The sequence below is a fragment of the Sciurus carolinensis genome, chromosome 6 (genome assembly GCF_902686445.1).
Source record: "Sciurus carolinensis chromosome 6, mSciCar1.2, whole genome shotgun sequence".
In the NCBI taxonomy this organism is placed as follows: Eukaryota; Metazoa; Chordata; class Mammalia; order Rodentia; family Sciuridae; genus Sciurus; species Sciurus carolinensis.
The window spans coordinates 23,008,122-23,080,210 of record NC_062218.1 but is presented as its reverse complement, the minus strand read 5'-3'; the positions used below and the strand labels follow the sequence as shown (position 1 = coordinate 23,080,210).

The window sequence follows — 72,089 nt, the reverse complement described above, 5'->3', positions numbered from 1 at the left end:
AAAATAAATTTATTGAAATCTGTGCCAAATATATTAAAAATCAGAATGTAATATCAGGTATTTAATATTTGATTAAATATTTCATATCTAAAATGAATAAAGTATTTCACTATTATATTCCTTTGGGGTGAAGCTATTTAGAATACGATTAATGATTCTTACATTCTTTTAATTTATAAGGTGGCTAATTTTTTTAAGTTAGATCTGCCCATCAACAGATGAATTGATAAAGAAATTGTGGTATCTATACACAATGGAATATTACTCTGCCATAAAGAAGAATAACTTTATGACGTTTGCCAATAAATGGACAGATCTGCAGAATATCATGATAAGTGAAATAGGTCAATCCCCATACACCAAAGGTCAAGTGTTTTCAGTGATACGTGACGCTTGCACAGAATAAAGTGGGAGAAGGGGATGAAGATAACCTCAGAAAATTAGACAAGGGGGAATAAAAGAAAGGGAGAGAGGATAGGAATAGGAAAGACAGCAGAATAAATCTAAGATAATTTGCCTATAATTGAACCACATCACCTTGCCCACCCGCAAGAATGGGGTACTAATTAGAATAAGATAGCTTTTATTTTTGTATAATTTTATCAAAAAGGATTCTACTGTCATGTATAAATAAGAATCAATAAATCACAATTTTTTAAAAGTTTGATCTGTAATAGAGTATTTTCAATAATTATGTGCAAGAATTAAGGTTTACTTACCAAAAATATTTTAATGATAAGCTATGTGTGTGTTTCTTTCACAAATAAATAATAGTTTCAAATCAACTGACCATTTGTCATGAAAAAGTCACTGGAAAATATACCACCAAGTAGATATATATTGAAAATCTATTTACTGAATAATTTCTTATGCTTTCATAATCATATTTGTAAAAAATATAGGTTGATTTGAAAATCAGACAGTGTATTAATCAATCATACATCCTTTAATTAGCTTCCCTAATGACAGCACCTCATAACAATGGTATATTTGTACAAACTAAGAAATGAAATTTAGTAAGATATGTAACATTATTTGGATTTTGGTCATTTTTCTACTACTATGATTTTTCTTTTCTAAAATTTAATCCAGACTATTATGTTGTATTTACTTTTTCATATAAGATATTTACATTTATATAAAAAATTATGTATATATATCTATGTCATCTATATTTCTATAAATACATCACATAAAATAAAGTTTAAATTTAATCTTGTGTGTCAATCCGAGATATATGACTCTTTTCTTTAACTTACCAAATATACAGGCATATAGTATTTCTCAGTATAAACATCTTAGACCTTAATGAATATGAGGCACATTGTGATGGCTTCACTTCTATTTCAGATATCGATAATGTATTACTTTCCTATTGCTGCTCTAACAAAGTACCATAAATTTAGTGGCTTAAAAACAACACCCATTTATTCTTTTCTATTTCTAAAATCTAGATGTCTGAAATCTGTATCTTTGGGCAAAATTTGCACTCATGGTATCAACACTGGGCTACCTCTCTAGACTCTAAAGGTAAACTGCATACCTTCCTTAATTCAATTTCTGGTGGCTACCCACACTCCTTGAATATGATTCATAATACTCCAGTATCTACCAACCTGGAAACATCGACTTCTCCTTTTTGTTCAAATCTCCCTTCCACAGTGCTACAGATAGTGGAATTAGGGCACACACACTTCTAATCCATAATTCTCTTCATCTCTTGACTCTTACCTCAATAACAAGGACAAAAATCTTGCTTCCATATAAAACTCCCAGGGATTAGGACGTTGACTTATTTTGCAAATTAATTTTCAACCTACCAAGATAACTTTCCTTCTCTCATTTTTTTCTGTGTTGATTTAATTAGAGGTATAGCCATTCTATTGACCCTATAAGAATCATTTCTTGAATTCATTGATTTTCTACACCAGTTTAATTTTGAATTCACTGACATTTGTGCTAATCAAAATTACTTTTCCCTCTACTTGCTTGAGTTTAATTTGTTTTATTCAGGTGAAAACAGAGGCTATTTACTTTAAATCTTTCTTTATCAAATACTAGTATTTAATGCTACTAAGTTTTTCACCAGGCACCACTTTAGTTTTAGACAATAAATATTGATGTTTTACTTTTTTTTAATGTGCATATGTTAATGTGTGTGTGGCTGAATGACTTTTTACATTTCTCTTCCTACTTTTTCTTATATTTTTGTTTTTAAAATGTTGTAAACTTGTCAGTATTTAGCAATTTCCACATATCTTTCTCTTATTGATTTCTGATTTCTTTTTAGTTTGAAAGCATACTCTATAAATTTTAATTCTTGTATTTGCATTAAGGTTATTTAATGGCTGCAGATATGATATATGTTGGTGAATGGTCAATGTCCACTTAAGGAATAATCCAAAGTAGCAATGAAATCTAGATGGATTTTTAGGTCATATAAATTGTTGCTTCCTTTGTACTGTCTTGATCTACCTTTACAGAGAGGACAAAAATCTTCAACTCAGTTATAATATGTCTACTACTTTGTTTTGAGATAGCATTTTGACCTCATATATTTTGGAGCCTTGTTTTTAGCTGCATAAACACTTAGAATTGGTGTACCTTCTTAGAAAAATTCTCTTTACAACCATGTAATGACACTATTTTTCCTTATAATTGGCCTTCTTTCAAAATCAATTTACTCTGAAAGCAATAGATTTAGTTTAACTTAATTTTGGATTAATCTAACTAGTTTGGGGTTAATCTTCAGTTCTATATCTTTTTTATATATTCATTTCACTTTCATTTTAACCTGTGAATATATTTCTATTTAAATTGGAATATTGCACATAGAATATAGTTTGGTTCAACATTACTTTAATCAATTTAATATTTCTTTTTAAAAAATGTTAACCATTCACAAATAAACCAATTATAGATGAAGTTTTTTAAATCTATCTTCTTTCTTAAAGTGTTATATTTATTCCCTGATTCCTAGACTCTTTTCAGCCTTCTCTGGTTTTATTTTTGTATATTATCATTTTTATATCTATTTTATATTGAATATTTATTACTTTTTACTTGTTTATCAGCAGTGTGCTTATAGTTTATAATATACATTTGTGAGTAATTGGAAGCTACATTTATGTTTACTTCTCATATCTAGAATATAAACTTACATTCCCAATATCTTTAGCTGATTTCATATTCCATTTCTGTTATGTATTTTAAATTTACATTGAACTTATGTATGTATTTTGTTACCTTTACAAGAGTACATATGTATAGTGTTTCCATTTTGACTTTAAAGATTCTGTTATAATTTATTCCACAACTCATCTTTATTTTTTTCAGAATATATCTAATTTTCTGATGACATAACTTTATTTTTGCTTGAAAAACCTTAACACTTTTATAGAGTGGTTCTGTAGGCTATTAATTCCTTAAGAATGTTTAATTCAAGAAGTTATTATATTTCCTATAATTTCAAAGTATAATTTCATTGCTTCTAATTTTGTGGTTGGTCACTTTAAAAGTTCACTCCATTTTCTTCTTACTTGCATTATTTTTCATGATAGATCTGCTGTACCTCTTGTTTCTTAAATTTAAAATGTCATTTTCATATTGTCATAAACATTGTGTCATGATCATTGCTCTTCAGCTGTTTGACTTTAATATTCTTAGTGGTGTGTGTATGGTTGTGTGTGTGTGTTTGTGTGTGTGTGTGTGCATGTGCGCACACTGATGTGCAAACCCAAGTCGTGTATATTTGGGATATTTATCCAGTTTGGCATTGTCTAACCTTAGATTAATAGTTTTCTCCATGTTCTTACTTTGCAAATGTGTCAGTCATTATTTCTTTAAACATTTCTTCTTCAAGGTTTCTAAACTGCATAAATTAGAACATTGGATAGCCTGTAGCAAATTTTAGATTTTCTTCTTTTGCTTTCTGGTCTTTTTTCTTGTCATCTTTTGGGGGGTAATTTAATAATGTTTTCTTTAAGATTTCCTCAATGTGCTGAGTCTACTAATGAGCTAATTCAAAAGAATTTTTATCTCTATGCACAGTTTTAATTTCTATTTTTTAAATTTTTAATAACTTCTATTTTGCTACTCATATTAACTATCTGTTCCTGTCTTTTGCCTACTTTTTCTTTTGTGGACTTTATCATATTAAACATAGTTATTTTGCATATATATTCATGTCATATTTGAGTTGATTCTCATGATTGTATTTTCTTTGCTGTAGTTTAATATACCTCATAATTTTTTCTTGTTGATATGAATACATGTCATATAGGGAATTTTATGCTTATTCCAAACACATTTTTTTTTGTAAGAGGAATTGAACCCAGGGGTGCTTAGCCACTTAACCACATCCCCAGTTCATTTTTATATTTTATTTAGAGACAGGGTCTTGCTAAGTTACTTAGGGCCTCACTAATTTGCTGAGGCTGGCTTTGTGCTCATGATCCTACTGCCTCAGCCTCTCAAGCTGCTGAGATTAGAGGCTTGTAACATCAGACCCAGTCCAAACACTATTTATAAAAGTATTTTTTTTTCAATTTTAAACATAACATAAAAGTCTTGTAATTTTTGTTTTACATATCTAATTTTATGAAATTTCTTCTTGTTCTCCATTTGTGCTCTTTTGGCTATCTTATTATCATTAGGTTATTTAGTTTTTGCATTATAACTAGAGAAGATTATATTATTTGGCATTCACTGACCCTTTTTTGTTGGAAGAGAACATGTTCAGCTGACATTTTATTTGTGCTTAAAAATGGGTCATATTAGAACCTGTATATTTTGGCATATTGGGTTAATATTTTTAATACTCTACACATGCTCATTTTGAAAACATCCATCTTATTTTAAAACTGCCACTTTAGATAAAAGGTAGAACAGTGGATTCGAGTAAAGAGATTGAGGCTGAGGGAGGATCAATGAGAAAGAAGAGGAGCTGAAGAATAAAATTGACAAAATTAATTATGTGCATGTTTGAATATATCACAATGAATTCCATTTTAGGTATAACTACAATGCACCAATTAAAAATATTAAAAAAATAAATAGAAGACCAGGAAATCAGAAGAAAGGGGTCAGAGGGAGTGAAGAGGGAAGAGGAAAAGGAAGTACTGGGGTTTGAAATGGAGCAACACATGCTGTATGCCTTTATGAATATATGACAGTGATCCCACCATTATGTGTAACTATAGTGCACTAATAAAATTACTTAAAAATTCTGCCACTTCAGGAAAATAAATGTGAAAAGATTTTTAAAAATTCTGTAGTGGGTAATTCATATATCTACTAACTAAAAATGTCTTTCTAAATTATTGCTGTATGTGTGTGAGTGTGCATGCAAATACGTATGTATCTGTTCTGGAGAAGACAGAGGTTCCTTATAGTTATCTTACCAATTTTACGGCTAAAGAATTCTGGATATGGAATTAGTATATTACCGTAAGTATTATTTCAACTTATTCTGAGAAATCAAGGAGTTACACTATTTGAGAATGCTTTCCAAGTTTTTTTTTCCCCCATAATTAATTCTACATTTATGGACTTAGGATGGGTCACATAAATAAACAGAATCACATTTGTCCCTTAATTTGCAATGTGTAATTTGAAACAAATGAAGTTTTTAAGTTTAGCACACATTAACATACTTCAACAATAAAAAAAATTATTTTAGTTTGTTTCTATTTTTAAAAATTTAGTTTTCTTTTTTTTGAAACATGTCCTTCTTAATTATTGCAGTGTGTTGTATTGTTGATAAACACCTTTCAATTAACATTTTTTCTTTGGGTTTGCTACTCTTAGCAAATGCACATGTTACCACCTTTAGCCTTCCTATCCTAAATCTTTAGTCCCTGATCCCATCTTAATCCAATCTTCCTTTGTGCTTCTCTCCTGGATCAGATAACATAAATGGATTTCTTCAGAAAGCCTTTACGTTTTATGATATCTTGTTTTCAAAGATTACAGTAATGACAGAATGAAATGAAAAACAAAATCAGTATGAAAAAAAGGTATCCGTCTCCTTTTAATCCAGGGTGAATGTGGCAGTGAGACTGGGAAGCAGCCAGTTACCAAAGTTATCAGCATCTATGCAGCAGCAGCAGCATCTTCTGGACAAAAAGAAAAAATGTGAAATAACATCAGTGAGACTGTGATTAGTGGGAAAATGGTAGTTTCTAGCAAAATCTGGTTTCAGATCATTATTTGAAATGTAAATAAGAAAATGGAAATTGTGCAAGCTACATTAAACACTTAATATATATTTAAGATAATTTCTCACTTAAATATAGAACTCTGCATATGGCATTTCTAATTTCTAAAGGAACATTATCCCAGATAATTATGAGATATTATTAGATTCTTCTGTTAAAAATAATATGCGTACTTTTATTTAACATTAACATTGTGAGAACTATGCCATTTTATTAGTCAGATTTCCATTGCTATGACAAAAATGCCTGAGAAGATTTATTTTTCCTCATGGTGGCAGAGGTGTCAATATATGGTCACTTGGTTTTATCACTATGGAGCCATGCCAAGCAGAACATCACGGCAGGGATGTACAGTGGAACAGAGCTGCTTGCCAAAGAGCAGATGAAGGGAGAAAGAGAGACCTTGTTTGTTTTGTTTTGTTTTGTTTTAAGAAATTGGTGTTTATTTTCCAAAACTTTATTTCCATTTTGCTTAACAACTATCTGCATAACAGCTCAAGACCACTGGGTGGTTTGTTCCTGGCCACTCAGTGGCCTGAGCAGTGGGAGCTGCAGACCAGTCTTTATTGATTGACTGGACACTGCAGTCTTCAGTTGGGAACTGCTGGATAGGCACAGAGGGCACCTGCACACCTTCAGACCAGTCTGTGACCTCAGGTTGAGTAGCAGTGAACTCAGGGGCTGAAGCAGTCCATTCACCCTGAAATTCCTCCTTGGGCACAGCTTTTTCAGCAGCAGCCTGCTCCATTTTCAATCTCTTCAGGATCTCTGTAGAAGCAGAGATCGGGCATGACCTCCCATGGGTGTTGATGGGAAATGTTGCCACACATGGACAGAACTTCTCAAGCCAGCATCCACCACAGCAGACCCACAGAATGAGCTCCTTTATTGCTGCATAGAATGGCAATGTCCACATAGCACAGAGGAGAGTCTGTGTTACACAGAGCAATGGTGGGCAGAGTGACATAAGATGCTTCTGTAAGAGGCTGGTGGTCAGTCCTGGGATCAGTAACCACCAGAAGAGGTGGCTCCCAGAAGGCTGCCTGGATCTGGTCAGTGTAGGTTCCAGGAGTGAAGTGGTCAGCCATAGGAGTAGCTCCGGTGGCAGCAACCAACTTCAGCACAGCCCACTGGCCAGTATTCCTGGAGGATATGACACTGACATCAGCAGTGTTTTTGATGGTTACAATGGCATGAGCTGGCAGCAGAAGCTTCTCCCAGGTCCTCCTCAGGTTTCTGATGTGTATGACACTGCTTTTCCTTTTGGAGATATATTGTTCCATCTGGAAATCAAGGTTGGTGCCAACTAAGTGGTTCCTGCTGCAAGAAATTTGAGGACATCCTCCTCCTTCATTTGCAGGATGTCAAGAGCTCCGTACATTGAGACAGCTTCCCTTTAAGTTATGACAGGAATCAAGAACAGTGCCCTATGGACCACTCCCTGGTTAGCACCTAAAAAAGTGAGACTTTATTTTTAAAACGTGCCTTCCCTAAAGTCCATTAAGTTATAAATCTAAAACTGTATTTATCCTCTGATAAAGGCAGAGTACTCATATCCCATCATCTCCCAAAGTCTCAACCTCTGAATATTGCTGCAGTGGAGATACCCGCCAGCAACACCTGAGGTTTAGGGGGGACATTTACCATTCAAATCATAACATTCTGACTCTGGATCACAAAGACTTATATCAGTCTCATGATGAAAAATGTTTTTCTTTCCATCTCCAAGATTTCAAACATTCTCTAAAGTTCAGCACTATCCAAAAGTGTAAGTCCAACATGTCCTCTGAGACTTAAGCCAAGCTCTCAGCTTTAAGTCCTGTAACATAAAAAAAGAAATTTACATGCTTTTGAGATAATATGGCACAGCTAAAAATTACCTTTCCAAAAAGAAGGAATGGGAAAATAACAAGGGGGAACCACACCGAAGCAGGACCAAAACACAGAAGGGCAAATGTTAAATCCAGTAGCATTCTGGGTTTAATGTCTGATGTTTGGGTCACACAGTGGTATTATGTGACCTCCAAATTACTTGGGAAAAACCTCTTCCCTCTGTCCTTGCTTGCTGCAGCCTATATGACCTTATATTGGGCTGGCTTCCTTCCCACTTGTGGCTTCCCTTGACAGTGATACTGTATTCCTGGCATCTTTAACTTCCTGTGGTCTCACTGCAACTTCAGCCTCACTCCCACAGCCTCATGCCTGTTGTTCTCATGGGCTGCTTGCAAGGAACCTAAGCCTACCACACAGGTCCTCCCAAGTTTTCCTTTGAAATTTTGCTAGAATCCTCCATAAACCCACAGCTTTTGCATTCTGCATATCTGCAAAGTCAGCACCTCATAGATGATGCTGAGGTCTACTGTCAGTGGGAGCAATACTTGTGCCTCCTTGGACCATGGCCATGGCAGCCTCAAATTTCCTGAATAGTTGAACAGGGGAAAAGAAAAAAATATCCCTGTGAGAGAGTTCCATAGGTAGCAAAGTGCCCCAGCTCTCTCTTCTCAAATATGAGTTTATATTTTTGAACACCTAAGAACTTGTATGGTGGAGTCTTAATGACTCCTCAGATGACCTCAGGGCACCTTTCCTTCTGTTCTGGTGTCAAATGCTTGGTGGGCATCCACATGCTCCTTGGCTTCAGCTTTACATGTGCTTCTTTGCTGGCCAAACTATCATGTTTTCTAATCTTTCTGCTTTGCTTTTGGTTTCCAGTTCTCATGGTAAACCTAATTAAAACCAGATAGCGATACCTATTGCCACTGCCTAAATTTTGTGTGCCTTGAAATTTCCTTCACCAGATTAATTAACCCATCACCTTAAAACCTAGCTTCACACAATATGTCACAGCATGAACAAAATGACAAGTTCTTTGTCCATATGTAGCATGAATGTCCTCTTGTCCAGTTCCCCACAGGGTCCTCATTTCAATCTGAAACCTCTTGAACCTGACCTTCACTATATACATTCCTATTAGCATTCAGTTTTTCTAATCCTCATCTGGATTGCCCATTATGCTCTGTTTATAATATTCTAAGTTGTCTTTAAGTTTGTCCACACTATTACAAATTTCTCCTGCAAATCAATTTCAAAGTCTTCTCAACCTGATTATTAGATTAACCTATGATCCCACATCAAGTAATAGCTTTCAGTGTCAGTCAACTTTCCATTTGTGATAAAGTATCTGAGACATATCTACCTAGAGATGGAAAGGTTTATTTTGGTTCATTGTTTCAGAGATTTCTGTTCATAGTTGCTGATCCTACAATGATGGGCCTGTGGCAAGGCTAAACACCATGGCAGGTGAGTGACAGAATGAAACTGCTTACCTCATGGCACTTGGAAGCAAAAAGAGAAGAGCTTGATTTTATAAAAGAGACACTCCAGAAAAAATGCATTAGTCTATGTCCATAAATATTTCAATCTATTGATAAGGTCAGAGCCCCATGATCTAATCTTCTCTTAGAAGCTTCACTCCTGAACACCACTGCATGAGGAACGGAGTCTCCATCATCTGCATTTTGGGGACTTTTAAGACCCACACTGTGTTAGTCGGCTTTCCAAAGCTATGATCAAAATATCTGACAATTATATCTTGGAGGATGAAAGATTAATTTTGACACATGGTTTTGGAGGAATCGGTTAATTTTTGACTGACTTTGGGGCAGAAACATCATAGTGGCAAGCTCTGGCAGAGAAAGCTGCTCAGCTCATGGAAAAAAAAAAAAAGCAAAGATAGAGAGGAGAGAAAAGACGAGTCCAGGGACAGACATGGTCCCCAGTGTCAATCCACATGTGACCTTCCTCTTAATTCAACTGCCTACAGGTAATACCCAGTAGTCTATTCAAATTATTATACCATCAAATGGATTAATCCACTGATGAGGTTACAGTCCTCATGAGTTAATCACTTTCTGAAAGTACCACCTCTAAACCCTGCTGTATTGTGTACATGCTTCCAACAGACAAACTTTTGTGGGGTGGCATTACAGTTCCAAATCATAACACAAATCATAACGTCATCTCTTTTGGTTGGTACTTTATCCTGGTAAACAATTCTGTGAATTAACACTACCATAGAGCATATACAGTGAAACGTTGATATTTTGACATAGTTGGCATCTCGAAGGTCCCCTAAATATCCTCATGAAACAAGCCTAGTCCCCAGCAGGTGGCATCACAGAGTGGTGGTAAAACTGGAGGTGAGGCCTAGAGGAAGGAAGGAAGCCATATTTGAACCACTGCCCTTCTTCTTTCTCTCCCACAGTGAAATGAGAAACCGCTCCAATGTGTGTATGGACCAAGTACTGCTTCCCTATAGGACCAAAAGCCACAGAGCAAACAGAAAAAACACTGAAACCTCTGCCACTGTGAGCCAAAATATACCTGTCCTCTTTTTAAGTTGTTTATCTTGGAATTTTTCTTTTTATCCCCATGGTGGTGAAAAGTTGACCTACATGAATGCTAAAGATGTTTATTTGTATGCATTATAAGGCACTTGTTTTGCTAAATTGTTTTCTTCATAGTGTAATAATCAAATTGAGATATGCAACAAATTTAATCCCCATCCTTTGGCTTTGAATACATACCTAAAATTTTTTTTTTTTTTTTTTTTTTTTTTGGTACTGAGGATTGAATCCAGGAATGTTATTGGTAGATTTCTGTGTAAACACAGTTGTACAAGAGGAGAAAAGAAACCAATAATTATATTTGAATGAACTTCTTTTTATGAAATGGAAACATTACAGGATTATACTTTGGAATTTTTATAAAAAGTCAACTAATTTAAACCAATGTAGCTCATAGTAGTACACACTGAACACACATGCTTTACCAGTACAAGAATCATGCATTAATTGAAGATGATTTTACATTTTTATGTCATAATGTGAGATGTCTTCTTAAGTCCTGCTTTCTTTGGTCAAATATATTTTCTCTTTGTTCATCCACAATACACCTGAATGTTTAGTATTCTGAACATTTACCAACTTATTAGGGAAGAACAATACATGACATTAATGTGCAATTTAAATATTCTCTGTCTTTTAAGTAAGAGATGAATTCAGCAAATTAGGATTGCATAACTTGCCCCACTATATTGATGTTAAAAGTGTACTAACATTAGATACCTTAATTACCTTGTTCAGGAACAACACAGAAAATAGCCTGCTTATCTTTTGGAAAGTTTATATTCATCTCTACTATTCAAAGATTTTTCTTCTATAGGCTTTTATTACAATTTTTTTCTGGAAGGTTAATACCTCAAAATATTTTTTTTCTATGAAGATTAGGCTCCAGAAAGACTAGTTCCAGAAATTTTTATGCAAGTTTCCAAAAGAATGATTTCGTCACCATGTGATTACATAAATCAATTTCTAGTCCTACACACATGTGCAGGCAAACACAATCTTTTCCGTTTTCTGCTTCAAATAATATTTTCATTTGGAGGCTTTAGAAATTAATTTTTTTGAAAACAGATTAATTTCTCGGTGCTTGCATATTAAATAGTGCCTAGATCCATGTGAAGGATTAGATTATTCCTGGACCAAAACCTGAAGTGTACTAAATTAAATTTTAAATATTATTCTTAAATATTATTTAAAATTCATATATTTAACTTTCCTTCACACAATTTATGTTTTGATTTATTATATTTTAGTTTTTTTAACTGATATTATAAGATGGTGTATAGAAGTAAGATTAGTATTTTCTTTCTCTATATACCTCTGAGTTTGTACTGTGCTGATATTTAATAGGGATATACCTGGAAAATGTTTGCAATGTGATGATTTTCGCAGGTATTCTCTGCATGATCTAATAATTTTTTTTTTTTACAATATGACTTTCCAGATATGAATTGACTGAAGGGATATTAATATGATAGTGGGCATTTATTTCATCAATTATTTCATCTACTTCCTGAAGACTTGTTTGTGTGTATTGACATATGTGCAAATTATTATAGAATGCTTGTCTTTAGATAAATTATCTGCATTTTACCTGAGTCTGAATTGGTACATCTCTCCTTTCTCCACTGCAAATTGACATCATTTTTCTTTCTATAGAACCACTCACTTCAATGAGCTCTAAGGATGAGGTCCAAAAGTATAGCTTTGAGATTTCAGTTAACTAGCACCTTCACATATACTAGCCTTCTTCCTCTGAAAATGCAAGAATAGACTCCTGGCTGAGATGTACTGAAGGAGTACAGGGTAGTGGTGGTGTGCAGAAGAATCTCAGAATAAACCTGGCATGTGTGCTTGATGGAGTCCTGTTGAATGGATCACAAATCCCAGAAGCTTTTAAAATATCTGAGCATTCCATGAAAGTGAAATACTTCCTCCTGTGACCACACAGTTAGTGATGGTAACATAATTAGGTGTTGGTGGGAAGAATGTTGGCTGCTTTTGTCTACATAAAATACTCCTCAAAATTAAAATTTTGACGTTAACATAGAATATATTTTAATCAGGTAAAAATCCATATCTCCTTTCTTCAGATGCCCTCAAAATACCTAGGGTGGGAGCAGGACTATTTAATACCATATTAATTTATTGTGGGTATACGTGCCTTTGAGCAAGTAAATTATGATTTTGTATTTTTTTCTATTACTATTATGTATTACATTGAATTATTTCATATTATAAGACAATTTTACCTTCCTTGGTCATGTTATAAGCCCTTTTTTAAAAACCCTGCATAGGGGCTAGGGTATAGCTCAATTGGCAGAGTGTTTGTCTTACAAGCACAGAGCCCTGGAGTTCAAAAATCCCCAGCCCTGGGAGAAAAAAAAAAAAAAAAAAAAAAAAAAAAAAAAAAAAAAAAAACATGCGTAATTGGTTTTCACAATTGTTTGTTTATTGATTCTCCTGATTTTATTATCATGACTCTTTCTTTTTTGACAAGTTTTCAAGAGTTTTACAATTTCATTGATCCCCCTGCCCTTATACTACAGACTGAACCTAGGGTCACTCCACCACTGAGAAACATCCCATCACTTTTTTTTTTTTTTTTTTTTTTTTTTTTTTTTTTTTGGGACAGGGTCTCATTAAGTTGTTGAGGCTGGCCTCAAACTTGCAATCCTCCTGCAGCCTCTTTAGTAACTGGGATTATTGACCTGCACCACCACGCCTGACTTCGTGGATCTTTTTAATAAGATATTTGATTTCATTTATATTTTGTATTGACTTCCTATTCTTCATTTCATTTTTTTTTTTCTAATCCTTATTTGTTCTTTTCCTTATACTTTGAGTTTAGTTTTAGAGGAAATCAGAAATTCTAGTTTCTTAAAGTGCAGGGTACACTTACTCAATTTGTATCATTTACTTTTTGGAAAGATATTGACTATGTTGTTTCCATGTAAGCATTGGTTTGGTTTTATTTTATAAATTTTGGTATTTGTGTATTTTTTTTATATTTATGTCAAAAATTATATTCTAAACTGCAATGCGATTTTTCCCTTGAATCATTGAGTATTAATGTGCTTCTTAATTCCAAATATTCAAAAATTTAATGTTCTCTTTTGCTATTGGATTTTAAATAAATATTTTCTGGCTTCAATGTTTTTTCTATTTTTTAATTAAATCATGTCATGTCACATTCTAGAGAATACTCTGAGCAGATTTGTGAAGGTTCTGCATTCTGCTGTTATTGCGAGAAGCATTATATAGATATTATTAAATCTATTTATTTTATTTTATTGTTCTATATTCTATAGTGGTTCAAACAATGACTTAATTTCTCCTTCAATTTTTTTTTTTTTTTTAATGGTACTGGGGATCGAACTCAGGGCCTGTGCTTGCAAGGCAAACACTCTACCAGCTGAGCTATCTCCCCAGCCCTCTCCTTCACTTTTGTTGGATATTTTTGCTGTGTATAGGAATCTTATTTGACAGTCTGCTTCTTGCAATATGTTTAATATATCATCTATGACTTTTGACTTTGATTATGATGAGAAGCTGGGTCAATCCTACGGACCTCTTTTTTAAAATTTATTATTTTTTTTTTATTTTACAGACTGCATTTTGATTCCTTGTACACAAATGGGGTACAACTTTTCATTTCTATGGTTGTACACAATGTAGATTCATACCATTCATGTAATCATACATGTACATGGGGGGTAATAATGTCTGTCTCAGTCCAATATCTTTCCTTTCCACACCCCATCCCACCCCATTTCCCACTACACAATCCAGAGTTCCTCCATTCTTCTCTTACCACCCCACTACCACCTTCCCATTATGTATCATCATCCACTTATCAGAGTAAACATTCGACCTTTGGTTTTTTGGTATTGGCTTATTTCACTTAGCATGATATTCTCCAACTCCATCTCTTGTATATAAACAGTCTTTTTTCTCCTTCTGTGTTCAGAATGAATCTTCATCTGTCTCAATATTTTTACTATGACCTGACAAAATATGGATCCCTTTGAGTCCATCCTATTTGGAATTTTTTGAGCCTCTTAAATATTAAATTCATATTTCTCATTAACTTTATGGAAATTTTAGTTATTATTTCTTCAGATATTCATTCTTTTCTTTCTCCATCCTGTTTTCTGGAACTCATATTATGTATGTTTGCTTATGCTAGACAGTGTCCCACAGGTCATGGAGAATCTATTCTTTTCATTTTTTACTTTTTCCTGTTCCTTTGCCTGAAAAATGTCAGTTGACTTAATACAAATTAACTCTCTTTTTTATGCTACCTAAAATGTTCCTGGAGAGAATATATCATTTCAGTTATTATAATTTTCAACTCAAAATTTCTTTATGACTTTTTTTGTTTGTTTTTTATTTAGGCATTTTTTTTTTTTTTTCTAGCCTTGGGAGCATTCCTATCCTTTTTTGAAAAAAAAAAAAAAAATCTTTCTAGTTATGATACAACAACAGGTTAACATAGTCACAAAATCTTTTTGACTTTTTAAAATGATTTTATGTTCTTCCATTATTAATATTCTCTTTGATATTGTTATTTTCCTTTCTTTAACTTTTGGGTATGATTCATATTAATGCATTAAACATAATGGCATAGTTGACTTAAAGTCTGTAAACCAAGTCAACAACTAGAGCTAATTCAGAACATTTATACTGGCTGCTTTTTTCCTTGTATAAGTCCATACTGTCCTTTTACATGATTGGTTTTGACATTACTTTATTGAAAGTAGGATATGATAAATAACACAAGTGGCAACTCTGGAAATTAGGCCCTTCATTTGGGGGCTTATTTTTACTATAGGTTGTGGTTCATGTTGATGTTAACTTGCTTATGATTTTCTTTTTTTTAATTCATTGAAGTCTGCATTTTGTATCCTGAGCAGTCACTGAAATTTCTGCCTAGTTAGCTTGATGACAGCTGAGGATGAGGTGGGAATTTTCTTAAATATTCTGAGGAAAAATACACATGATTAAACTTCCCTGTGTCTGTATAGGTCATGTGCAAGCCTTGAGTGTTCTATGAATTTATAACTGTTTTAATCTTCATTTCCTACTGGAACTGATTCATACAATTAATGGGAAGGTAAATGATTACTGTCTTTGCAGACTTTTCCTGAGCATGCTCATAACTCTGCACATGTGTGTGACTTTTCATATTCCCAGAAATATTTAGAAGATCTTCAAAGCTCCCATTCTTCTGTTTAATTTTTTGTGTCAGGATGATATTTGTCCTGGTTAGTGTCAGTGTTTCTAGCAGATTCACTGTTCAATAACTGCTATTTTTTTTTTTTTAATACAAGCACTAGTATTAAGAATCTTTCCACTAAGTGAGTAGTAAGTTTAAACAGACAAACAAAGGCACAATGGTGAACCTTTCCAGTGAGCTACAGATGGTTCAAGAAGTAAAAGTTCTCTCCTAATGGGTCTTCCCCTTCCAGTGTCTTGTAGGCTGCTAATTTTCCTAGCTACCAAAGAGTTGGACAGAAGGGGATGTAGCGAATCAAATTCAAATGCTACAAAGTGAACTGAAGATGCAAATCAGTGGCAGAGTACCTGCCTAGCATGGGTGAGGCCAGGTGTCTTATCCCAAGCACCACACACAAAAACACACATGAAACTGACAACTCTTACTGAGATCTAGTCATTTTTCTGGAATGTTCACTCTTCAGATATTTCTAAGTCTTAGGTTAATGTCCAGAATTCTGGTCACAATAATTTTGACAATATTGGCCTATTTTTCTTTCCTTTTATAAGAAAGCATATTTTCAAAAGTCTTTATATCATTATCTTGAAACCTGTCTTCAGAAGAATGATTGCCTTCTGAGCATTCATTTGAGAATGAATGCATTTGAGTATTGCCTTTGAAATGGGTAAGGTTTGTGGAAATCTTCTGGAGCAATAAAAATTGTTTCATAGCTTGATATGAACTCTGAGTTTCATGCCTATGTATATATAAAAAATCTGGTCTGCACACTAAGGATTTTGCACTTTATTATATAAATCACATTTTATCAAAACTATAGTAAATCAATTTTTGTATTCTCTACATTAAAACCAATACACTGATACAATATTAAATAGATAAGATCAAATAATTATATTGAAAACAAATGCACAATAAAATATCAGTAGCTATCATATTATGTTTTTAAATCTAATAAATTGATAAATCAGTGGAAAAATTGAAAAAAGAGAAAAAATTATGTGTATATCATTTCAAGATGGATGCAAATTCTTCTAAACATTTTAGGAAATATACAAATTCCTTGAAAAACACAGGAAGACAGATGAAAATCAATATTTCCCAGCAAGTTTCCATTAAAATCTTGAAAAAGATGTTTCCTGTCTGAGAATATATATATATTTTTCGATAAACAATAGAAGTAAAAATAGAAAGTTTTGTCCTCTGTTTTCTTCAAGGAGGAAAGCAGAATTTTAAGAATTTAAATTAGCCAGGCAGGAAGCAGAATTTAAAGGGTAATTCAGGGTTAAGAAGAAACTGTTCTCTTTCCATGAGTAGAAAACACTTGTTTCACAAGACAGCATTGTGTTGAGCATGAGAACTAAAATATTTTAGAATATGTAATGAAAGTGAACATTAATGAATGGACTAGATATAAAGCTATTAATAATAACTATGACTTAGACATTTTAAACACAGGAAAATTGATTCATCAATACCTTTGTACAAAGACATAAAGACTTATCTTTGATATTACCGACTGCGTTAGTTTGGAAAGAATGAATACCCCAAGAGTGAATAGAAAAATATCCTATGACATACACATCTTGAACCTACTCTTACACTGACACAAAAATTTCATATTAAAACTCAGTTCTGGGGCCTTGTCCACCAGGCGTACGGCAGCCGGGAGGGCCTAGCGGTGCTGTCCCCGTCCTGGCACAGAACGCGGCTCTATCCGCGCCTCAGGCTCGTCCTCTTTCCCACGACGATGGCGTGCAAGTGGAGAGACTGCCGCCCAACTACTGACTGAGTGACACTGGAATCAGTGACGCTCGGTGGTGTGACTGTGGACTTCACCCAGGAGGAGTGGCAGCGGCTGGATCCCGCCCAGAAGGACCTGCACAGGGATGTCATGAAGAACTACAGGAACCTGGTCTTGCTGGGTCAAGTGCATCCAGAAGGCGAAATTTCCTGTTGCCCACCATTCATTAGCTCATCTCTGCTCTACAGATTTAAACGGTATTGTTTAAGCAGTACATGTGGAAAAATCTGCCTCCTTCAAAGCATGCCACAGTCAGGAAGAAAATCTAGGTTGCATCCTGAGATTAACCTGAAATAACATAGCCACCCTGTCTAGTCCTGGTCTCCAAACAAAAAAGCATGAGTGCTTCCTGAGGGTTGGACTCTAGTGAGGTGAATTAACCTGAGTCTGCCAAGCTAAGACCTGATGATGTCGCAGGCGCCCCGACACACAAATATTTGATCGAATTACCTTTATTTAAAATTGTGAAAGAACACACGTAACGGTGGTGAGGCTTGGGGAAAACACACACACACACACACACACACACACAGAAAACCTCAATTCTTTAATACCATTTAGTGCTTAAGAAAAATATGTACATGTTGAAAAAAGTATATTCAGACATTATTCTGATAAGAATATACTGTTTATATTCCATTCATATATGTCTATACCAGACTAAATTTTACATTGCTTAACCCATTATGTAATCACTTAGAGGGCTTTCATTTCATAATTAACTCTGAATGAGGTTAGAACAAAATAGATGCACGTCTGTCTGTTGGTTTTATTCCCTTATGGTATAATTAGTAAGTTTGTATAATATGATGAAGCAAAACAGTTCTATTCATAAAGATAAGGCCATAGACTAGTGTTTCCAAAGAACTTGTTTCTTGTATTCACCATTAAACTTATTTTCAAATCAATATCCACTTCTGCTTTACTCAACTGGGTGGGTTTTATAGTGTAGATTCCACAAATTATAAGCACTGGAAAAAGGAGAGCATATAAATAAAATCTTTTTGGGGTGTAAGGACATTTTATTTTCATCAATGCCAAAATATTATCAATTAAAAAATTGATAAATGGAATATTATAGAGGCTATTGCCAGGTTTTCAGTAATGAAGCATGGAAGAAGTTGAGTTACTTAGAAATTCTTCCCCTAATTTAAAAGGTGACTAATTAAAATGGTTATCACCAAAAGGGAAAGATTCAAGAGAAATCATTCAGGCATGATTTATCATGTTTAATATTGATTTTCATTTTGTGATACTCATATTCCATAGATTTGGCAGGGAAAACCACTCATTATTGATATTATGCGTTCAGAACTCTGCAGTACTTAGCTTTAATTCCATTGTTATGGTGGTCTAGAAAGATTCCTAGCCAGCATAACATCTACAGATATCTCTACCAAGTCTAAAGGTCTTCTCCACCCAAGTTCAGTCATCTCCATCCATCTGGTTTCATAATTAGAAGCACCTCAATTATGAAAGCAGATGGAATTTTAACTTCATACCTTTCTTTGACACAGACCTATTATCCAATTCATCATGACATTAATTCATTTAATCTAAAAATTGTGCCCCAAATTGAATCACTTGCCTTCATGTCCAAGGTTTCTGCTGTACGATTCAGTATAACCAGAGCTAGCAATGATTGCAAAACCACAATGACTTCAAAAAATCGACTACCCTGTACTGCATGGCCAGCTCACGTTGACTTCATTACTCAAGAATGTATTAACTTAATGGTTGATGGGGTATCTGGCATGTGGGACATTGGGGGAGCCTCTGGAAGTGGAAAAGAGGAACCTCGGGCTCTTGTAGCATCTACCATTTAGTGATATTTTCCCTAATATTTAAGGAGATGAAATCTGTCTCAGGACTAAACTGGATTATAAAAGGAACTGTAACTTTCCCTCAGAAATGAGCAAACATTGTCAAAAATAATGCAATTAACATTAACTATCTCAGACATCAGTATTTCTTTCCTAAAATAATTACCTGGAATTTAAAATATCTACTATTATTCATTCTTTTGCATCTCTTCCAGCCTAATTAGTTCTCAAAACTACAGAACACTTCCTTCCATTCAAACTGAGCATCTCACCTCCTTCCAAGATTATTTACAATATCCTCAAAGATCTGGAAAGTAACTTTCTCCTCTCACCTGTCTCACTCTCCCTCCTTCTTCACCCTCAGTCCAGCTATTTCCTTTTGCTGTATTTGTAGCTCCATCTACCTCTCTCTTCTGTGTCTCTGCCTCTGTTTCTTGCAAAATCCCAGTCCCATCATCCACTGATTTTTTCTATTCTGAGGATGCTGGTCTTTTTCCAAGTTATTTTATCATTGCCATTCCATGGCATGTTCTTTTTCCTCTTATAACTGGATTGGTGTACATTCTCCTCTTCATATGACTCACACTTCTTTCCTTCATCTATCAGAGTAGCCTCTTTTTCTCAAGAAATGTGTCTGATTTCTCTGTAATATATCCCCTTTCAGGTGCCTCCTAATTCAGTGTCTCTCTTCAACTTTGCACAGACCATGTTTCACTTGGACACTTGCTAAAAATCTCTTTCTTTTACTAAAATAAAACTAAAATAGTTCAAAAGTCTAAAATATGTAAAAGAAACTGTGCTTGTTTGATCAGATACTCTGTTTAAAGATGAATTATAAAAAAATCCTCATCTTATTGAAATTATTTTATCTTTCCTCAAAGACTTCAAAACCTATATCATAATATACCTGTAGTTCTTTTATCAACTTTGACAAATACTTTGGGGATTTTTTTTTTTTTTTTTTTACAGTGTGGATTAAATTCTGGTGTATTTATCACTGAGCTACATTTTCGGTTCTTTTTATTTTTTATTTTGATTTAGGGACTCTCTAAATTGCTTAGTACCTCTCAAACTTACTGAGGTTCACCTCAAATTTGTTATTCTCTTGCCTCGGGCGCCTGACTTGCTGGGATTTCAGGCGTGCAACACTGTACCCAACAAACTTTGGAATTATGCAACAGGGTAAAGTGACTTCTTAAATTTTGCTATTAACAGACATTGTTCAAGATAATTACCATGTGTTACTTCATGTAAGTCATCTGAGCACATAAGGAAGTGTTATCTCCGTTTTTCTTTAAATGCAGTGGAGGCCCAGTTTTGCATAATCAGAAACTCTTGGTTCTATGGTTTGTACTAAAATTTGTGTAATTCTAATATTGAGAGTCTCTTAAATGACAGGCAAGATTTTTTCTGCTTCCCACCTGAGACATTACATACTATTTAAAACACCTTCATGCAGCTTTTCCTTCATTGTCCAGTGATGTGATTTACTACTGTTACTTTCTTTCAATTCTGTACTGTTTTTCTTTTTTTCTTTTTCAGTGTTTCATTTAATTTCATAATAAAATTTGATTCTTTCAAAATTCTATATTCTTTAAGGGAAATTTCACTATTTTATACATAGTAAAGTTATTAAAATAAATGTTTATCAATATAGGTGTTTTCTTAAGTAAATCATTATCTCTTTTGACCAGAGGGGTGTGTGTGTGTGTGTGTGTGTGTGTGTGTGTGTGTTTATTTTACATATAGCATTACCTTAAATGTGTGTGAAACAAATTAATATTCTAATGGTTTCTTTTTCAATTCAGGATATCTAGTTCATATAAACATTGAGAATAAGCACATTTATGGTGAGTAAAAATTTTCAGTGGATAATAGTCTCTAGGAAAATTTGTTTCAAATTAATTTCAAATAATTTTTTGTATTGATAGTAAGTATCCCTATTCAGGCTGCCTGAATTGCTTTATGTGTTAAAAAAAATATGCTTGGTAGAGACAGTTTGATATTATCATTGTTTGTGTTTTATTTTATGAATGTTCATGTCTTAGCAGTAACACAGAATCCAAGTCCCAGTAAGCTTACATTTGTGCTTCCCATTTTAATTACTCTAAGTTCAAATAATTAAAATATAATTTGTTGCTCATGAAATAATTTTTCTTATGAATTACATGGAAAGGAAGTGATTAAATACCCTAATATATAAGATTAAGTACATTTTAATATACATCATGAAGCTTGTACAACACAAGTTACAAAATATATGGTCAGTAAAAAGATGCCTATTTCACAGAGCTCAAGAGCGATGCAAATACAGGTGAGGATGTGCACACCGTTGGTGGGAATATAAATTAGGAGAGCCACTATAGAGGTCAGTATGACATTTCTCAAAGTATTTAAAACAGAGTCACCATATGATCCAACATTAGACTTCTATATATATACACAAAAGGAATAAAATTAGTTGTTAAAACCTCATTTGCACTCCTGTGTTTATTACAGTACTCCTGACAATAACCAAGAAGTAGAAACAATCTATGCATGGCTAATGAAAACATGGTATATATATATATATGCATGAAGAAATATTATTCAGCCATAAAAATGAGTGAAATTCTGTCATTTGTAATAACATGGATGGGAATCATAATGTCAATAAGTCAAGCTCAGAAGAGAAACATATTCTCATTCACGAGAAGTCTGAAAGGTTGATCTCTTAGGAAGTGAAAGAGAATGGTAGCTATTAGAGGGCAAGAGACCAGAGGGAAGGGAGCCGGTGTGGAAAGATTGAACAATGAAGGCCCGGTTGCACTTAGAGAGAAATAAGAAATTCAAGTGTACTATTGCACAGAAGGGTGGCCATAGATACTATTATACTATATATCTCAAAGAACTGAAAAATTGATTATAAGTGGTTTTACTAGAAATAAGTGGTAAATATTTGAGAAGATATAGTTAACCCAATTTAAACATTACACAATGAAACATAACATTGTATTCCAATAATATGTCCTATTTTTTGTTCTTAGGTTTCATTAAAATAAATTTAACAAAGAACTAGTACTCAGAATAACACCAGAGTATAATTAGACCTAATTTTTTTCTGTTTAAATAAGCAAGATTAAAATGTTGAATTTTCAATCTTATACTAACTCACACATGACAGAAAAACAGATTTTGTCATTTTTATCTACATCTACTTGGCAAATAAAGGAATACTAAATGTGCCAGAATTCCATTTTCTTTAACTATAAACTAGATATCAATATAAAACAGTTTAATATTACCTTCAAAGGATTTATATAAATATACAATAATAGTGTGCAAATACTCCCGCTATCACCAATACAACAATCTTTGATCATTTATCAATTACTTGCCTTTATTCCTTCATTTGTTCATGACACATACCATATTATCTGTATTCCCATTGTTCTTGCTCATTAGGCTGAAAAATCTGAGTCCTGTAGAGATCAAGTTGACATTTAACATCTCTTTTGAGGAGTTTTGAATGTGTACTGTTTGAAGATTTTTCTCTTAACACCAATGTATGAGCAATATATACTATATCAATACACTTCATTAAGAGCCTGATAAAATATCTACCACTCATCCTAGACAAGCAGAAGCTGAAGCATACATATAATACAAAAGAGTCAGCAGGCACTTCTGCAGAGCCCCTAAGGCACTGGAGAGGTTCAGCTGCAGTGATACAAATCAATTTGGAGCATCTTTCTCTTGACACTCTGACAACAAAGATCTCCAAGTGTATGGGAAAATTACAAGGGTTGGACTTACTCCATTTACCAAATGAAAACTGTATCTTGTGTTCTTCTTAGTACAGAAAGGATTCAGTAAAATACCTCATTCCACAAATGCCAAGCACTACTTTTTGGACAATTATAGTATAGACTCTTTCTTTCCTAAACGTGCATTTGTGGGTTTTATTGTACCAACCAATCAAGACTATTTACTTCATTTAGAACTTCTCCTGCCAAAAAAGCAATTTGGTGTATAACTGACTCCAGTCTGGGAAGACTTCCAAAAGAAGCTGTTCAGGTGAGTAACACTGTGATTTACATAGCAGGTGCAAAATGTAAACCTAGGAATTCTTTGAAAAGGCCAACTAAAGATATGAAGCAGAATGAGTTGACTAGACAAGAATATCATTTTCCTTCTGGGGTTTCAAATTCCTTGGAAATGTTATGTCTTTTATTAGCATTATTATTTTTATATTTAGAACAATGCATTTTCTTTGGAAGTTGCTTATGCATGTGATTTTAGGGGAACAATATGAAACTAATGACTCATGTACACACAGAATCTTATGGTTAACAATCCTAGCAGAGTAGAATGGAGATTTTTCCTGCTTGATTAAAAAGAGAATAACTCCAATGGGATGCACTGCTATACCTGGAGATAACTGTGCTTTATTTTTCTGCTTTAGTCTCTCAGCCTTCCTACAATTTTGCTATATTTTATTTATTTATATTTAAAAGTTGAACGACATAAGTAACCATGTAATGAACACAATGCAATTAGAAGAAAGGGTCATAAGTTTTGCAAACATTTAAAGCTTGCTACCAAGAATATCTACAGGATTATTCCTAGGTCATTATAAAAGATAAAACAAAATTATAAACCGATGAACTCTAAAGTAAGAATTGAATTCTTGCGTGAGTGTGACAGAGGTTTTACATGTTTCTTCACTTTGCCTTGGGTAGTTCAGTGCTCAGTGACAGCTGCAGCTGAGATTCAGGATAAACATTCAAATGTCAGGGAAACTGACAAAACATCAACGTCTGTCTTTTAATTGCAGCACTATAAAAGAAAACACGAGAGCTCTACAGCATCATTTCCTTATAGAAAATAATGACTGCTCTGACTAACCTTCAAATTTGTTTTTAGGGCCAACTGTAAAACTTATAAAACTTTTTTAAAGGATTTATAAATGAGTTTTATGGAGAAAAAGGAAAAACAATTTATAATTAGTTAATGAACAAATATAATGATTTGTAAGATGTTATTAGTGAGTATCTTGGATACTCCCAACAGTGTGACTATTAAGATTATATGTGAATGATTTAACAGTGGTACTAAAACATTGCACAAAATGTGATGTAATCTTCCCCACCTATGAAAACTACAACATATGCATTTGTGGTTCTGTATATACACTGTTACATTCCAAGTATTTTGTTTAAATACTGTAATATAACTATTTCCCTAATAGGTAAGTGAATATGAACCAGTTAGACTTTTCTACTGTATCAGGTAGATTCTGTTTTTATAATTAGCCATTTGAAGCTATATTTTCTTTTGGGTTTGTATTAAAGTCTGTGACTTTGAAAAAGTCACACAGCTGCTGGAGTTCCACTTTCTTCTTAATAACTAGTATAAAAGTATTAAAGGAAGATGTAAGAGAGAGAAGAAATTTAGGACACTTAAGGAAAGAATATTCCAGAAGCAAATGAAGAGCTAGAAATTAAACCCACAAAACCTATTAACACATTGGTTTATAAAACTTGTTTGATAAATATCAAAGATATGTTTTTCTTTGGTCCTAGTTGACGAAGAAAATAAAGAAAAAATATTCTATCATGGAAATCACCATCACCAACAAGTAAATTTTTTCTCTTCTGTCAGTAACTTTTAATGCAATACAGTTAAATATCTATTCATATTCCTTTGAATTCATCTCATACAATCTGAATTTATTTTCTGGTTTACTGAGTAATCATTAATTATGAAAGTACAGGTATGAAAAATGCTTTATCTAAATCTCTAATTCTTAAATTTGATAATTTCCACTAATAATTCTCCTTTAGTGTAAAATGTATTGTATTTTTAATGCTATTCAAATAATCCTAAGTAGGGTCTATAAAAAATAACTCAATTTCACTAGAAAAATTGTTGTTGGCAAATATTAAAGTAAAAATTGCGGGAATAAAAGGAGGGGCTTATCACCATGAGCAATATGTGAGCATTATCTACTCAGATAATGTGAGTAATCTTAGAAAAAAGACCTGCTCATAAATAGCCATATAATAAAAGCACGATACAGATTCAAAGAAACTTCTATCAGAATTCCAATGAAATTCTTCATAGAAATAGAAAAATCAGTTGTGAAAATCATCTGGAAATATAAGAGACCCAGAAGAGTCAAAGCAATCTTTGGTGAGAAAAGCAAAGCAAAAGGCATCACAATCTCAGATGATAAATTATACTACAGAGCTATAGTAAGAAAAGCAGCATGGTATTGGAACCAAAATGGCAAGAAGACAAATGGAACACATCAGAAGACAAAGACACAAACCTGCAACAATACAGTTACCTCATATTAGAAAAAAGTGCCAAAAGCATAGATTGGAGCAAAGTTAGCATTTTAAACAAATGGTACTAGGAAAACTGAAATCTTATGTAGTAGAATGAAATTTAACCCCCATCTCTCACCTTGCATGAAATTCAAAGTAGATCAAAGACCTAGGTATTATACCAGAAAATCCACACATTGTAGAAGAAAATGTAGGTTCGACACTACGATATAATGGCTCAGAAACTGACGTTCTTAACAAGATTCTGAAAGAATAAGTAAATGCAATAATCAATAAATAGGATGGCATCAAACTAAAAATATTCTTCACAACAAAGGAAACAATCCAGAACTGAAGAGAGACCTATAGAATGGAAGAAAATCTTTGCCAATGGCACCTCAGATAGAGTGTCAATCTTCAGGATATATAAAGAACTCAAAAACTTAGCACCAATAACCTAAATAACAAATGAGCAAAATAACTGAATAGACACTTCTCAAAGAAGAAATATGAATGTTCAACAAATATATTTAAAAATGTTCAACATCTCTAACAATTAGAGAAAACTACACTGAGATTCCATTTCACTCCTGTCAGAATGGCAATTATCAAGAATACAAAGTAATAAAGGATGTGGAAAAGGGTACACTTATATATTGCTGGTGGGATTGCAAATTGGTGCCAGCCCTCTGGAAAGCAGTATGGAGACTCCTCAAAAAACTAGTAATGAAAGCAATACTTGACCCAGATATTCACTCCTCAGAATATACCCAAAGGACTTACAATCAACATACTACAGTGACTCAACCACATCAGTGTTACAGAACACAATTTACAATAGCTAAGCTGTGAACCCAACCGAGGTTCCCTTCAGTAGAACAATGGATAAATAAAATGTGGTGTACATACACAATGGAGTATTACTCATCTAATAAGAAGAATGACTTTATGATATTTTCAAGTAAATTACTGGATCTGGAGACTATCATGATTGGTAAAATAAACCAATCCCAAAAAAACAAAGGTCAAATGTTTTCACTGACAAGTGGAAGCTAACTCACAATAAGTGGGGAGAAAGGCATTATAGATATTCAGTAGATTAGACAAAGGGTAGAGGGAGATAGGAAAAGGAAAAACAGGGGAATAGTACAAAATAATTTTCCAGTGTACCTGAGTCACCATAGTGAATCCCATCATTGTGTATATCTGTAAGAATGGGCTCATAATTAGAATAAGATATATTCCATACTTGCATAATTATATGGAAATGGATTCTACTGTCATCTATAACTAAAAAGAACCAATAAAAATGTGCTCATAAATAAAGACACATTTGCAAACAGATCCTGGAATTTCAACTGGGTCCAGAAGCAACTGATATATAGAAATAAGAAAGATAAATATAATGAATTATAATGTTACTAGCCTCAAAAATAGACATTTCTTCATATTGCCATCATTTGCCTCATTGACCTACATAATTAAGGAATGCATATATTTAATATTACTATTTATACATATATACACTTTATATCATTTATTTATTTATAATGGCTAATGGTTACCTTCCTATATTCACTAAACATTGCATAAAATGTCCATATTCTCATAACGGGTAAACAAAAACTACAATTACCACTAAATAAATTTACCAAACTAAAAGTTTTCAGACATAATAATTTATAATATAAAGTAAAATTATCTATAAATAGCACATATTTCCTTATTTGCACTAAATTTTCTTACTATGTGCTTTTTCAATGGTTTCTATTATGAACACACATGCATATACTTTCACACACATGGACAAGAACATGGTCTTCCAACAAGTAGTCCTCAGTTGCATAATATTCCAATATATGGGAAATACAGTTAAGTCAGTTAGACAGCTAAGATGGGTTATTACTATCAGTTATGAAAATCAATTTTTCAATCATTGTTTTTATATGTATGTGAATATAGAGTTGTTTATACATGTATATACATAAACACATTTAAATAGAGAAAATGCTGTTAAAGTTTATGCATTTTATATATAGATGGGTATTGCCAAATTTACCTTCAGGCATATATTATTGATAATAAATCACATTAAGTCTTAAGAGATTGTGTGGTCATTGTTCATACTTAACAATATATTTTTATTATTTTCTAAATTAATGATCAAGTATTAAAATAAATGCACAGATGTTAAAGTTTTATTGTCTTCACATTTTACCTTCTTGTTTATGTTTTATTTTCAATTTTCCTTTCTAATATGAATTTATTTTTAATATTCCATATATGTGTATATATATGTTTATTCTGTAATATTTGAGCTTGATTTGTTGACTGTAGATATAAAGTTTTCTTGTTAATATGGGCACCAAAAACTCTATATAACATTTATCTTAATATATTAGCACTATTATTACAAATTTGAAGAGAAAGGATAAGTATCAAAAAATGAAATGTCTAAATCTATGAAAAGTGTGAAGACATTTGTCACAAACTACTAATTGGTGCTAAAAGAACCTAAGGTGACCTAAATAGAGAGGTGTACTATGCTCAATGGGTTAGAACACTCAACATTGTATTTTTATTTTTTAATTATCCATAGTTTTATCTTTAGATTTAATGCAACTCAAAGTCCCACTAAGCGAACTCAAAATGTATTCAGACAAAAAAGAAATTATGATAAGCCAAGCAATGATGGAAAAGAAGGAAGTTAGAATACTGAGATCAACCAATATGAAGATCCAGTAATTAAATAATTTAGATATCTAACAAGAGAGTTATAGGAATTAACACAGTGTATCACTGGTAAAAGACAATCAATAAAACAGAATAGAGAGCCCAAAGTAGTCTTCTCAAGTAGAGTCACTTGATTTAACAAAATACAGAATCGATTAACTGGAGAAACTTGAATCTCTCTCTGGTTAAACTAACAAAAAAATAATATAAGAAAAGATTAATTTATGTGATTATTTTGGATCTTATCAAAAATGGATTCAAAATGGACCATAAACCAATTAAAATGTAAGTTTATAAAATATATGGAGAAAACATAGAAGCAAATCTGTGTAGCCTGGAGTTTTACTACGAGTTTTAGACAGTCTGTGTTTAAAAGGATATTGGTTTAACTCAAAAACATTATGGCTAACACACCAACAATAGCAAATTATCTGATTCCAATTAACTCAACCAGTATAAATTACTCATTTTTTAAAATAAAAACATACATAGTATCTAACCACTCTTTTACATAATAATGTTCACCTTAAGTAAATACAAAAAACAGTCTACTCATAAAACTGAATAGAATATAACAGTGATTATTAATGCATCAGTACTACCTTATCAACAAGTAAAAATCTAATAATGATAAAGTTCATTGAAAAAGAAGACTTGTGCAAGAATACATGAAGTATTTCCAAATAATATATTCAATATTGGTGGAATAATTTCATATAGATAAGAATATCAAGGTAATGTATACATATCCTATACATATGTAAATCCTATACATATGCATGGGAATAAATCTTAAAATCTGTATAATAATAAATCTTTGAGGGAGAAATATGTTCAGTGAGAATGAGAGCTTCTCTTTTATTAGTGATATTTTAAATTTCTTAGTTAGAATAAAGGTATATATTTCTGTATTAAAATATTCTGTATAATTTATCTGTTTGGACTATTTTATATTACATATGAACAATTTCTGACATTTCACAGTTAGCATTACAAATGAATACTATTTAGCATGGGATATAGTGTTCTCTAAGACTGATATGGTTATTGATTGCTTAGAACTGGAGGAGAGTATTAGGCAGAATGTTTAGATGGACCCTGGAGGAGCACACTTTTGTCCAAGTTAAAGGAAGTGAGTACACAAGAGGATGTTCAAATAGGAAAGCATATGTGTGGTAGAATAAAATTGCAGCATAAGTCATTCTCATTTCTGAATTTTTTGGTAGTATCCTCACACACTGACACTGAGTTTGGCCATGGAGTATTGTTGCTGTATTTGGAATCTTTCTATCGTCAGGTAATCCAGCCTGGGCAAGCCTCATTCATCAATTGATAATGCCATGTTGATAGATGGTTTTGTTACTGATGGGCAGCTGAGCACTAATGCTTGATTGGTCCCAGCACAAACCAGCAGAACTTATCATCAGAATCCAATCAAGTTGATAAGCCACAGAAACATGAGCTAAAAAACAATGAAGGCTGTTTCAAGATACTAGATTTGGGGAAATAAGTTTGAGGATGAACATCTCTTATGTATTAAATGCTAACTGACAGAATATAAAATAATAATGAAAGGTTTTGTGCCAGATGAATTCCTCCCACCTTTTTTTTATTTTTTAATTAAATTTTTTTTTTTTTTTTTTTTTTTTTGGTCCTGGAAATGGAACCCAGGTCCTCACATGGTCGGCAAGTGCTCCACTACTGAGCTACATTCCTGTTCCTGTCAGCTCTAGTTCAACACATAGATAAAGAGCATATTTTTAAATTATGTTCTATATTTAGAAGTAATATATACAAATACATTAAACGTGAAACTTACATTTTCTGATTTGAATCTTAGTAATTTATAAATAGTATTTTAGACTAGTATAAGACAAACTCATTTCTGCTTTAATATATACATCAAAATCTTACATTCACTGACCTATTAAAATTTTTTCTTAGGAAAAAAATGTCCAGACTCTTAACAGTTCACAACATTTCAACAACAAAATAATGACTGAAAGGAGTTGTTAGGAGTTGGGGGTTATGGAATATTAGGAAGAAATAGGGTTATGGAATATTAGGAAGAAATATTGGTATCTGGCTTTATTATAAATGGATGACATAGGATTATAAAGGGGAGATTTCTTGTTTTCTACGCCAGTATCAAAACTAGTGGAATGACATGTCTTTCTATAGAGTTTATTTTCTTTCCTGCTGTCTCCTCTATTCCACAGAAATGCACCATACAAAGCCCAGTAGCAACTAGCATAGGATCTGGTCTTCTCTTTGGATAGGAAAGGAAGTGTAAGGAAGGTCACTCCTGAGTTTCCATGCTTTCCTCTTTCTCTCCTTGAGGTGGTTCTTCTGTATTCTCCTCCAATTCCTCTCCTTTCTTCTTCTCAGGTAGCTTCCCATGAGCCTTTTCTGAAGGTGTCACTATCACTTCATCTCAGGAAGATTTTTCAGAAGCAACATATTTCAAAAACAAGATCACCTTCCTGGCCAAGGATCTTCCTAAAGCCACCATGTGAGAGGTTTTGAACCAGAGTCCACACTGTGTAGCGGACCATAACCTGCTATTTCAGGTTCATGACTGTGTATACTCTCAAGCCGCCACTCTCACAGGGGTGAGTGATATTCACTGATCCTGGAATAAATACTACTGCAACTAGAATCTGCAAGTAATGCCTGTAGGCTGCATTTAGGGCCAAAGGCTATCTGGTTGGGTTATTCATTACAGTGCCCAAGTAGGTCAAGGATTTAGAGTGTGACGGGGACAAAGCCATGAAAACAAATCCTCAAGTCCTTCAGCAATCTGATGAGAACTTTAACTGTGGAAGGAGAAACATATTCCTCAAACTACTGGGCATGTCAGATTTTTGCTAAGTCATTCTGTAAGACCTTGACCAAATGAAGTTCGGGTTCCAGTTTTCAAAATTTGGGTGGCACTGTTGTACTGAGAGTTTTCTTTGTAACATCAGGAGAATTGATTTCAAAACCATTTTCATTAGTCAACATGGTCAAATCTTCAATGGATCCTATGCTCTTAAACTTCCATGACTTTGTTCTCCAGGGCAGCAACAGCTTCCAATGTTGGCAGAATCTTTAGTGTTATTACCAGGTCAGCTACATTGTGTTCTGTAGTCATTGTTCCCTTTTTATGTGATCCTCTCAGACTTTTTCAGTTTGTACTTCAAAAGTCCCTTGGAACCACAACCCAATTGTCAATCACATTTGTTTATTTTTGTCATAGAGAAAGGATTGAGGCCTGTTCAACAGAATTGGGAGTAAGGTCCTGATTCCTCTCAGCGAGACTTCACTGAAGGAAGTTTCATCCGGTGGTGACTTGACCAAGGGAAGGTCATTTCACCCAAAGGGCCTGAACCCTCCTCCTGGAACCCTTGGGAACCAAAGTGCCCACCACAACCGAGGTCACTGTCACCTTCATGAGAACCTTAGTTCTCAACAATGGAGGCCACACAAACCATCTCTTCCTCTCAGTTGAGATTTTTTTTTTTAATAATTTTGAAGTGATTTTTATTTTCTTTTCAGCAAGCAAATTTAGAAAGTGATTAATCTCAATGCTGCATTACTATGAAGGCAGATTTACTATTCTGAATTCACACAGTGACCTAAAAATAGTACAAATATTATTAGCTTCAATATAAGAATTTTTTCAAAGAAACAATTCTTACTAAATGAAATACAAATTTGAAATACATATTATTTCATCTCTCAGAAGCCTGAATTTGTGTCATTTCTCTTCAGCAGAAGATCTGAGATCTTTTGAAAATGCAGTAAAGACGTATAGAACATTTTCCCTTGGTCTTGAGTTGATAGTTAATTTCTTAAAAAATTTATTTCTGTATTACACAAGGAAAATCCATCCACAGTTTGAATTATTTCTCCCAAAAAGGGTATCCTCATGCCAAATTCCAAATAAATTCAAAATAAATAAATAAATAAATAAAAATCAGGAAAATATGCAAATTTTATGGTATTTGCCAAAAAAAGAAGACAGATTATCAAACTCAAGAATGAGAGCAAATGGATGAAAGTTCATTGATGAACAATTTTATGCCAATAAACATACAAACTCCTAAAAAGAAAAATTAAATTACTTGCGACAAAATAGAAAATCTAAATAGATGAGAAACAAGGCATTAATAATCATAAATCTCTCCTACCTCTGAAAAAAAAAAAAAAAAAAAGTACCTAGGTACCTAGGTTGATAGGAAAGAATCTTTCACTGGTCAATTCTCCGAAAGATAAATCTGCATTTCAGGCAGAGAGAAAATGCCCATGTAGGTAAAGAAACACCCATGTGAGACATAACTTGGAAAAGAAAGACAATTATGATCATCTAAACAATAGTGGCAACTGAAGTGCAAAACAGAATCATGTTCAAGAGCAATTCAAGAAGCAAAGATCTTGAACTTGATAAGGATTTTTGATGGTTAGGTCTATGATGCTATTCAATTTCCATGCTGCAATGAAGAAAATAATGTAGGCAAGGCACACGATGTGGGAAGGGTGGGCACTTGGACACACTGAGTATGAAGTGTCTCTGGTATCAGAAGAAAGTCAAACAGGATGGTAGAGATACGAGTCAATCTCTGCATTGATGATGTAATAAGTGTAAGAGAAAATACACTCTGTGGCATATAACAGAAAACAGTAACTTCTGTTTGAGACAGGTTTTTTGTGCAATGAAGATAAGAACCCCAGCTTTTTATAGTTTTTATGTCAGTCGGTCACAATGTCTACCCTCACTTTCACAAGACGGACACTGCACCTTTAAGAACCTCCTTACATGATAGCATCTCAATTAAGAAGAGAGAACTCAGAAGTGACCTCTTTGCTTTTCTCTGACCTTTAATCTTTCCCAGAGGCCTTCGTCCAGGAGACAAGTAGTGGATTCAGCTGTACTCTTACAACAACTATTATCAATGATAACAGTTGGATTGGGAACATTGGTGTCGGATTCTATTGGCAAGAAAAGGAGACAATAGATACTGTGTACGCAAAAAGTTCTTCAGCAATTAATAATTATAATTCATTCAGATCAACAAGAATATATTAAATTGCCTGAGTCCTGTTTTACAATGACTGATATTAAAATGTAAAAAGCATCAGTCCTTGTTCTTAAGAAGTTTATAGTCTCTTTATACATCTCAACAATTAGTTTATGATAAAATTACTTAAAAAGTAATAAGGGCGTGGTATATGGGAAGAGGGATGTAGTACTACGATGAGTACTACAGAAGACTAAATAAAGAAATTAAAGAATACCTTAGAAGATGGAAAGATCTTCCAAGTTCTTGGATAGGCAGAATTAATATTGTCAAAATGGACATACTACCAAAAGTGCTATACAAATTCAATGCAATTCCAATTAAAATCTCAGTGATATGCCTCATAGAAATAGATAAAGCAATCATGAAATTCATTTGGAAGAATAAGAGACCCAGAATTGCTAAAGCAGTCCTTAGCAGGAAGAGCAAAGCTGGTGGTATCACAATACCAGAACTTCAACTATACTACAGAGCAATAGTAACTAAAATGGCATGGTATTGGCACCAAAATAGGTAGAACAATGATACAAATAGAGGCCACAGAGACAACCCCATATAAATACAGTTTTCTCATACTAGACAAAGGTGCTAACAACATACAATGGAGAAAAAAAAATAGCCTCTTCAACAAATGGTACTGGGAAAACTGGAAATCCATATGCAGCAAAATGAAACTAAATCCCATTTCTCACCCTGCACAAAACTCAACTCAAAGTGGATCAAGGACCTCAGAATTAGACCATAGTTCCTGCACCTAACAGAAGAAAGGTCCAAATCTTTATCAGGTCAGCTTAGGACCAGACTTCCTTAATTTGACTCCCAAAGCACAAGAAATGAAAGCAGAAATCAATCATTGGGATAAATTCAAACTAAAAAAAAAACTTTTTCTCAGCAAAGAAAACAGTTAACAATGTGAAGAGAGAGCCTAAAGAGTGGGAGAAAATCTTTGCCACACATACTTCAGATAGAGACTTAATTTCCAGAATATATAATGTACTCAAAACATTTACACCAAGAATACAAATAACCCAATCAACAAATGGGCTAAAGAAATGAGCAGAAATTTCACAGAAGATCTACAAGCAATCAACAGATATATGAAAAAATGTTCAACATCTCTAGTAATAAGAGAAATGCAAATCAAACTACCCTAAGATACCATCTCACCCCAATTAGAATGGCAATTATCAAGAATACAAGCAACAATAGGTGTTGGTGAGGATGTGGGGGAAAAGGTACACTCATACATTGCTGGTAGGGTTGCAAACTGGTGCAACAACTCTGAAAAGCAATATGGAGATTCCTTAGAAAACTTGGAATGGACCCACCATTTGACCCAGCTATCCCGCTCCTTGGCCTATATTCAAAGGACTTAAAATCACCATACTACAGTGATGCAGCCACATCAATGTTTATAGCAACTCAATTCACAATAGTTAGATTGTGGAACCAACATAGAAGCCCTCCAATAGATGAATGGATAAAGAAACTGTGGTATATATACACAATGGAATACTATTTAGCCTTAAAGAAGAATAAAATTATGGCATTTGCAGGTAAAAGGATAGAGTTGGAGAATATCATGCTAAGTAAAATAAGCCAATCCTAAGAAACTAAAGGTCGAATGATTTCTTTGATAAGTGGATGATGGTACATAAAGGAGGGTAGTGAGGAGGCAAGAATGGAGGAACGATGGTTATATAGTGGAAAATGAGGGGTGGGGAGGAGGTGGAGGGAAGGAAAGATAATGCAATGAGACAAATTATCATTACCCTTTTTACATGTATGATTACCCAGTGTGAATCTGCTTCGTGTACAACCAGAGAAAAGAAAGTTATACCACATTTGTGTACAATGAATCAAAATAAAAATTAAAAAATGAATAAACAAGTAAATAAATAAATAAAACTGAACACAAATATTCCTTATCATTGATTAATGATTTCCCTAAAAAAGAATTTACATATTCTCCAAGGCACATACATAGGCATGATTATAGCAGCTTAATTCCTAAGTGAAAAATATTTAAGCATCCTGATTCATTGATTTTAGTTAATTTCTATCATGGATTAAAATCACAAGTACAGCTACAAACAATAGTTTGATGAGTTTGAAAAATGAACAAACAAAAAACGATAATGTTGAGAGTAGCCAGTCATGGAAATGGAGTTCAATTTCATTTGTATGTATTTATAAATCAAAAGAAAATTGATACTTAAATGTCAGAATATTAGTTATGCTCAGATTTAGTAATCAGTAACATGAGTCTCCCAGGAAGATTTGAATGTTGATATTTTATGTATTAGTTAAGATATCATGACAAAAGTAAATTTATTATAGAAAAATCCATGGAGTTATATACATTTAAAAAAATTTTTTGTTCTAATTGATTGTACATGACACTAGAATGCATTTGTACATTTTGAGAGATTGTACATAGAGTATAATTTCTCATTTTTCTGATTATGCATATTACAGGATCTAATGTTTGTTCAGATTTATTTTCTTAATTTAAAAATTTCCATTGAAATTATCAATGCTCATCTCCTCAGGTCATTTTTATTTCTACTGTTTGATTTTTTATTGTTTTGTTTAAAATTAGTTGCAATATTCAAATTTGATCGAAAAGAAAAAATTACCACTGATTTGAAATTAAAACTCTAATTTCAAAATTGCAAAAAATAAAGTAAAAGAGTACAAAGAAGAATTAGGCAGAGTAAGGAAGAAAAGTGCCTGCCATGTGCACAACTAAAGGGATGTTTCTTCTGTGCTCAGATATTGACAAGTGGATGTTTCCACATGGGAAATAAACCTGAATTTAATAGAGATAATATTAGATAAGGATACACATGCACAGTCATTTCAAAAGTCTTTCTTCCTTGTTTTTAAACTTACACAAAATTTAGCCTATTTTTTGTAATGTTGTCATAAACAAAAAAATTCATTTTTTAAATTTCATTTACAAGATGATTACTGAATTCAGTACATATACAACTAAAATCTGAAAAATGACCTGCACATGTTCTGTGGCCCCATGATTTGCTTTCTTGTTTGCTTCGATAAATAAATATAAATGCAGTAAGAGGCAACATGAAATAAGACAGAGTGAGGATGCAATGATTAGTTAAATACATAAAATCTACATATTTTCCCTTAAGTCACAAATTAAAAGCACAAACTTTTGACATTAACTTATTTCTTATGCTGGTAAAACTCAGAGTAGGAAAATTTTGGACAATCAATCCTGGAAGACAAAAACAGATATAAATAGGCATTATTCACTGTTAACCTGTCCTTTACATAAAAAATATTCAGGTAATCAAAAGATATTTCTTTTCTTATCTGTTTAACAGTGGTCTGATTTTGTAAACATTGAGGTTACAAGTAAGAAAATTCAGAAAGTACCCATAGCAATGTCAAGGCATAGAACTCACGTGACACAATTCAATTCTGTCTATTCTTTCTCTAGATGACAGTGTCCCTCATCTGCCCTTTGGCTGTTAATGTGTGCAACATTTATTTTTGCTTCCATAAACCCTTTAAATAAAAATCCATTTAACCCAGGCATCTGAAGCATAACATATGCTTTTTCAGGGTTATCAAAATATCTTACTCTTCTTTTAAAGTCTCTTAACTATGCAATTTCAGCTTTGGGCTTTCTTCCAAACAGGACTGAAATAGAATTGCAGTTGCACAATAAACAAGAGTTGCTAATTGCCAATTTTGTAGAATTTCTTACAAAAAAAGGAATATCACTTCAAAATGTGTTTGATGGAAGTTTTTCCTCTCTATTCATCTTGTTTCTGATAACTCAGGACTATTTCTTTGCACTTGTGCATTTGAATTTTGCCTATGTTTTGAAAGACAATTTTCTTTGTTTAATTTTCTCATCACTAAATGCATTTTCTGTCTTTCTATTCTAGAGTTATAAATGTGGCAATTTTCAAACTTTGTAATTTTTCCTCACAACATTATGCTTACATGTTCATCTTCAAGCAGAAATTGAGTAAAATTCTTAAAAGACATGATTAAAGTAAATGACATTAACAATGCACTCAATAGAGTTCATACTTCCAGTTTTTACCAGTGTGTTGATGTTGTTCTTCTTTATTTACATTAGCTCATCTGGACTCCTGTGTGCTTGATTTTAAGATGAAGAGTTATCATTTTGAATGGCAAACTGCTAGTGATTAAATAAATCATGTTCACCTATTAAGTATAGTTTCTATATTAAAGATTGCTTTTCCCTACAATTCTCAATAAAATTTAGGAGAAACAAGAATATACATGCAACTGACTCTATATTAAGAAGATGGGGAAGGAATGATTACTAAAAAGATTATTTGAACATGACTTTGATATATATTTCAATTATGTTTTAGGAGCTATATGAAATAATTTTATACTATGTATTGAACAGTTTTATAATGTGGGATATTCCAAACTAATTTCTCTATTAGCTTTCCCAGAAATATTATAGGATGTTGAACTGAGACTGTCACTGAACTCAGAAAATTCTCTGTGTGCAATCCCTTCTCTCAACCCTTGAATTTTCTCCAATATTTTTGATCTATGTTTATGAGTCACATTTAAAATCCTTGATTCCTCAAACTAGATAAAATTCCTTTGCCATTTTTCCATATCTCCTCTTTATTTTATAGTTATTAAATAGATATAGTTTGAGATAAATTTGCTGCATGATAGATCTGCATTTGCTGTGAGCTATGATGTAATAGAGTATGGACAGCAGCACTAAAGGGAGAATTATTATAACAAGTAATTTGTTATTCAGGTGGAAGTATAAATACCTTAAAAACTAAACCCTAAAATAAGGATGAAAAATTCTGAGGCAGTTCAGGTCCTAGATGGCTTGTGACATATTTGAACAAAGCAAGTTTTGGATCAAGAAGTGGATCTCCACATGCAAATGAGGAAAAGGACTCTGTTGTAGTGATGTGGATGCCAGGGTCAGCTTGATCAGCTCCAGGAAGCCATAACTGGAGATATTTTTGTGAGTGTTATATGACCAGTATCTACTTGTCTTCTGAGCCAGAGAAGTAAAGCCAGAGATTAGCTTAGAATTTTAATGGGAAAGAGAAAATGTTGGAGGTTGGACTTGTGGGGCCTGCCAATACCTCTTGCTGCCTTAAAGCAAAGTCTATGGCATAGCTCCTGATTATGCAAAACTGAGCCAAGAATCAGTCCCCTACCAGAGGATATATTCCAGGTAGATGCCATTCTGCTAAGGCAAAAGCATGAAATGAAACAGCAAACTGTAGATTGACATAAATATAATGTGGTATAAAATATAAAGAACTAGACTTAAAAATTAAATAGTGAGGAATTATTTGGAAGCTCTGTCAGGATAAAAAGAGGCATTTTCCATTCTTGAACACAGCCTTTAATACAGGTGAAATGTGAGAGTCTATAAACAGTTCCCAGCTGAGGGGCCTGCCAAGGAGATGGTGTCCTTAAGGACCTGTCAAATGTCAATTAGGGCAGTAGTAGGGAAATGTTCACAGCAAAACTGAAGATAATGGAGGACATTGCTAATGGCATCTTGTCAATTAGAGACAGCACACAACAGATGGTTTTACAGGGTGGGGAAAGGTAACAGAATTAAGATAGATTAGTAAGAAGGCAGAACAGAATCTAAATGCATAGACAACTACTGTTTGGAAGCACTATTTGACGTATTTGAAATTCCAGTGTTGTTCTGGTGAATAAAATAATTTTCATGATAGTATATCCCCTAATCTTCTACAGGAGTGGTTTTGATCAAGAAAAACAGCACCTGGGCTATGCAGTCTTCAAGCAGAATCAGGATAGGGAAGATTTGTGACTTCCACTTCCTTTACGGATTATTCTCTTAAAATAAATTTGTGGTATTGCCCTTTAAGAATGTGCAAATTTCCCTTTCCCACCTTTTCTCTTGAATTTTCCATATTCCTGTTTAATCCAAGAAAGGTTGGCCATTCATTCTTAATCATACCAGGGAGACAAAACCAATGGGCTTGTGTGTGTGTGTGTGTGTGTGTGTGTGTGTGTATGTGTGAGAGAGAGAGAGAGAGAGAGAGAGAGAGAGAGAGAGAGAGAGAGAGATATTAAGAAATTGCTCATGTGATTTCACCTGATTTCTGAGAATGGCAAGTCCCAAAATGTGCAGAGTAAGTCAGGTGACTAAAGATCTAGGACATTTGATGTCGAAGTATTGATTATGTGACCCAGTCAGAAGACAAGCAGGCTATATACCCCAAAATATCAGTTTTGGTTTGAGTCTGGAGACAAAAAAAAGCTGATGTACTAATTTGAAGTTCATCAAAAGGATGATTTTTTTTTTCAGATATACATAAAAGTGTGATGTATTTTGACCACTCTCCAACATATCGACTCAGGAACAGACTTCCTCAATAAGATTCCTAAAGCACACAGCGTAATATCAAGAATCAATAAATGGAATGGCCTCAAACATAAAAACGTCTTCACAGCAAAGGAAATAATCAAGAACATAAACAGAGAGCCTACAGAATGGGAGAATATCGTTGCCACTTGCACCTCAGATGGGGCATTAATCTCCAGAATATACAAAGAACTCAAAAAGCTTAACACCAAAAAACCAAACCCAATCAATAAATAGGCAAAGGAACTGAACAGGGACTTTCCAGAAGAAGAAATACGAGTGATTGAAAAAATATATGAAAAAATGTTCAACTTCTCTAGCAATTAGACAAATGCAAATTAAAACTACCCTGAGATTCCATCTCACTCCAATCATAATGGCAATTAACAAGAATACAAGCAACAATAAATAATTTTTGTCTTATTTTGGAAAGGCTCAGTTGTTTTGTTCTCTTCAGGCCTTCAAAGAGTTGGATGGTGCTCACCCGTAGGGAAATCTATTGATTTATTTTGTCTCCCAATTTGAATTCTAATATTGCACAAAATCACCCTTGCAAATCAAACAGAATAATGTTTGACTGAGTATCTAAGCGTCCCAAGACCCTGTTAAGGCAACCTAGAATATTCATGATCACAGGTGACATACGCTTTACTAAAATATTTTAAGCCAGTCCTATTTAATGTCAGTAATTACTAGCTTAAAAAGAATATATAGTATACTTGTGTTTTATTCAATGTTTATAGTTCATGCCAGACGCAGAGATTATTGACTCAACCAGGATTTGGGATTTCCTAAATAGTGTAATGCCAGAATTGGCAATTTTTTTTATCTGTAAAAAGTCACATAATAAATATTTTATGTGTGTGAACCATATTGTTTTTGTGGCAACTACTCAACTCTGTCATTGTAGCATGAAATAGCACAGCCAATAACTAAGCAGAAGAATGTGGCTAAATTCCAATAAAGTTTTACTTCTAAAAACTAGTGACAAACTGATTTGGGCTCACAGTCTGTAGTTGGCTGAACTCCGATACAATGAATAAAGAAAAAAGCAAATGTAAAGATTTTATAGTGGATACTTAAGGGTTACAAGTGCTCTGAATAATGTTGGTTATGACATCACTTGAATATCATGGCATGATTAAATTGGTGTGTTTCTGATAGTTTGGAAGTATTTTAACCTAAATGTAATTTATGTCCAGCAATATTAGTGAGAGAACATTGCTAGCATGTAAGAACACAAGACCATAGACAACTTTCCCTATGAATAGAGAATATATTACTCCTTACACTGCTGATTGATATTTTTCTAATACATTTTGCAGATGTATAAACAGAGTTCTCCAGATAAACAGAACCAGTAAGATATAAAGACACATGTATGTATACCAATATATAAAATATGTAAACACACATACATATACCAGTAATACACACACACACACACACACACAGAAACACACACATACATTCATGCATATACTATCTACAGACATTTCCTATTAGCAGAAACAAATTTTTTGCTTTTTCTACTCAATTTTAAAACTGAACTAGAATAATAGAAATTAAATTCTAATATATGCCTAAAATATATACATATATTATATACAAATATTAAGAAAATACAATTATTTGACTATATATGGACCATCACAATGATTGTTTTAAATAATGTTATTAAGGATGGAACAAAAATTTCTTCTTGCTAATACTATGGAATGATTCTCTGTAATATAATAAACATTGGCTGTGTATTCATTTAAAATTATAGGTTTGCATACCCTTAATAATAAGAATTCAAATCCTCCAGGCTTGATTACTCTTTCTAATTCCTAGACAATTTGACAACTTCAAGAACATTAAGATAAATGTTGACACAGGAACAAAGAGTAAAATAATTAAGATAACAAATTTAAAATAGCAGGAGTTTGAAAAACATTTGCCAAATTCAACCACTTTTTAATCTTTTTGAAAGAAAAGCTATTTCAAGTTGTGCATAGTTTAAGACATAAAATAAAATTGAATTCTAGATAATATCAACCACGTAAATAAGACATATAGTTACAAGAAGCAGGAGGGAGACAAAGAGGAGGGTAGTGGAGGAATCACAAGAAGAGGGAAGAGCAGAAGAAGGAGCATTAAAGGAGAAGAGATAAGGGGAGATAGAAAGAGCAAGATGAAGGAGAGAGTGAGAAGAAGAAAATGGAGAAGAGGCAGGTGAAGGAGAAGAAGGTGGCAGCAGCAAATGTAGATGCATCAGAGGAGATACGAGAAAAGAAAGAGCAGAGAGGCTGACAAGGAATGCAGAGAGGATGGTAAGAAGGGAGAGTGGAGCAGAGTCTGCAGCAGTGTCCAATAGGTTTTTATACTTCACCCATTCCCCTACATGTAAATCAGATCCAGGAATAAAAGTAATTAGCAATGCATTTTTCATAATCATATCCAAAATACTGATGATTATTCCTTTTAATTGGTATAAACAATATACACTCTTACAAAGTAAGAAATGGGAACTTTGTGAAAAGAGCAAAATAATACAACCTAGAAAATTCATCTATTTTAGAAATTACATTTTATTAGGTGTCAAATACAAAACAGCAGTGATATGTAGGCTACATACATATATATGTGTGTGTGTGTGTGTGTGTGTGTGTGTGTGTGTGCATGAATCTGTGTATGTAAGCATTTTATATATGGATATCAGGTGGTGTGTACATATCCATTTGTGATATTTAAGCACATATACACATACACATATTCACATACACATATTCACATTGGACTGGGATATGGAAACCACAAAGAAAATTTAAGTACTACTGGGATAGGCACAACAAGGCAGTTCTAGAAACATCAAGTTGAAAGGCAAAGGAATTAGGCAAAAGTAGAGTAAATATCCCAAAAACTTTCAGAAAGCAACTAATATATTGCTTTGGCAACACACACTCTAGTACCCTGCCTTTATAGTCTTTAATGCAAGATTGTAAAGTTCTTATTTTTTCTCAATTTGTAGCAGATGTTTTTGAACTAAATATACCCATATATACAAGCAAACTACATACAAATAGGCAGACTCAAACACACTGAAAAACAGCAATGCTTCTCAGAGCAATTAAAGCCTCAATTTTATTATAAGTTCATTTTTATCTAATTATAAAATAATATGTTCAAATTGCCCTATAGGTAACAGGAAAGTAATTATTTTATTTTTATATAAAAATTGTCCAGTACTTTTCATTCCTTGGTTTTTCTGTGTGATGTTTTCTTCAGTGTAATTCAAAATGGCTTTCTTGTGGATGTAGGAAACAATGAATACAGAAACAGAGATTTTGAACTCCTCATCTCAGGATATACAGTCCTGAGCTAAAATCTGTATCAAATGACAAGGGGAAGAATAGGGTACATTGGTCTGCATGTCACATGTGCCCCATAGAAAATTTTTCTTGTTTTTCAGAACTATCAAAAACATGCTCACTCATTGGAGGTAGAAGAGATGCTTTTTTTTTTTTTTTTTCTGACTCCTGGAACTATGTTCTTAACTACAGCTCCACTTTTCTGGAAATGCTCAACCCACCTGTTGATCTAGTTCTAAAGTAGGTGGATCTTTGCTCAGCAGGTTTAAAACCTATTCTAAAATTATGACAGCAATTCATACACACAGCACATCCACCACATTTTCAACACCTGCATGAACAAACATCCTTGTACTCTTAGATTGACTGTGTTCTCAACACAATGATAATTCATTTCTTTAGAATTGTGGTTTCTGATTTTTCTGCCATATTTCAGTTAAAGTTTTCTATGTTGGTAGCCAAAAATGAAGGAGCCAGATACAAACTTCATGGGTCAGCATAGCCTTTATTCTGTGATGAAATTATGCATGTGGTGGACCCACTGTCCTGATGGAAAATGAGCCATGGGCCAAACAGGGAGTCTGTGTTTATATACAGAGATTGTCCTGTAGCTAGGAAAGGATATATTGGGAAAGGATCAGTGTTATCAATGTGTTGGCTTCTTCCTCACTCCCTCTTCCCAGGTCACACTACTTTGAGGTTTGTCATTTCCCATATCTTACACAAGTAATAAAGCATTATGTAAAAACAAGATGACCTATCACTTGTTATTCAAAATATGTATTGTTTTTAATGATGCAAAATATATGTAGATGCCAAAAAAATTACTCCCATCTTTTGTGTTTAAAAATCTAGACATTGATCTTGCTCTTTTTCTTCCTTTTCTCACTTTTATTTCCCCTCCTTTGATTAATAATCACTTCATTGAATAGATAGATTTGTATATAAATATATATAAATAGATAAATAGATATATAAAGTATATAAATAGATATATAAATAGATATAGATATATTTTAAATAGGTATATAAATAGATAAAGATATATAAATAGACAAAGAGGGCAATTTGAATAGTTGGTAGAGTAAATAAGAAGCATTAACATTTCCTTCCATTTCAAGCAGTTCCATCTTCCTCCTCTAATTCTTATGTCCTTGTAAGTAGATGAGAGAGAGGAACTTTTTGCACTGTTTGGGAACATAGGTTTTTAGTATGACCATTATTTAATTAATTAAATGTGGGAAGAACACAGGATTACCAACTATATCTCCTGAAGAGCCAAATTAGTTAAATTTGTTCCTTTAATTTGTTTTATTCCAATTTCTCTATACAATGAGTCCTATTCTGCATGATTAATGATGAGCTAAAAATAGCTCACAGAATAAAAATTGTCAGAAGTTCTCAAATTACACAGTAACTGCCAATTATTTTTTTCTTACTTCTGCCTATCATGTGGTTCCTTGGTTATTCTAACAGTTCTTAACTGCAGATCACATCAAAATGACAGCAGAAACTCTTCCCCACTTGAGGCAGGGTCAAATTTCAAGGAATAAAAAATAAAAGTAGCTTTCCTCTGTAAATTCCAAATTCTACTCATACTACTAAGAAACAAAATATTGACATACGTAATGGACATATTGTTCTCTTCTTTTATGAATAGGTGAAAAAGGAAACTGATAAATCCCTCCTTCTTTATCTCATCTATTCATAAATGTATACCACATTGATTTAGAGGATGAGTTACATGTGGCAAATAGATGATAACATCTGGAAATAGTGTCTCATTATCTTCTATACATATCACCATTCAAGACTGAGATCATGGATTGCAATAAATGCACCAAGTAATCAAGGGATTATGTAGCAGTTATATATTGTAAAAAACGATGGCAACAATTCATCTCTCAAACAGCAGCATTCAAAAATTAAACATTCCTTCTCACATTCAATGAGTCTGACTACTGGACATCCACTGACTGAAACCAAGCTCAGCTTGGAATCTATACTATTCAGAGACCATGCTTGGCTTTTCACTGGAGACCAGTCTCAATCTATTGCAACTGAGTTCTGTCTGGGTTCCAGACTGAAGGAATTACTCAGAGAAAAGTCTTATCTAATGATAGAAGCATAAATGAATGATCTTACTCATAGAAGTATAATTGTTTTTCACATATAAGATTAGTCCTTTTATCAAAGCAAGTCATATGGAAACAACCATAAGAAAGGTATAAGGAAAAACAATTGGCCTTCTTGGCAGCCTAAACCTCACAAGAATGGATTAAGTACATACACAAAAAACAAATTCCCTTGACAAAATATATTTATATACACATAAGTATACACACACTTAAACACATGTTTGTATATGTACATGGTGTGTAAATTATAACAATGACACTTTGAAAACATGTACTTTTTAAAGACAATGTTCTTTGCAATTGTTACATCCAAAATCTACCTTTCCTGTTATCCTAAGGCTTTAGGGATTTTATTAATGACCATGAATGAGATGAGATCACAAAGTTGAGTGTTTATAAATTTGAATATAATTATTATTAGAATATTAGTTGGAAGAATGTTATGATGACATTTTATATGTCAGTATTTTTTAATGTCAACTATGCTAGGTATGCCAGGCATAGTGTCATAAGCCTGTAATCCCAGCTGCTGGTGAGGCTGAGACAGGAGGATCATGAATTCAAAGTCAACCTTAGCAAATTAGTGAGGCCGTAAGCAAATCAGTGAGACCTGTCCCTGAATAAAAATTAGTAAAGGGCTGAGAATGTGACTCAGTTGTCAAGCACCCCTGGGTTCAATTCCCAGTACCAAAAAAAGAAAAAAAAAATACATTGCTAGGTGAGACGGTGATTACAAACAAAAAAACAAAATCTTTGCTTTTATGTAATAATTTATTTTAATCAAAAAGGTAGAAGAAATCTAGGGTAAAATTACCAGAACAAATTCCATCTATTTTTGCTTATTTTTGAATTCACTTAAAAGCAATGACTTTTTATATGTAATCACAGAAGGTAATTATCATTTGAAATAGCTTAAAATTGACATTTAATTTTAAAATAAAACTTTTTAATTTTATTATCTCACTAAGGACAAAATTTAGAGTGCCTTACATTAAAGAAAAAGTTTAAGAAGGAAGCAGTTTATTACTGAACATAATACTGGTAGATTTGGTAGTATTAGGTATAAAACAATACATGTTGAAACAAATTTCATTTGATAATTAGTAAAGTAGCTAAGATTTAAATGTTACTAAAAGCAAATCTGCCATTTTACAATTACTCCAAAACTTTCATACCTTTCATTTAAAAAATAAACCCTGTTAATAATCCATATGCTTTGTTTTAGTTACACCAATAATCTGAATATTTTGGAATACATGTTTGGTTTTCTCTTTTCAAAACTCAGTATTTTTCTAGTAGAAAGTATGGTGAATAATGTGTACATGTCCATAATTTTTAAGTAATAAATTCATATATAAAATCTCCTCAAACTCCCAAACCACAGTAAATTTACTGATGCACACAGTAGCTTTAAAGAAGCCACATTTAAAAAAAATTTATTATCAGACTAATTAAATAAGCATAACATATCTAATTATATTTCTATGTGTGATACATTGAGGCTTGTATTTGGTTATACACACAAACTTACACATACACACATACATATAAGTGTGTATATATGTACATATATGTGTGTGTATATATATATGACAATATAGGGACTATTCTAAAGAAGTAAGGCAACAAAGAATATCCAACGGTTAGCAGTACTGAAATCTATGTCATATGTTATAAAAAAATCAATTTTGCTTTTAATACCATCCTCAATTATTTCCAAGATACTGAGTCTGTTATTAAAGTTTAAATGCTAGAAATTTAGAAATCTGACACAAAATCTCTATTGTTTCTTAGCAGATAGATATAAATTCAAGTCATTAAAGAGTAGATATCCCTTTAAGAGCAAATCAGAATACAATTTGGTAACTTGCAAAAAATTTAGTCATGAAAGAGCTCTTATAGTTTGAAAGAATCTGTTGCAAATGATATAATTTCTTAAAACGACTTTCCTCTGAGTTCAAAATATCCATATAATTATATTATACCAATGTCATAATCTGTGTTGATAATAACACCATTATTTTACTGGTATATAATATTACTAAATATTATTTACAAATGCATAGCATTGATTTTGGAAATATTGGAATTAACACAAGTGAAGTTGATACTTTTACAAATACTTGAATTTTTAACTATAAATTTATGCTATGCAATAAGCATTTTTATTTACTTATAATTACTTGATATATGCAATCCTCTAAATGGAAATAAATCCAGGTCCATCATTTTAATATTCATGGTTATAATGTTATCTGAAAAGTACATGACTTTAATTTTTAATGGATAATTATAGTCTTATTCAAAATAGACTTATAAAAGAAAGAAATTAAAAATATGAATAGGAAAAGAGCTCAAATTGTCTCTCTTTGCTGATGACATGATCCTATATTTAGAAGACCCAAATGCTACATCAGAAGACTTTCAAAACTCAAATTAATTCAGCAAAGTAGAGAGACAAAAAAAAAATCAACATCCATAAATCATCTACATTTTTATATTACACTGATAAATATGCTGAAAAAGATATTAGGAAAACTATTCTATTTTCAATAGTCTCAAAGAAAAATTGGGAATTAATCAAAAAAAGAAAAAGAAATGTAGGATCTCTACAATGCAAAGTATAGAACACTGAAGAAATAAATTGAAGAAGATGTTAGAAGATGGAAAGACTTCTCATATTCCTGGATAGGCAGAATTAATATTGTAAAAATGATCATATTGCCAAAAGTGCTACACATATTCAATGCAACACCCATCAAAATTCCAATGATGTACTTCACAGAAATAGAAAAAGAAGTCTTGAAATTCATTTGGAAAAATAAGAGACACAAAACAGCTAAAAAAATCCTTAGTAAGAAAAATGAAGCAGGAGGCATCACAATACCAGACTTTCAATTATGTTACAAAGCTATAGTAACAACAGTGAGCAACTGGCACCAAAACAGACATGAAAACCAATGGAAAAGAGTAGAAGACAGATAGAAATCCACATAAATACAATTATCTCATACTAGAAAAAAAGTACCAAAAACAACATATTGAATAAAAGATAGCCTCTTTAACAAATGGTGCTGGGAAAACTGGAAATCAATCCGAAGTAGAATGAAATTTACCCTCTGTTTCTTACCCTGGAGAAAACTCAACTCGAAGTGAATCAGAGACTAATGAATTAGACCAGAACCCCTGTACCTGCTAAAAGAAAATGTAGGCCCAACACTCCAACACATGGACTGTAGAACTGACTTCCTTAACAAGATTCCTAAAGAGCAAGAATTAAAATTTAAAAATCAATAAATGGGATGGCATCAAACTAAAAAGATTCTTCACAGCAAACACTCAAGAGAGTGAAGAGAGAGCCCACAGAATGGGAGAACATCTTTGCCACCTGTACCTCAGGTAAGGGATTAATTTCCAGAATATGATGAAAACCTAAAAAGCTTAACACCAAAAAAGTCATAATTGAATCATTAAGTGGGCAAAGGAACTAAATAAATACTTTTCAAAAGAATATATGCAGTCAGCAAATATAAAAAAAAATTCAACATCTCTAGCAACTAGAGAAATTCAAATAATAATAAAAGCTGGTGAGGATGTGAGTAAAGAATACACTCATACATGGTTGGTGAGACTGCAGATTAGTACAACCACTGTGGAAAGCAATATGGGGATTCCTCAAAAAACTAGGAATGGAATCACCTTTCAACCCTGTTATCCCACACCTCCATGTATATATAAAGCATTTAAAATCAGCATACTATAGTGACACAGCCACATCAATATTCATAGCAGCATAATTTACAATATGTAAGCTATTCCAACATAGGTGAATAGACAAAGAGAATGTTATATACACATATATGTGTGTGTGTGTATACATATATATATATAAAACATTGATATATATATTATATAAATAATACATATTATATAAATGATATATATAAAACCTTTATATACACAACAAACACAATGGGGTATTACTCAGCTGTGGGAAGTCATCCATATCTAGTAGAATCAGACATGTCCCTATCTAGTTCCCCTAAGAGAATGGCTCCCCTAACTCCACCCTATCCTGTCCTTCACAGAAGAAGCTCCTCCGATCTTGGCCCCTTTTACCTGTGTGTCTATAAATAAAAGAGAGTTGGGCTACTCCATGTTGTTAGAAGTCAAAGCTGGTATGGTTAGACCTATCACGCTCCTTCTCTTTTAACAGGAGTATTGGCGCTTGTGTGTTTATTAAGTAGATAAATTTATGAGTAGTTGATTGATAAATAGCCAACATCATCCTCCAGCAGTTAACCCTTTTCTCATCCATGTGGGATGTAACTGAGAAACCCCCATGCTCAGACATAAAGAAGAATGTCTTTAGGTCCTTTGTTGGTAAAGGGATGGATCTGGAGACTATTATGCTAAGTGAAATAAGCCAATCTAAAAAAAAAAAAAAAAGCCAAAGGTCAAATATCTTCTCAGATATGTGGAAACTTAACCTTCAAAAAGGGGGTGGGGGTAGTAGTTCAGTTGATTAGACAAAGGGGAATGAAGGGAAGGGAGGGAGTATGGGAAAAAGAAAGTAGAATGAATGTGACGGACCTTTTATTCATATATATAAATATATATACACCACAGGGAATCTCACCATCATGCACTTCCAAAAAAATTGATTAAAAAGAATACTTACGGGTAAATGACAGAAAGATCAAGGTAGTAGGTGATTGGGGAAGCAAGGGGAAGGAAAGGCAATGGGGAACTGAATTAGAACAAGATATAGTCCATGCTTTTATAATTATGTCAAATGGATTCTACTGCCAAGTATGACTAAAAAGAACTGAAAAAGAAAAAAAAAGAGAAATCAGCAAGCTGAACTTCATTACATTGAAGCACTGTTTTGCAAAAGACAATGACAAGAGAATGGGAAGAGAAGAAACAGAATAAGAGAACATACTTATTAAGACACTCAATAATAAATAAGTAAAGGTTTATCACCCCAAATATACAAAGAACACTGGAAACAATTAAAAAAAAAAGCTTATTTAAAGACTGAACCAAAAATTTGAAAAGAAACAGTAAAGCATACAGAAGGCAAGCAAGCATGTAAAAAAAGGTTCCACATCATATGCCATTAGGTAAATGCAGATTAAAGCAATGAGAGTCCACTGCACACCTATTCAAATGACTACAGTCTGGAACAATGATAATTATAAATGGTGACAATAAAGTTCTGAAATAGTTCTCACACATTGTTGGTGGGAATATAAAATTTACAGACACTTTGAAGATAGTTTCCCTGTTACTTATAATTTAAGTATATTTTTTACCATACAAATGACAATAGACTTTTTATTTATTCAAAGGCATTGAAAATATATGTCCACAGTAAAACCTACACATGTTTATATTTACAGCAGTTTTATTCATAACTACCACAGCAGAGTGCTATGGGTTACACATGAGGTGTTCCCCAAAAGTTCATCTGTGTATGCTATAGGAGTTAACAGAAGTGTGATGAATAAGTTTTAAAAACTGTAAACTAATCAGTGGATCAATCCACTAATATGGATTAACTGGGTGATAGCTATAGGCAGAAAGGATGTGACTGGAGGAAGTGGATCATGAGGGACAGGCCCTTAGTGTTTATATTTTATCCCTGGTAATTGGGACTCTCTCTGCTCCTGGCTTTCGTGTTCTGATCTCTTTTCCTCTGAACACCCTCTAACACGACCTTCTGCCTCACCTTTAACCCAGGGAATGGAGTCTGCCAACCATGAACTGAACCTGCGAAATTATGAGCTTGAATAAACGTTTCCTCTTCAAAGCTGTTCCAGTTGGGTATTTTGGTCAAAAGCTGACAAAATCATGTGGCATAAACAGAGATTCAATTCAATTGGTGACTACAAAATGTGGAGTCTCCCAACCACGTCCTTCCTGGATGAGAAAAGGGTTAACTACAGAGAATGATGTTGTCTATAAATCAGTCAATTATCCATAAACTTATTTAATCAATAAACACACAAGAGCCAATACTATTTTTAGATGAGAGGGGGTGTGACAAGTCTGGCCATACCAGCTCTGGCCTCTAACAACATGGAGTAGCTCAACTCTCCTTTATTTATAATATACAGTTAAAAGGGGCAAGGACTAGGAGGAACTTTTTTCTGTGATGGACAGGAGAGGGTGGAGTTAGGGGAGCCATTCTCTTAGGGGGAAAATTCCAGAAGGAGATGGGGAACCACTCCCATGCTGTGCAACATACCTCCTGGCAGTTCCTAGAAGCCAGGCCTCTGTGTCCCATGGTTCAACATAGTATGATTCTGCTAAATAAGAATGGCTCCCCACATTCCTTATTTGTGTATATTTTATGGAGTTTGGATGATAATGATGGTTCAAAGTATGTTCAAAGTTGTAACAACATCACTTCTGTGCAAGGGAATATTAATAATTATATAAATGGTACAAATTCATCACATTGCTGTGTATTGTAATAGAATAACACTTTGACTATGCATGTATCTTCCTCTCAGTTTTACTGTGAACATATAATTGCTCTTAAAAAAGCTGGGTGATGTATGGCTTAAAAATTTTTTGACTCAGTAAATCAGGAGAAATGATCATGATTTTACCTTTCAAATGCACAAAAAAGAGAGAAACATATTTTTGAATTTCAAATAAATAGTCTTATTGCAAGATATCATATCATAGCCACACTAAATTCCAAAGAGTCATTTTAAATCTTCTGTGAATGATTCATATTTCTACTGTGTGATCAAGATCCACTTTGAAAACTCATGATGTTTATATCATTATTCTTATAAAAATATAAAATAAACATTCACATAGTTTTTATTTAACTCAGTTAATGAGGGGAAAGCAAGATGTTATAATTTATTTAAGGTATTCTTGAGAATATATATATATATATATATATATATATATATATATATATATGTATTTCAAAACAAACAGAGAGAAACAGAGACAGAGAGCAATAAAGAGACACAGAAACATTTTCCAAAAAATTTGAAGTACAATGCTTGGGTTAGAAACAACAATGGCAATGTTTTAATGCTTTACAGAAAAATAAATCTTAGTGTTTATCTGTTCCTCTGGACAGATTTATTTGCATTTCTACCAAACAGAGATCTATAAGTTAACCTCTTGTCTCTGTGGAGTTTTAAAAGAGGCAGGAAATAGGAATTCATGTCCAGCATGAAAGAGAAACTAGTAATTTCTTTTGTCAGTTTTCAAGCTTTGGTTAATATTTGTGATATCATTCACACTTATATCATTAAAATCTTGTTAGTATATTTTTCTTCTTTTCCATTATTTTTGTAATACACAGTTTAAATGAAACATTGAAGATATGAAAATAATAATTGATCAAAATTAATATTTTGTAATATATGTTCATTAATCTGCACAAAGTCATTAACAGATATAATAATTATTTCTTGAAATTGGATATTTAAAATAAATTTGAGCTACATTTCAGTTGTTATTAGAATATAAGGTATATTAGGAGTTCTTCAAACAAATTAGAAAGAAAATTCAATAAGTATAATAATTTCAAAATTAATATACTATGTGATATAACTGATAGTTATAGGAAGAAAAAATAATTCAAAATGATTTTAAAGTTAAAATGTGAGGAGTTCTTTGTGCTTCTCAATGACTTTGTCATGATAGTTTAAGGAAGTAGGGGATAATTGAACAGTAAGAGGTAGATGTTGGGGCTGACAGACAGAATATCCAGTTCATAATTCCTAAGAGAGGGTCACCTCAGGTGCAGACCAAATTACTAATCAAACCTATGTCAAGGAAGATACAAAATAAAAAGTAGAATTTCTCATACATATTTGAAAAAGTATTTTTTTTTAATTTTATACTATTTCTTAGAGTGTATTACTTAATATATACTTCATGGCTTATTGTAAAAAGGAGCTAAAAATAAAAATTTTAAAAATCTGAAATCCCATGTTATTCTCAGACGGTTTGTATTTTCCTGAACCATGACTTTGAAAAATAGTGATTGCTATAAAGTTTTCCCAAATCAAAGTGGTAATCTTCTCAGTCCTAAAAATTTATGGAATTTGTGTTGGGTCTTAAGCCCCCTTGCTCTTCTCTACCAATGGCAAGGGAAGGGGGCACTCCACAACAAGTCCAGACCAGGATAGGTAGGGCCAACTGACCGCCCGCACCCAGCCCTCCAGGCAGAGGACAGTCAGACGCATGAAGAAGACCAGTCACAGCAGGAACTCGTTTATTGAGGAAATCACACAGCTTTTATGTAGGGTGGAGGCTAGGCGGGAACCAATCAGCTTAAAGGTCAGCAAGGCACCGGGGGTTCACACAGGTGAGAGTCCCATAGGACTGTATGGCAAGCATGATCTGATCACGTTCGCGGAACTGTTGTTAACCAATCCCTGACGGTGATTTATCATCATTAACTTTTGAAATCACCTTTGAGGGCTTGATCTTGCTCACCCACCAGGGAGTAAGGAGTCAGCCTGAGTTAGTTAACATGTCATTAGTCCCAACAGACTTGTTTCCCTCAAAATAAATATTTTTTTCTTAACTCACACTATCTTGATTAGCTGGGCATGCTGGTGCATGCCTGTAATCCCAGTGGCTCTGGAAGTTGAGGCATAAAGATCCAGAGTTCAAAGCCAGCCTCAGCAAAAGTGAAGCGCTAAGCAACTGAGTGAGACCCTGTCTCTAAATAAAATACAAAATAATGCAAGGGATGTGACTTAGTGGTCGAGTGCCCCTGAGTTCAATCCCCAGTACCAAAAAAACCAAGATTGCTCTTTCAAATTATCTTGATTGTATTCCTAGACACAAATAATATCAAGACTATTTGGAAGGACACATTTCAAAAATCAATTATTTTAAAGGACTCACTATTTTCTTGAACTTTAGTAATTTACACAAGTTTCCTGCTATAATGTAATAATGTATACTAAACCAGCATAAACTTGTTGGACATACTATGTATCATAGGCTGTTTTGAAATTTTATTTTATTCATGTTTCTTTGTTCAATCACCATATTTTATTTCATAAATATTTTATGTAACAAATTTAATGGCTATTTACTTATTTATTTTAGAAAAGAACTGATGTTTGATCTAACTTTTCACAATTTAAGAATATCAATATTTAATGATATTGAACCTATATACATAAAATAAACCTTAACTCAATGTAAAGAATCAAATAGAAACCAACACATAATAGTGATTTCAATACACCTCTCTCACCAAAAGATGGATCATCTGGACATAAAACACACACAGACTCTTTAGAACCAAACGTACTATTAATCAACTGAACTCAAATATATCTATAGAATATTTCATTCACCAAAACCAAATTTACTTTCTTCTCAGTGGTGCATGGAACCTTCTCTAAAATAGCCATGCTTCCGTGCAAAACACAAGTTTTAGCAAATTCAGAGAGAGAGAGTGAACATTCTTTGTTTTCTATCAGATCATAATGAAATGAAACTAGAACTGAGAAGATTTTAACGCCTGGAGATTCAAAAGCACACCACTGAATAAGAATGTCACATAGAAAAATCAGGGTAGAAATAAAACATTGTTGGAAAGTAATGGGAACAAAGATAGAACATATCAAATCTCTGAAATAGTGTAAAGGCAGTTCTTTATTATTATTATTATTATTATTATTATTTTGTTTTTACAGACTACATTTTGATTCACTGTACATAAATGGGGTACATCTTTTCCTTTCTACGGTTGTGCCCCATGTAGATTCAGACCATTTGTGTAACCATACATGTACATAGAGTAATGATGTCTGTCTCATTCCACCATTTTTCATATCCACCTCCCTCTCACTTCCCTCTGTGTAATCTCTAAGAGGAAGGTTTATAACATTGAGCAATGTGTCAAGAAAATAAATTTAAAGGATTAGGAACAGGAAAAGAAGAAGTCATAGAAAAATGCCAAATACATAATCTAAATTAATAATATAATTGATAATCTAATCTGAGTCATGCCAATCTTAATCTCAAGGCCCTTGAAAAGAAAGAACAAATTAATTCCAAATTAAGGAGAAGACAGAAACTCATTAATATTAATGCTAAAATTAATAAATTTGAGAATAAAAAATACAAAATTTCAATGAAACAAAGAGTTGGATTTTTTAAAAGATAAGCAAGATTGACAAACTCTTAGCTAAAATAAACAAAAGAAAAAGAGGGAAGACCCAAGTCAACAAAATCAGCGATGAAAATGAAGACATCACTGAGACTACTCTGAAATCCAGACAATCATTACAAACTACTCCAAAAATGCTTTCTCCAATAATCTGGAAAATCTAGATAGCACTGACAAATTCTGGACATGTATGACCTACTAAATTGAACTGTGAGGGTAAAGAAAATCTAAGTAAACCAATATCAAGAATTGTGATTGAAGCAGCAACTAACAGCCTTCCAATAAAAAGCCCCAGACCCGAGACTTCTACAAGGTATTAAAAGAAGAACTGAGATCAATCTTCCTCAAATTATTCTGTAAATTGAAAGAGAGGAAACACCCTTAAATTCATTCTATGAAGCCAATCTCACCCTGATGCCAAAACCAAAGACATATCAAGGAAAGAAAACCACTGACCAATATCCCTGATGAACACAGACAGAAAAATCCTCAGTAAAATACTGGCAACCTACATTCAAAAACATATTAAGAAGACAGTACACCATGATTTTATGGGTTTCATGCCAGGGATACAAGATGGGTTCAACATATGTAAATCGATAAATGTAATTTGACACATAAATTGAATTAAAGATAAGAATTGCATGATCATATTAATAGATGCAGAAAAAAGATTTGAAAAAATCCAGCACCCATTCTTGTTAAAAATGCTGGAGAAACTAAGGAGAGAAGGAACTTACCTCAACATTAGAAAGGTTATATAGAAGAAACTCAAGGCCAACATCATTCTGTAGGGAGAAAAATGAAAACATTTTCTCTAAATTCAGGAATAAGACAAGGATGTCCACTCTCACTTATATATGATATAATTATTGAAACTATAGCCAGAGCAATCTAGCAAGAAAATAAATATAAAGGTATATGAATAGGAAAAGAAGTCAAATAATCTCTGTTTGCTAATGACATTATCCTACATCTACACAACCCTAAAAACCTCCACCAGAAGACTTATGGAGCTGACAAATTTAGAGAAGCAGGAGCATAAAAAATCAACATACATAAATAAATAGCTTTCCTATACTAAAAAAAAAAATGAATTTTCTGAGAAAGAAATCATGCAAACTACCCCATTCACAACAACCTAAAAAAATACTTGGGAATACATCTAACCAAAGAGATGAAAGAATGAAAATTATAGAAAACTAAAGTAAGAAATTCAAGAACTTAGAAAGTGGAGCAGCTTCCCATGATCTTGGATAGGCAAAACTAATATTGTCAAAATGGGCATTCTACTAAAACTGTTAAACAGATTGAATGCAGTCCCCATTGAAATACTGGTTACATTCTTGACAGAACTAGAAAAAGCAAACCTAAAATTCATTTGGAATCATTGAAGACCCAGAGTGCCAAATCAAACCTGTGCAAGGAAAGCAATGCTGGAGGCATCACAATTCTGTGTTTCAAATTATACTACAGAGATACTGTAACAAAAACACCATGGGGGTGGCATCAAAACAGACATAAAGACCAGTAGAACAGAATAGAAGAAAGAGTCAAATGCACATAGGCACAGGCATCTGATGCTTGACAAAGATCACAAGAATATACATTGAAGAAAAGATGACCATTTTAATAAATGGTGCTGGGAAAAGTGGACACCCATGTGTAGAAAAATGAAATTAAATCCCCATTTTATACCCTGCAAAAGAGTTAACTCAAAGTGAATCAAAGACCTAGGAGTTAGAGCAATAATTCTGGAGCTGCTAGAAGAAAACACAGGCTTTGTCTGTCAACATATTAGAACAAAGACGGACCTCTCTAACAAGGCACCTAAAGCCCAACAAATAAACCAAGAATAAATGAGACAGAATCAAATTCGAAATCTTCTGAACAACAAAGGATAGTTAGAGCATGGAAAGACATCCTAATAAATAGGACTTGTTAGGCCTACCTCCAAAATGCTATAAAATTTTAAATATTTTAATGCATATTGTCGGGGTCTTAAGCCCCCTTGCTCTTCTCGACCAGCGGCAAGGGAAGGGGACACTCCCCAACAAGGTCAGATCAGGATAGGTAAGGTCGACTGACCGCCCGCTCCCAGCCCTCTGGGCGGAGGACAATCAGACGTGTCAGGGAGACCAGTCACAGCAGGAACTCGTTTATTGAGGAAATCACACAGCTTTTATGTAGGGTAGGGGCTAGGCAGGAACCAATCAGCTTAAAGGTCAGCAAGGCATGGGAGTTCACGCAGGTGAGAGTCCCATTGGACTATATGGCAAGCACAAGCTGATCACGTTCCTGGAACTGTTGTTAACCAATCCCTGACAGTGGTCCGGTTTATCGTCATGAACCTTTGATACTGACAGGGAGTAAGGAGTCAGCCTGAGTTAGTTAACATGTCATTAGTCCCAACAGCATATTAAACACACTTGGAAAACAACAAATATCATTTTTACCCATCATTCTTTTATGCATTCATAGTTTAATTTGGTTTTAGATATATTACACATCAATGCTTTCATTTAGGAAATGAAAGTTTTATGTTACTTTCATGTATAATACAAATGATGGATTTAGTGCAGTGAACAATTTATAAATTTGTATAAAATAGGATTTTAACATCCAATTATTTATCTAATGCCATCATGACTGTAACACTACACTTAACTGGAATGATGGTTTACTAAATGACAATTATTTCTATAGGCATCAATATTTGTATCTATATATGCATCGGTAGCTATGTGTATTTACATATTTATTATATGATATATATGTATATATCATACACACATATATATCCTAAGTTTAATAGTTTGCAATGTATAATATTAAATGATCATTTTTTTTTAGAGTATACCATTTTATTTAGTTTATGCCAGTTTATTTGGATAAGAAATAATATTGGTATAGTTTATGCTAACCAGAAAGAAACAAATATAATAGCAATAGTGATTGTGTTTCTTTCAGTTTCCAAGATTGTCTTGGTAGTACATTTTATACTTAAAAAGCAGCATGCCTTTTAATGGATTGCTAAGGTCTTCTTTAACCTAATGCACCAGGAATGTTAAATAGTACCCTAAAGGTCCACGATTAACACCCAACTATCTTCAGTAAAAGTCTGTTCATTTGGAATTCTACCAGCCTCTATCCTCATGACTGACTCAAACCCATACACACTGAAAAGTGATAATAATACATACTTGTAAGAATAATTATAAAGAATTTTGGATTCTGTTCTTTGAAGGAATAATATGTTTAACCGGGTTCAGCACTGAGGTAATGTTATTATGCTTCAAGACTTTTCAAATGTCTAGTCTTCATGTTATCCAGGATATATAACAATTAACTGAATTCTTTATACACCCTGTGGCATTCTGGGTAATTAAATTTACTGTATTAAAAATTACTTTTAACTCAGTGGATAATAGAAGCCAATTTTTTTTTTAATTTAAAAATTAATGCCCAGGGCAGGTTTACTTAACTTCTGCCATAATGGTTTTTATTTTCTATTTATTAAGTAGTAATATGGACATGCAATCTACTGAGTTGTCTTATACACAACAGGTACTTACAAAGTAGTATAGCTTTATAGATGTTATAGCTATAATAATACAGTGTCTGTTCATTGACTAATTCTCATCAAAAGAGACAATGAGAGTAGTGTGGTCAATGGGCTACACTATCAGATTGTTCAGTGATTAGTTCATATGTAAATTGGTCTTAAATTTATTGATTGAATTACCGAACTTATTTTTTTTTCATATTCAAAATAAACTACAGAAGTATCGTGACCTTTAAATGTGACACATTTATATATGTTAAGAGTTGATAATTTATAACTTTATGTGATTATGGAAGCAGGTTAAATCTTTGATATGAACCAAGCCCAATAATTGAAAAATTTTATGAATGTGTATAAAAGTTGGATTACAAAATTTAAGTTCTCTAACTTATGCAAATACTAATAGCATCAAAATCAGCTCAGAAGTTTCTGGAACTGAAATGATGAAGAATGCATGTAAAGAAAGAAAAGATTCCCACTTCTTTTTAGAGACAATTTCATATCTATAATGAGAATCTGAAAGCATTATTTTTATTGTGGAGGGAAAATAAAACAAGGTTTATTATCTACTAAAATGGCATTTCTGCTTATTATATCTTAAACAATGTAATCACTTCATGAAAAGTTGCTTGTATGCTCAACAATTAATATACTCCCAGTTTTGATGAAGACACTCAAAAACTAGTCTGCAATTATAATTTTTTGATGTTAAGGAAACAAAATGATTTCATTTGTGATGAGTGTCAAGGAAGTACAAAATGATAGTTTGTTTAGTTGAATATAAAATATGCAAAGTGTTTCTGTTTTAAATAGTGTTGACTTGTGGAAAAATAATAAATTTTCCAAATGCAGATGTTTTCCACAATTGGACAATGCTTATCCAAGGACAGTGAAGATTAAATAAAAGTGTATGTTAAAAATAGTTGCATAGTTTTCTTGAGTATATGTTCTTACCCTTTAAAGGAATTATAATTATGTACAGAATGATTATGTCTTTAAATATTTTTATAATTCAGTGAAGGGAAAGTAGAATAAAATTGAATAATAGATACTTGCCTTCAGAAACAAGTGAAGAAATTAGTAAAAATTCATACAGTCTTCATTCTACATAGCTTCTGGAAAAACAGCTGTGTCTTTAGCAATACTCTTGGGTCAATAAATGGCATATTTTACAGTTCTTTATACAAAGGTTTTATTTCTACATAAGACACAGAAGAAGAGATTTTGACCTTCAGATCAAACCTTCCAGTATAGATTTCAAAACTGTCATAGGATGGAAGTGTATTCAGAGGAGTTGTTATTGTATGAAATCTAAAAGGAAACACAATTTTAAAGAGATATAAAATATTTAGTTTTTCATAAAAATTAAATGCTTCATTTGATGAACTATATAAAACATAGTCATAACTTTACTACAATTTAAAAAATAAATGCCTCCTGGTTTTTCAAAATTGGTCTTCTTTTTGTTTTTACTGAAAAAAAAATGTTTTAATGATGGCTAATTGAGACAAAAAATCAATCTAATAACTATGTTGTCAGTCTAGTACTGTCAGGTTTAATTTACAGGCATATCATTGCTTTTTAAACCCTCCAACTCAAGTATTTGAACCCTTAACATCCTATGTTTATGTTGAATATTATTGGTATGGTATGTGATGGGGAAAATCATGCTATTACTCAAAATTAAATAAAAAATGGTAATGTAAAGGAATCTAGGCTGATGCAGTGGGTGCTCAATACAGATTTTATAATTAAATTTTAAGGTGTAGGTAAGTGCACCTGTTTTAATTCAGGGTGCTATAATAAAATACCAAAGAGCAGGTGACTTAAACAACAATTTACTTTCTCACAGTTCTGTTGACTAAGAGGAAGATCAAAGTATTTTCTGCCAAAAATTATTTTCTTTCTTTGGTTTTACAGCACAGGACTGGGATAGAGAGCAATCTCTCATGGCCCCTCTCATAAGGGCACTAACTTCATTATAAGAGCCCCAACTTCATGACCTAATTACATTCCAAAGACTTTACCTCCTAACCTCATCACATTGGGTGTTAGAATTTTGACATATAAATTTTATTTGGGGGGAAGGCACAAACTTTTAGTTTATGGACATTGCTATAATAAAAACATGTTTTTCTTTTGTTTTATTATCATTGATTTTTTTTGTTTGTTTGTTTTCCCCTTTCCATTTGCTTTTCTGATATAAGAAAAAACAGAGGGAAATGGAACATAAAATCAAGACCTTAAACCTGAAGGAAAATTGGGTGATTTGAGGACGGTTATTTGCATGTGGTTTGTTTGATTTTTTGTTATTAATGGAAACCTCACGACCAGAAAGTATGATCCTGAAGTAATTGTTCCCCAAAATGAATGAATATTTAAATTAATTCAGGAAACATTAATAGGATATGGAGGAAGAATAGATAATTCTCAAGATGTATTAGATGCTAATTAACTGAGGAGATAACTTTAAGGAAACTTCAGTGCAGCCCATATTAGTTAAGGAATCTTCTCTGGGAAAGAAGTTATCAATGAAATAAATTCCAGACTAACAGACTGTAGAATGTTTCCTCATGATAACAATGTTAGAAAAGTTCCAAGGCATACTTTTGCAATCAGAATAATGATTTTTCTGTGAGGTACTGGGAATTGAGTGCCAGGGTGCTTTACCATTTTACTACATACCTTTTTGTTTTGAGACAGTTTCACCAAGTTGCTGAGACTAGCCTTGAACTTGTGATCCTCCTGGCGTGGGCCTCTGGAGTCACTGGGAGTAGAGGTGTGTGCCACCACACCTGGCTCAGATTAATGATTCATAAATGAGGAGATAAGAATAGAAGATTTTAAATCAAGGTATGAAAGATAATTAACTTAGCATGGCTAGTTGCTCTTATGAACAAGATGTGCCCCTTAAGTCAAAGAAGCAAGAGTCTGCTTTTCAGTATGAAAGCACACTCAATCTAGCAATTGAATACTAGTAATATATGAATTTAAGTAGACATGAAAATTAAAATATAGAAGAGATAACTAAGGTAGAGATAAATAATTTAGGAAAAATCTGGAATGAAGACATTACATTATTTACTGTTTCCAATGTTCCATAATGTTCTAAATTTCAGGAGGGCAATGAATATTCTCCTAGGGAGGACAAAATGTCCTTTTTCTTCTTCTTTTTTTTTTAAATGATATACATTTACATAGTATTTGAAAAGTAGAATATTGCAGTTTCCTGGTAGACAATATCTCCAAAATGTGTTTAAATTCTCCCAACTGGATTACAGACACAGAAAGAATTATGGCAAAGTAGAAATCACCAATCCATTACTTTTAACTTTTTAGTCACAAAAGTTAGTTTCTAGTTTTCTATCTATCTCAACAGATATTCTTTTTGGCCTATGGTCTATGCTGGTAAAAATCTTGATTCCAGTTTGCAATATTTATTTATATCCTGATTCATGCTACTGAGTTTGTAGCTGTGCAAAAGAGTTCTATCAATCCCATTGAATATTTGAAACTCTGAGGAAGCGGTTCATGAGAACACAGACATAGTGGAAGAAAAAACTCATTTTACCAAGCCTGAAGATGCTCTACACTAACACAGAATATCATCATAAGATGTATCTGCTGAAGGAAGGGTGTAAGGGATCCCACGAAAACCACACGGGACATGGGAAATCACATAAGGGAGTTAATTAAGCAAACAAAGTGTCTCCCTGCAGGGTAAGGGAGAAAATGAGGGGAAAAGAAAGGGAACAAGAAAGGGTGTGCACTAGAGAGAGTAGAAAAGCGAGAATAGAGAAAGTTAGTAGGAGAGAGAGAAGCATGAGAGAAAAGATGGCAGGATAGCTACTGTGAAGCAGTTGAATTCCACCGGGGTAACAGGGGACCAATAATGGAGAAGGATACTTGCAAGCTGACTGATGAACCAATAGCTAGCTAGGATGTTCACAGATTGACAAGTGGTTGAGAGACGGGGAAAATGTCTGCAACAGAATGGGCAGGGGAGCAGCTTTATACATTACATTACATTACATTCCCCCATTTCTGTTTTTATAAGAAAATCTTTTGTTCTCCAGTTCTTTCCGAATGCCTTCTCTCTCCTTCTTGCCTAAGTGACTGGGGCTGGTTTTACAGGTGAGATTAAAACCATTCTCCTTCCAGACTTCCAAAGGCAGATGGTTTTCATGGACTTTATTTCCTCAATTTGACTGATCCCCTATTTTTACACACACTGCCGTCCCCAATTCTGGCTTTATTCCCCCCTCTAATTTTAGGAACTTCTTTGCTGTAGGGAAAGAGGGTCGATGGCCACTATGGCTTCTTCAAGCTGGAAGGGGGCAGCCTGGGGCAAGCAGTTTGGAGTTCCCTTTTTAGAAATCCTGTCAATTGAGGGGTTCATGGAAGAAGTCCAGTTGGGGAAGAGCAGGTTGTAAAGGCATATGGGGATGGGTGCTTCTATGAGAGAAGAACGAAAAGACATGAGTACTGAAATGAGATTGATACAATATAAATGTTGCAGAATCTGGAACATGCCAATGAATATCATAAAGATGGCAGAAGTCAATAATTCCTCACCAGGGGGTGGAAGAACGGAGAAGTTGTTCCCATAACAAGGCCTAGCAAAGGCTGGAGAGGACAAGGCCTTTATTTGGGAACTTTAACGTTGTCCAGGTTATCAGGAATGTAAACACAACATTTAGTAGAGATCTCTATACTTCTGTTACGAGCAAACATAGATTAAGCCTACCTGTGTCTATAGGCCTTAAACTGACTAAAACTTCTTACTCTGGCGGTTTCTCTTGATAGTTATCAGGCACATTTGCCTAAGAATCTCTCTTTTGTAGCTTTTAGTCTTTATTTCTAGTGGGCTAACACAAGTGTACATCTTAAGTTACATTTAACTATTATTTATTTTAAATGCCCAAGAATAACTGTATTTTGGTTTTAACTGTTTTGCTAGGTGTTTAAGATCAAGTTGGTCAAAGTGACCTGTTCCTATCTTGTAAAGAGTCAGTTGAGTTCCCACAGGGGTCACTTGTAGAGAACATAAGAGCAGCTTCTTAGCTCCACTAGTGCCATTGGTTAGGCAGGGTCTCCTCGATAATGTGGCTTCCCTTGAAAGCACCAGGGATGTCTCCCTTTTTCCTTGACCCTCCTCTGCAGCAGGTGCACTGAGTGGCTTTTTCTCTAGTGGCCTCATCAAGCTCCTTGATCAGGAGGTTGTGTGACCCAGAGTTGCAAACCTCCTTAGAGAAGTCTTCTTGTTCCCTGGGTTCAGACTGACTTTGAGGGCAAGACCCAAATATGGACTTTTCTTGACCTCTGTGTTTAATCTCAATCTCTAAGTTTGATCTTAACCATCAAGCAAGTCAGTCTCACCAGTCATAAAGCAAGAGTACTGGGCTTTAACTTCAATGTCTACAACTTTACAGTTATTTACCCCCTTTTATCTAATTGGGGTTTACATTATCTTTCCTATATGTGATGGCTTACTATTCCAAGTTAATTTACGGTGTTTGCTCTTGAAGCAGTACTTCTGCAAAATATTGATCAGGCAACAATTAGAGTTTACAAGGAAAATACAAAATGGAATCACCAACAGTAAAACACTCAGTTTGTGCAATAGTTATCTTGAATTTTGGCTGAGTTATTCACTATATCCCCTGTTTGAGATCACAGTAATCTTTACAACAAGCATCAAACTTTTGAACACAACTTTAAATGAGTTAATGTCTGGCTTACTTTGGAGCCATTCTAATGTGCAGCAGGGTTATGAGGCAGAGCTTTATCTCAGGTAAGGCGGGGCTTTTAGCTGTGTTCTCTGATGGAAATGCAGATCTAAAGACTTATATCAGCAATCTTTATATATGTGCAATGTTCGGTTCCAAAGTTACCGTAAGATGGGCAGGAACCAGAGAAGAGAGCTGATGAAACACTGGTTATCTAGCAAAAGAATTCCTTCCTGCCCAAGAGCTGTGTGCCTAAAATCAATGTACTGCCACAGCAGTTAGGCATATTGTGCCCCTGCACAGGAGCACTCCCAGGCACCAGGCATGCCACAGTCATGAGGCCAGAGACCCCAATCTCAGTCACTGTTGTCCCATTTTTGCTACTGCACATTACACTCTTTCTTAAATGTCATTTTAAGAAGTTTACATATATTGACTCCTGAGTCTATATGAACATTAATTAACACAATTTAACATTATATCTAAAACGTGAATTAAAGAAAGTCTGAGAGAGGTTTTAAGTTTCCTTTTTTTGTGGCAAGTGGTAAAATGCTTTTATGTTTAACCTTTAAACAAATCAAGCTCTCAATAACTTTTAGAAATACATTTAACAAATTTTACATATACCCTATTGATGACAGGTTCTATATAGAATATTAAATGATAGGTTTACCATTACAGGCAAGTTTAATTTGGAGACTAGCGGCTTGATAAATTTTCTGCTTTAAAGGCTTGTATACCTGGAAAATATGAACACATTTAATATACGAAGAATAATGTTTTTAAGTATGTTACTGCATGGAATAACTTGTAAATTATTCAGATGTCTCTAATAAACACGTTTGAGTAATCCCATACATGTCAACTCTAATTCACTCATCTTATTGTAAAAAATCCAAGATATCAGAAAAGTGCACCAGCAGAATTTGCCGTCTCTTTCCTGTGGAAGAAAAATCCTAGAAAAATTGATGTTAGACATTTTATAAACATCAACATTTTATTAGTGTGACCACCTAGAGACTTGTGAGTTAATTTTAAAGACATTTTACTTCTATTAATTTACCCAATTTAAATTGAACCTTTTTAAATCATGTGAATTAAAAATATTTGGATCCATTTTTAAAATTTTAATTTTTATGCACACTTATATTTAACACAAAAGCAAAGGCCTTGTAATGCTTATCTCTATTGCAATGTAACAGATGTTCAAAAATAACTATATAGTTGGATTAAAAAAACTGATCAAAAATCATTAACCTAGGTATGTAGGATCAAAATTGTGAGCTCAAAAATACAGCATTTAAGAAAACAAGAGTCCTAGAAGAAAAATGATAATGACCATTAATTATAGCATGAGAAAATGGGGAAAAAAAAGGGCAGAGAGAAGAAGAAAAGGGAGAGATAAAGTGTTGTGTTGCAGCCCAAGAGAAATTTAAAATGGACATTTTTTAATTTTCCTTGGGTTTGAGACTGGTCTCCCACTGAGCCTTCCTCCATTTACATTTCAATGTAAGCCTTGACTCAGATCTGAAAGGGGCTAACAGGTCATACTCCTTACTAGGACATGCCACTGATGGTTGGGCTCGTTACTTCCTCCACACTGGCATATGTGGGACCTCGTGGCAAGAGGACTAGGTGGGCTGGGCCAGGGAATGGAAGCAGAAACAGAACGAAGTAAAGGAGATGGAGAAGCAGGGGGAGGTGGAGAAGCAGGGGAAGATGGAGAAGCAGGCTTGGAGGTGCCCAAGCCTGCAGGAAGAGCCAAGAAGCAAGAAATTAGAGACTTGAAGATAAAGAATCCCTTTCCATCTGCCCACTTGCTCACAGAAGCTGTGTGCCATTACACAAAGGAATTTTGATGACTTTAAGTCAGGGGTCAGGCAAAGGGTTGAATCTGCCAGAATGGAGGACCCAGATCCCATGGTGGAGACTGATACAGCCAGGGCGTCCCAAGGCCAGAGTAGTCAACTGGAGACGAGAAGGCAATACATAGATGGTGTCATCACACAAACGTCAATGTGGGGCCAGGCAAAAGCCGAGAAGTGTTGACGACCTGACGTCAGGGTTTTCGAGTACAAGTGCAAGCGCGAGTGTGAGCATGAGTGCGATGAGCCTCAACCCTGAGAGAGAATCTCCACCATAAAATCAGGAATCCACCCGGCAGATAAGACTGACTATAGGGGCCAGCCGTAACTATAAAAGTTGTGACTGGGGTACCCCCACCCCTCAGTCACCTCGAGAGCACCGGACACTTGGTGGTTGCTTCTCAGGTCAGCAGAGGTGTGTTTAAGTGGTCTAGAGTGGGGACCTGTTTAAGGGAACTCACCAATCTGAAGTCCGGTGTTGCATGCAAAAAACTGAGTGTCCAGACGAATGGAAGGTGGGGCCATGTCCGGGGGCACTGGGGCTCAGATGGGGTTCCACTCCCTTAAGAGACAGTGGAAGAGCCCATCCGAGTCACAGCATCAATGTAAGTGATCCCACGAAAACCACGCCAGACACGGGAAATCACATAAGGGAGTTTATTAAGCAAACAAAGTGTCTCCCTGCAGGGTAAGAGACAAAATGAGAGGAAAAGAAAGGGAACAAGAAGGGGTGCGCACTAGGGAGAGTGGAAAAGCGAGGAGAATAGAGAAAGTTAGTAGGAGAGAGAGAAGCATGAGAGAAAAGATGGTGGGGTAGCTACTGTGAAGCAGTTGAATTCCACCGGGCTAACAGGGGACCAATAATGGAGAAGGATACTTGCAAGCTGACTGATGAACCAATAGCTAGCTAGGATGTTCACAGATTGACAAGTGGTTGGGAGGCAGGGAAAATGGTTGCACCGGAAAGGGCGGGGAGAACAGCTTTGTACATTACAAAGGGAATAAAACTCCACTCAGCCTACTTTTAATAATACTTCATAGTGGAGGGCAGAAAAAATTATTAATGCCTATACATTTCACAGTTTATGGGTACAGGTGGTTTTTCAATGGCTAGTTCTGACTCTGGATCAAGACATTGTACATTCTGCATTGAAAGATTCTGGGAGTCCTTGTTTTCAGTAAGTATTTAAAAATAGTACTCTTGCTGGGTGGGGCACACACCTGTAATTCCAGAAGCTCAGGAGGTTGAGGAGAAAAGATCTTGAGTTCAAAGCCAGCCTCAGCAAAAGCAAGGAGCTAAGCAACTCAATGAGACCCTGTCTCTAAATGAAATACAAAATAGGACTGGGGATGTGATTTAGTGGTTGAGTTACCCTGAGTTCAATGACCAGTACCAAAATAAATAAATTAATTAATTAAAATAGCAGTCTTACAGGACACATGCAAGACCTTTATTACTGGGAAGGGTCAGTTTTTCAATCACACCACTTTCCTTAATAATGTTATTTTTCCCTTCAGAGGAAGAACTGTATGGGTTTTATCATCTTTACTTACTTATCCTCATACCTCTCTCTCTCTCTCTCTCTCTCTCTCTCTCTCTCTCTCTCTCTCTCTCACGCACACACACACACACACACACACACACACACACAAGTATACATGGCAGAGGGGAAAAAGGCATTATTAGAAACAAATAAGAAAATTAAGATAAAGAGATACTATAACACTCACCTAAATTAATTTTATCTTTCCAAAATGAACACCAAGGTAAAATCTCTTAACTTTAACAATCTCTTCTCTCTTAATGAGGTATTTATGTTCCATGCAAGTTGTTTATCACGACAATCACTTCACCAATTTCAGTGAATCTTAACATGTCTTTACATAGTGCACCGATTGGATTGTGGTTGTGCTAACTTCTGTTACCCACGATAACTTGCTGAAGCTGTTTGTACTCACTAAATATCATTTTACCTGTTTGCAAACATCCATCACCATTGTTTCATTAAAATCAAGGACATAACTAAGCATGGACTTTTAATTGTTTTAAAACTGGGGAAAACTATAGTAGTTTAAGATTTAATACATTGCTATATAACACACCACAAAAACAGTGAAACAAATTTTAGTGGGTTTCATCATCTTTATAAGATTTATCTACTGTAGGAAGGGAACAAAAATCAGTTTAGGCAGCTTTTAAGAATACTCTTGATAGTGTAGTGCAGAACCAGCAAAAAAATGTTAAGGTAAGCCTTTAGAGAAATGTACTGATATTATTAAATTAATTATAATATTGTTATGCACAATATTATTACAATTCATTTTCTCTAATAAATATTATTTCAGTTTTTATATTTTAAATTTTGTACTACTTAAAATGACAGAGTATTTAATTACCTATAAATAATATTATTTATAAAATATTACATTACCTAAACAAAAATAAAAATAAAAACAATTATAATACTGTTTTAATGCACAAAAATGGTACACATTATATTGTTCAGTGTGATATTTTCATACATGGACATAGTATGCACTGATTCAACCTAAATTTCCTTTTTCCACCCTGGCCCTCAATACAGTCTTTCCAATTTCTAGTAATCATTTTTCTTTTTTCAGGCAGACTCATTTTAGCATCCACATATGGGAAAGAATATGTGGTTCTTGTCTTTCTGTGTCTAGTTTATTTTGTTTAAATAATGCCCTTCAGTTCCTTATATTTTGCTGAAAATGACAGGATTGCATTATTTTTATGGCTGAATTCTTAATTATGTATATATAACATAGCTTCTTTAGCCATTCATCTACTGATGAATTGGTCTAAGCTGATTCCTGTATCTTAGCTATATGAATATTGGCAAAATAAAATAAACATGGCTATGCAGGTGTCTCTTTGATATGCTGATTTTCTTCCCCTCCCTCCCTCCCTCCCTCTCTCTCTCTCTCTCTTTCTCTCTTTTCTTTCTTTCTTTCTTTCTTTCTCTGTACCCAGGATTGAACTCAGGGGCACTTGACCACTGAGCCACATCCCCAGTCCTATTTCTTTTTTTTTTTTTTTTTTTAATTTAGAGACAGGTTCTCAATGCATTGCTTAGCTTCTCACTTTTCTTGAGAATGGCTTTGAACTCACTATCCTGCCTCAGCCTCCAGAGTCACTGGGATTATAAGTGTGCACCACCATGCCCAGCTGATTTTATTTCTTTTTGACATATACCCAGAAAACTGATAACTGGATTGTATGGTAGATATAATTTTAGTTTTTTGATTAAAACATTTAAAAAGTTTTGTTCTCTTTAGTGATACATGACAGTAGAATACGTTTTGACATATATGTACATGGAGTATAACTTCTCATTCTTGTGGTTGTATATGATGTGGAGTTACACTGGTCATGTATTCATATAAGAACATAGGAAACATCATGTCCAATTCATTCTATTGTTCTTCCCATTCCCATCTTTCCTCCCTTCTTCCCATTCTCCCATTTCCAATCTGGTGAACCTACATTCTTCTTCTACCCCCATTGTTGAGTCAGCATCCATACATCAGAGAGAACATTAGGCCTTTGTTTTTTTTAGTTTGGTTTACTTCACTTAGCATGATAACCTCCAGTTACATCCATTTACTGACAAAGGCCATAATTTCACTCTTCATTTCAGCTGAATAATATTCCATTGTGTATGTGTACCACAATTTCTTTATCCATTCATCTATTGAAGTTCACCTAGGTTGGTTCAATAGCTTAGCTATTGTGAATTGAACTGCTATGAACATTGATGTGGGGCTGCTTCACTATACTATATTATACTATGCTATACTATACTGATTTTAAGTCCTTTGTGTATATGCCAAGAAGTGGGATAATTGGGTGAAATGGTGGTCCATTCCAAGTTTTCTGAGGAATCTCCATACCGCTTTCCAGAGTGCACGAATTTGCAACTCTACCATCAATGTATGAGTGTGACTTTTCATGCATAAATCCAGAAATAACATAAATGATCAAAAGTAGATATATAGTGAAATAATTTAGAGCTTTTAAAAATAAAAATAATAAGAAAATATTACAGTAATATAAATGTTTGTGAACAGAGAGATTTTAATAATGTATCATGACATTAAATACCAAATTTCAAGCAAATACTTGCAATTTTATTTGAAAGTGTTTGCAATATTGAAACTATTAAACATTATCTACATCCACTCCCTAATTAATGTACTTAGAAAACTGTATTCTCTGATACTTGCAGTAAGATAAAGCAATATCAGCAATATTCATACAATGAAAGTTGAAGTGATATATGCTTTAACTAGTTCATAGGAAGCCCCTATGTTCAGAGAAATACCCTTCTGTAGTGTTCTCCCCATCCACATCACTACCATGGTGACAACATGGCTAATCTTGATTTTCTACAATTGCCTCGAACTATTATATAGCAATGAAGAGTTTTTTTTTTTTTTTCTTTAAATCACTATGTGTTGTAGTTTTCTGTTGTATCCTCAGGTTATTCTTACTTCACTATTGCTGTGGAAGAGCTGTAAACTATATTAGTGTCATATAATTGTTAAGGGAAATGCCTCAACAGCTTTATTATCTGGGTACATACCTTGCCTGTTGGGCAGGTTATTCAGTCTCTCTCTCACCCAGTTTCGACAACCGTAAAATGTGCATTAAAAGAGTACTCAATGCTAACAAATATTTAAGTAACTTGAAAATACGGCAGAAGTTGTTTGAATGACATTTAAAAATGTCAAACTGAAACTGTATCTAGTGGGAAAACTCAAGGATCATTTAATTGCCTAAAACATGCACTTCTATTTATTATTTACTCTGGAAAAGTACATGTTAATACATATTCATTAGTGATGAAAATCTTTTAGTTAAAATATCTTAATTTTTAAAGTTATTATTGCCATGGTAAGGCAAATATATTTGCATTTGACTTTGTGATTTTTATGCCAACATTCTTTTTTCAAATGCCTATAAATAATAATTCTTAAATTCTAGTTGAATAACTTTTGCTATTCCTGTATGGTGCTCTTAATGGGTCAAATAAAACTTTGACACATATAATTCCCTGAAAAACATAAAATATGGGCATAAAATAGATGCATTACAAAAAGTTCTATATATAATTAGAAACAATAATTGTTAAAAAGTGATACATATGTTTTTACTTATTTATATGTGTGTATATGTATAAACATATAAACTATTAAGATAAAAGTTGTACATGTTTCAGTATTCAGTATGATGTTTTGATACATGTGCAC

General features: G+C 33.6%; 2 pseudogenes; both read right to left on the bottom strand.

Annotated features, from left to right (window-relative positions):
* Positions 1-6,713: 6,713 nt before the first annotated feature.
* Positions 6,714-7,599, bottom strand: LOC124987361 (40S ribosomal protein SA-like; annotated as a pseudogene).
* Positions 7,600-30,827: 23,228 nt separating this feature from the next.
* On the bottom strand, positions 30,828-67,340 carry LOC124986998 (interleukin enhancer-binding factor 2-like; annotated as a pseudogene).
* Positions 67,341-72,089: the final 4,749 nt, after the last annotated feature.